Source organism: Oryctolagus cuniculus, chromosome 3 (assembly GCF_051225735.1).
Source record: "Oryctolagus cuniculus isolate XC-2025 breed Fujian yellow rabbit chromosome 3, ASM5122573v1, whole genome shotgun sequence".
Taxonomy (NCBI): domain Eukaryota; kingdom Metazoa; phylum Chordata; class Mammalia; order Lagomorpha; family Leporidae; genus Oryctolagus; species Oryctolagus cuniculus.
The window spans coordinates 116662314-116732725 of NC_142869.1; the positions used below are offsets into that span (position 1 = coordinate 116662314).

At 52.3% G+C, this 70412-nt stretch overlaps 1 protein-coding gene and 1 long non-coding RNA gene across 4 annotated transcripts in view; both read right to left on the reverse strand.

The window, feature by feature from the left end:
* The window catches only part of EN1 (engrailed homeobox 1), a 5605-nt gene extending 45 nt beyond the window's left edge, over positions 1 to 5560 (reverse strand). Inside the window, exons 1-3 of one of the 3 annotated variants that reach the window (XR_016231631.1) lie at positions 3922 to 5560; positions 459 to 1104; positions 1 to 119 (exon numbers count right to left, since the gene is read on the reverse strand). The exon at positions 1 to 119 is cut by the window's left edge and continues 45 nt beyond it. Coding sequence is in view for 1 of the 3 variants with exons in the window: in XM_051848745.3 (XP_051704705.3) it covers positions 788 to 1104; positions 3922 to 4849 (1245 nt within the window). In the remaining 2 variants the exon portion in view is untranslated. Of the gene's footprint in view, positions 1105 to 3921 lie in introns of all 3 variants that reach the window. The other 2 variants (XR_016231630.1, XM_051848745.3) reach the window with 2 other exon arrangements.
* Positions 5561 to 26085: 20525 nt separating this feature from the next.
* LOC149127472 (uncharacterized) lies at positions 26086 to 39144 on the reverse strand. Its single transcript, XR_016231636.1, has 3 exons — positions 38853 to 39144; positions 29927 to 29989; positions 26086 to 26256 (listed from the first exon to the last, which is right to left on the reverse strand). It is a non-coding gene; the product is annotated as an uncharacterized LOC149127472 (long non-coding RNA).
* Between the last annotated feature and the right edge of the window lie 31268 nt (positions 39145 to 70412).

The following is a 70412-nucleotide window of genomic DNA, read 5'->3' on the forward strand; positions in this document are numbered from 1 at the left end:
CATAATAAAATCTTTGGCTTGTAGCGGCGGTTCAGTCTCGCAGTCTGTGGGGGTCGTATTTCTCAACGAGTCTCCGGGAAACGAAAGAGGAGCGGGACAGACAGACGGACATCGAGGTCCTGGGAGGAAGAGGAGGAGGAGGAGAAGAAGGGGGGAGAGGAGGAGGAGAAGGAGGAGGAGGAGAGGCGAAGGGGCAGACACGCGAGGGAAACGCACTCTCACGCACACAAAGGAGAGTCCCAGAGAAACGAGGGCCAGCAAGGCGGGGCGGGAGGCACGGGGGAAGCAGTCACTCTCGAAAGAAAAAGGCAACGAAAACGAAACTGGGCCGGGGGCAGCGAGGCGGAGGAAGGGATAAAATAATTATAATAATTATAATAATTATAACAATAATAATAAAAGAGATTAATAAAAATGTCCAGCAAATAGAGATCGCTACACATATCTGTTTTCCTTACCTGAAATTAAATATATACAAGGTCGTAAGCGGTTTGGCTAGATAGAGCTTTAAAGAATTCGCAGTTTCGTCCCTTAGACTGTGAATAGAGAATAGATCTGATTTCCATAGCACCTGTCCGAGTCTTTCTCCCTTTTGTCAACAGCACGTCGTTCCGACGTGGCTTTCCACGCAGAGGGTCTTTCTCCGTCGGTCTCTCCTGTCCCTGCCGCTCCCTCCCTCGTGCGCGCGGACCGGCTCTCCCCAGGCGCAGGGCCGGGAGGTGGTGCGGGCGCGGTGGGCAGCCCGCGAGGCCCGGGCCGCCAGCCGCCGGCCGCCAGCCGCCGGCGGCTACTCGCTCTCGTCTTTGTCCTGGACCGTGGTGGTGGAGTGGTTGTATAGTCCCTGGGCCATGAGGTGCAGCGCCAGGCCGTTCTTGATGCCGGTGGCTTTCTTGATCTTGGCGCGCTTGTTCTGGAACCAGATCTTGATCTGCGACTCGTTGAGGCTGAGCTCCTGGGCCAGCGTCTGCCGCCGCTGCTCCGTGATGTAGCGGTTCGCCTGGAACTCCGCCTTGAGTCTCTGCAGCTGCTCGGCCGTGAACGCCGTCCTCGGCCGCTTGTCCTCCTTCTCGTTCTTCTTCTTCTTCAGCTTCCTGGTGCGCGGACCTGCGGCGGCGGACAGGGCCGAGTGGGGGTGGGGACGGAGGGCGAGAGTGGGTGGGGGGAGGGGGAGAGAGGGCAGAGAAAGCCGTGAGAATGGCAGAGCCGAGCCGGGGACCGCTCCCTGCGCTTCCAGGGCCCCCGGATCCCTCCCTAACCCCGGGCTGTTGGCAAGCTTCCCTCCTGGGACGCGAAGGAGCCGCGGAGGAAAAAACTGGCCGCGGTTAGAGGTGCACCTCACAGCCCAATTCCGAACATGGGAGCCAGGGAAGAAGGACTTAGATCACAACACCTCGGGGCCAAGAAGGCAGGAATCCAAGATGGGGAGTTATTTTGGAGCCCCATCCGCCCAGCCCAGAGCTGAGGATCAGAGACCTGCTGTCCTGCAGTCCTGGAATAGGAAGGACTGAGGCAGTTAGGGCAGAGACCCTCTCTTCTTCAAAACACTACCTACACCCTTGCACCTACAGTAAGCCCCCATCTGCTGTGGCTACTGATCCCAGAGAAGCAGGGTTGGTTAGAAGGAGGCTGGAAGAAGGTTGCCCAGCTCCAACGTATTTGGTGCCTGCTCTCTCTCTGCCCCCTGTTCTTTCTCTTTTGCCAAAAGCATGCACCTTGTAGAGTCCCAGGGACACACTGCCTACCCCCACTCCAAAGGGAAAGAAAAGTCCTCGCCCTATGACCCTGACGCCTGGGATGCTTTGCCCTTTGGATGGTGCCAGTGAGAAACAGAAGGCCCTTGTCACTCGTCCACCAGCTGCCCAAGCAGGGTCTCTCTCTTATCTCTCCTTGAAACATGCATGCTGCGATTTCAGGACTGAAAACTGCATAACAGAAAGGAGCCTTAGCTCTCTCTGACCGTAGATGGCATTTGCACAGACTACACCCCTCCCCCACCCATGAGTTCAAGACGGGCAGAGGGAAGATCACTACAGAAATCTGTGCTTGGACTCAAAGATGGGCAAAGTAAGAGGCTGTGGGGAACCCTCCCGGGGGAATGTGGAGACATCTCTCCCTGAGGACTAGTCTGGGAGGAGAAGCGGTGTAGGGCTCAACCCAGAGAAAGACCAGAGACAGAGGGTGAACCAAGAGAGGGTGCATCCGCCAGTCTGTGCCTGCAGCTCTGTCCATCAGCTTCTGCACCTAAGTCTATGGGCCTTTGCTTGCTCTGCCCAGTCAGTTATAGGAGCTTACGGAGCCAATAGTGATTGCTGGCATCTCCAAACCTAGCAACAGACAGGCAGGGCAGGCAGCTGGCTCCAGGGACAGGCCAGGGCCTGGGGTCACCAGCTGTCCTGTGACAAAAAGCACAGCAGACTAAAGCGACTCAGCTCTGGGTAAAGGCTCATACTCCTTGGACTGTCTATACACGAAAAAGAGCCGGTTTCTGCTCCTCCAGACTCATAAAAAGGAAAGCAGCCAAGAACAAAGAGCAGGCCCACTCCGGAGCAGCCCTGGGTTGCAGATTAGTCATTAGCTGAGCAGACAGAGATGCCCAGGGAATCTGCACACCTACAGAAAGGCCCCCACTGCAGCGGCGTGCTTCTGAGACTTGTTGCGAGTGTGTGTGTGCGTGTGTGTGTGTGTGCGCGCGCGTATATGTAGGCACGGACACTTGTAATAAAATCGTAGACTCCCGGCCAGCCCGAGCTGTGCAGCCTGACAGCTCAATCACTCTATCCATCAGACGAGTCAATCAAAGCAGCTTTTCGGAGGTTCAGGGAGCCCGACGTGTCAATAACGGGGCTCGAGATGGCGGGGGCTGATAGCGCGCATCGATCCGCGCCCGGCCGGCAGCAGTAGGGCTGCGAGAGGCCAGCCAGAGAGCGGCGCGTGGCTGCGCTGTGCTCGGCCCCCTGCCGGACCCGGGCGCTCGGAGCCCCGATCCTGGATCAAACCGCCTGCCTCCCTCCTAGCGGCCCGTACTGGCCTCCCAGGCGCCGCTGGCCCAGGGCATCGGGCAGGCCTCGGCTCCTCTCGCGGGGCCCAGCGGTTGTCCCGGGGTAGCTCTCGGCCTCAGGTTCGTCAAGCGCTGGGGACACACGGAAGAAAGGTGACAGAAAAGATGAGAGGAAAAAAAAAAAAAGCCTTCGCCAAGTGACGGTTGCTCGAGAGGAAGTAGTGAAAAGAAAACCACAAAAGCGCAGGGCCCGGGAGATGTGAGAGCCGCTCCACGGAGCAGCTACGGAAGAGGCTACAGTGTCCCTTGCCTTCTGCCTGGCTTTGGGGCCTGAGCCTGACCTCTTTTCTCTGCTCTCCCACTGTCCCTCAGTTCCAGAAAACCAGCGTCCCAGACACCCACGCTTCTGATCGCTGCCTTGCCCAAGTTTCTACCCACCAGGGTCGCACTCCGTTCGCTACCCGCCTCGGGGAGCAGAAGCCATCCCTAGCCTTTCCCGCTATCCCCCCAAAGGTGTCCCCCTATGTATCTCTCTGTGTGCAAACGGACAGTGTGCAGAAAACGCCCAGGGATCGAGTCTGACAGCGCTGCTGAAAGCAGGACCTGGCTGCTGGGGTTTGACACCCGGATCGCTAGGCCCACCTTCCCGCCAGCTCTAAATACTCCCTTTCCCCGGAAGAAAAATCAATGGTCTTGCAAAGGCTCGTCAAGGTAAAACACAAAGAAGGCGCCAGGCGAAGGACTGAGGCTCAAGCCTCCCTGGTCAGGGAGCTGTAACCTCCCCGGTGGTGACAAGGCTGCAGAACTGGAGCCGTGGGGCACAGGACGAGGAAGCAGGCAGGAGCGCTGAGAGCGCCTGAGGTCGGCTTTGCTGTCGGCGGGGCGGCCCGAAAGCGTGGCGCGGCCAGGGGCTGGGTACTCACCAGAGGACGGGCGATCCGAGTAGCGCGTGCAGTAGACCCATGCGGGCCAGACCAGGGGCTGCTGCGAGTCAGTTTTGACTACGGGCCCGCCGTTGGCTGAGCCCATCAGTAGGATGGCGGGGTTGCCGTGCTCCGGGTACTTGGCTCCCTGCGCGCCAGGGCTCCCCGCGCCGCCTCCACTGCCTCCGCCGCTGTCCGAGGGCTTTGCTGCCGCTGCTGCCGCCGCCGCCGCCACCGCCGCAGCCGCCGCTGCCGCCGCCGCCGCCGCCGCTGCAGCCGGGTTCCCAGCCTTGGACGCGCCAGCGCCCGCGCCCGCGCCCGCCGCGGGTTGGGAGCCGTCGGGTGGGCCACAGTTCCCGTCCGGGGCGCACAGGAGCGAGGCGGCGCCCGGCGCCCGCGTGCCCAACGGGTGAACAGGGTCTCTACCTGCGGCAGTTTGGCCTCGGTCACGCTCCACCCGGCCTCCTCCTCCTCCTCCACCTCCACCTCCTCCTGCGCCTCCTCCGGCCGCCGCCGCCACCAGGAGCTGCGGTGGCGGCGGCTCCTTTTTGCAGCCGAAATCCGGCCTTAGGATGTTGTCGATGAAAAAGTTGGTGGTACGGTGCAGCTGGGCCGCGGGCTGCGGCTGGTGAGCAGGCGCCGCGAGATGCTGCTGCTGCTGCTGCTGAGGCGGCGGCGGCGGCGGCGGCGGCGGGGGGTGCGGGGGGAGGTGCGGGTGGTGGGCCAGGGGCGGCAGGCAGGGCGCCGCGGGCGGCGAGGGCGGCGCGGGCTGCGGGGACACCGGCACGCTGTCTCCATCGCTGCCGCTGCTGCCGCTGGCGCCGGGGCTGAGGCTCAGGCCGAGGCCGCCCGGGGCCGCCGCCGCCGCCGCCGCCGCGCCGAGGCCCGAGTCGCGCTGACTTTTAGGTTCCGGCTGCTGCTCTTCCATGCTCGGCCGCCCCGCCGCCCCGGCCGCCGCGCCGGCCCCCGCCCCCCGCGCCTCGCTCCCCACCCCACTTTGCCAGCGGCCCGTGGGGGTGCGCGGAGGAAGGAGGCAGGCGAAGCCCCAGCGAAGGCACGGGGCGGGTGCTGGAGGAAAAAAAAAAAAACAACAAAACAGCCCAGGCGTCTGGCCTGGATCGCTAGTTCTTATCGAGCAGAAAAATCTCGCTGTCTCTCCCTTTCTCTAATTTGTAGACATCCAGATATGGAGATACTTGGCTATTTCTTTTTTTTTTTTCCTTTCTTTCTGCAATCAGATTCAATGGTGTGTTTTAAATGGGGAGTAAGCCACGGCCCCCCAAAAAAAGCCAAAAAAAAAATAGGAAAGAAAAACGAAGGCAAGAAAAAGGAAAAATGCTTCAAGGATTTTTTTTTTTCTTAAAGGGAAAAAATAGTCTTTAAAGTCTAGCCATCTTCCCAGGCGTTGGTGAGGGTCTGGCGTCCCCGAGTGTCACGCTCAGCTGTGCCCAGAGCGCGAGGCTGGCAGCGCCTTTAATCGCCTTTGCTTTTTTTGCAGGGAGAGCGCGTCTTCGCCAGCGCCGGGCTGCTTTTTTTTTTTTTTTTTTTTTTTTTTCAAATCTCTGACAGCTCGGATCTTTGCACAAACTCTCTTGCTTAAAAAAAAATTCACCCAGGCACACTTTTTGCCTTCAAACCGGAAGCACGTGAGTCAGAGCCGCACGTGTGCGGGGCCAATGGCGAGCCGGGACTCGCGCTGACACTCGGGCCTCGGCCCAATGGGCGCGCGCGGGACTTTGCGGATAAATAATCCGGGGGCGGCGGCCGCGGGCGGAGAGGGGGCGCGCGGCGCGGGCCCGGTGCGTCCCGCCCGCCCTCCCCCACTCGCGCCCCTCCCCCTCCTTCAGCTGGGGACGAAGTAGGGGGCAGAAGAGTCCGCCGAGGGGTGGATTACGGGGTGTAGGCAAATAAAGAAGCAACTCCATAAGCAACTTGTTGGCGAAATGCAGGATTGTGGGTGCGTGCGCGCTGGGCGCAGGGTCAGGAAGCAGGGGCCTGGGTTCTAATGTACCTCCGTGCATAGAAAATTCTCTCTCTCTCTCTCTCTCTCTCTCTCTCTCTCGTTATTGCTGGTTATTGCTGTTATGAATGGTGAGAGAAGACTGTTGTCACTGTCCGTGTGTGTGTGTGTGCGCGCGCGCGCGTGCGTTCGCTGGAGGGAAGAACGGCGGGTAGGTTAGTGGTGTGAGATGGATGTAGAGTTGATTACTCTCAGGAGCGCAGTCTATTTTTCTGTAAGAGCAAACCCAGGAGGCCTGCGGTGAGCCTCCCTGGCAATGCCCGCTAGTAAGTCTCACTCGGCTGTCTACACTGCACGTCCTCTCTGGGCGATTCTCACCCAGGACCTGCCTGGTTCGGACCTTCGACCTTCTGGCACCGTGGAGCCAGGCCCAGAGCACGCAGAGGAGTCCCAGCGTTGGCCGCCTGTGCCTTCCGGGCTGAGTTGTCCCCTAGAGGGCACACCCCCCTCTCCCCACAAGCCGGGCGCGTCAGAACACTGATGAGCGCAAACCTGGGTTGCGGGCAACCTCCGTGTTAAATTTTCCTGCCATATGAAATCAAACAAATAAAAGCTCCGCACCCGAAGTGTTCGCCCTGGCCAGCAGACGGTGAGGACCAGGGATTTTAACTTCATTTCCCAGGATGGGCCCTGACACCCTGAGCACTTCCAGTTTGAGCCCTGCGTGTTCTCCACCAGCTTGGGGGGGGGGGGTGTCTGTCTATGGCGCCTCCAGCCGCTCCCACGCTCGCGTTCGTGGAACTCATTTTTGCCCTTTTCTGGTGGAGGAAAGACACCCCCAAAGTTTTCTCATAACCAGGGATTCCGAGGGAGCAAGGGCTAGGCGCCAGTGGGGCTAGTCTGCAGAATTGTTTTGGAGGGCCTGGGTCCTACTGCCTGCCAAAGCTTGGAGGGGGCGGGGGGTATGTGGGCTGGCCAAGGAGGCCTCTCCGCGACGTCTTTCGGAGCTCTGGCAAACAGGCACGCCAAGACCACTATCCTGAGTGAGCCGACTTGTCGGAGAAAGGCTCTCTTTGGAGATAACTGTCTCCCTACTCCCAGTTGTCCAGAAAAGTCTAGAGGTGTTAGGTGAGGAGAAACGCACGCAGAATTACAACAGCCGAAGTTTCTCCAGGGGGCTGGCGGCTGCACCCTGGGTCGGCCAAGGACCCCCCTCGAGGTCCTGGCCCAAGGCTGGTCGCGCGCGCGCGGCGGCCTTCGACACAGAACCTTAGTCCTGAGCCCCTGCTGGGCTGTCCCACCGCCCCCAAACCCCACTTGGGAGTCTCCTAGATCCTCTTTAGTCTCACGCTCAAGGGGTCCCCCAAATCTCCAGGTGTCCCCACTCTTTCTCCCCGAAATGGGGGTGGGTGGGATTTTATTTATATTTAAGTTCGCAAAATTGAAATCTTTATCCCGCAAGCAAGCGTGGGTACTTAATTAAATTCTAATTAGGACACTATCAATATCCTATTTAGCCGCGTAGCTTTTGTGCGCGGAGGTCCCTTTCAGCGCCGTAAATAGGGTCTCGACGCCTTATCTCGCCTGCAGGAGACGCCTTCGAGAAGGGCTGCGGAAGATAATTTATAGGTTTTAATTACTCTTCATTCCGCCTGATCAGCTTGGCGTTCATCACAGGCCTGTGAATAAAACCCTGGTCAAAAGCTCTGTCACATCGCGCTGGCAAGACGCTTAATCAAAGTGAGCGGCCCCGCGCGCCGCGCGGCCCGGCTCCTCCACGTAATTTCCAGCCAGCTGATAAAGCCAGCTGAATAATGCGGCGGCCCTTTGGAGACACCATTTACAGAAATGACTTTATTGACGGCTTAACGTCGGTAATTCATTTTACCTTTCATGTAGTAGAGCCCGGATTTGTTACAGTAATGGGATGATAAATGCACCCGCGGCCCACGAGCGGGGCTGGATTAGGCGGTGCTCTGCGCGCGCTGCCTCGGCCCCCTCCCCACCCCCGCACCCCCACCTCCTCTCAGGCCTGGCCTGGGCTGGACGCTCTGTGCCCCCCGCGCCGCCCCGCACTCCACGACCCCCACCCCGGGCCCTACGCCCTCGTCTCAGGCCTGGAAACTAACATGCGGCTGGGAATTCTGTGTGAGCTAGTCGGCGGCTTGGCGAGTCTGCGAGGAAGGTGTAGGACTGGGCACGCACATGTTGGCCAAGACGGATGTGTGGGGAGTCCAGAGGACTCTGCGTGAGCCCAAGGCTGGGCTTGTGGGTGCCGCACGGCGGGCTGGGTGAGTCGCGGGCAGCCGTGTGTGCGGAAAGGGGCTGGGTGCCTGAGCGGGTCCGTCCTCCATGCACGTCTGGGTCCATTGCTACTGCCCTTCCTTCCTGAGTACTGCTCTCTGCCCTGGGTATTTGAGGCATTTCTTCCACCCTGCGAGATGCCCAGGCCAGGATGATAGGGAGGTGGGCAAGCAGGAAGGGGAGAAGGGTATCTGCCCCAGACAGAACCAAGCCCCCTTATCCAACCCCCATCTGCCTCTGGGCCAAAGATACTGGGGTTACCCAGTGTCACATCTCCGGGTGCCTTGCACGTCTGGGATAAGAACCCCAGCCGAAGGCTGCACAGGTGGACTGGGCCATGTCTCTGCCATAAGTTCACTGTCCCCAAATTCCCTTTCCATTCCTAGGCCAGATAAAAATGGAAAATGACATGGAAGAAAAAGATTTTGTTTTGTTTTAAATGTGGAAGAAGGGGGAGGGGAGGAGGAAGATTACCGTTTCTCTTCTGGCTTGAAGCAAGAAGGGGGTGCAAAGAAGCCTTTAGGGGTGGGAAGTAGGGCCCACCCCAGGTAAAAAGAGACCCCATCCTCCTGCCCCTCTCCCCCCACCCCACAGCCTGCCTCCGTTCTTGGAGGTTAATCGGGAGGTTTCCATTGATCAAAAGGCACCTGGCCAGAGGAGGAATTGAGGGAGCGGCTGCTACAAAACTTTGGGGACCAAGTACCATGAAGACGGAGGAGTGGCTGGCCCCCCTGGGGGGCGGTGAAGGTTGAGATCAGCATCTTTGTTTCTCCCCCTTTTCCATCTCTGGGATGTTTGAGAGTGGCGCCCAGCGGCTGTGAGGGCCAGGGCTTCTGCTTGTGTCTGTGTTTGGGAGAGTCAGGCAAAGAGAAAACAGGTTTATTAAAGCCTTGCTTGTGCGCCTCTGTGTGCGTGGCAGGAAGGCCCCGGGGGGCGCCCCCGCCCCACCCGGCTGGCAGGCAGAAAAGTGATGGCCAGGAGTTTGGGTGTCTGCAGGTCAGGAAAGAGCATTCCGCACCAGCGCCTGTTTCTGCACAACTTTGAATTCCCTCTGAGCTGAAACAAACGCTGGGGGTCCCAAGTGCTTCCTCTCCCTCTTCTCTCTCCTGATGAGAGCGAGGAGAGAGGGAAACCTGGCGGGCAGGCGAGGCTGCAGGAGCGTGTTGCCTGCACACGGTGGTAATCGCATTTCCAGTGTAGATCAGATGGCGGTGGGGCCTCGCGGTGCGGGACATGAATGAGTTGTCGCCACACAATAGCGCGCAGCCTTCCTACGGGGACTGGGTGACCAGCGGTTTTGTTGGGAGTGAATGCGAGGAGATTTCTGCTACAAGTGCCGCGGTATTATTAGGAGCCGGAAGGTCACACTATACATCGCAGGTCCCCAAAGCCTCGAGCCACGTCATTGTACCTGACAGTCTTCTCAATAGACTCATTCAATTAGCGCTCGCGGTTTCGGTCTTCACTGGGAGGCGGTAATATAGCGGGGGGTGGGTGGATGGGTGGGTGCGTGTTCGGGGGATTCCCTGGGCATTGGCAAGATCCTTCTCAGGTCTGCTCAGCGCTTAGAGTGGGGCTGCAGGCGGGGGTGCGTGGGAAACAAACCATGGAAAATAAAATGCTCTGGTGACCCCCGAATCGGGTTGGCAGCTTTGTGAGTAGATGGCCCAGCAGGCTGAGGGGTGCGGGGGAGGCGTGTGATCCGAAAGGATTTTTTGTTTTTCCCGATGTAGAAAAATGTCCCAGTTTCCTAGAAAGCCAGAGGAAGAGTCAGCTGTTGGAAACCAGCACCTTTGGGGATTCCGATATTCGGAGTTACGCCCCCACCTTACCCGCCTTCTCCCTGGGTTTTCGCCCTCACTTCTCGTGAGCGGCTCATGGCACAGACCTTTTCGTTCCGAGAAACAGTTTCTCTCTCTGGCTCAAGCTGGCACATACCGAGACCTCTCTTCCCCTAATTGCGGGAAATGGGGGAAAGGATTTCGATGGTTTCCATAAGTCGAGGTCAGTGGGCCAACTTCCAAGGAGGCCCCTCGGGCCCCTGGCCTCTAGACTGCGTCCGCGGACAGCCTACGCGGCGCGCTGAGCACGCTAGGGCGCCCGCTGTGGACCCGTCGCAGCTTGCGGGTTTACTTGCGGGCGTTCCGGTTGCGCGGGGACGTGAGGCGGCGAGGCGCAGGGCCCCTCCGCTCGGTTACGGGAAGGCGAGCTCTAGTCCCAAAGCGTAGCCCCTCTGTAACCCCAAACCGCCTTGGGGCTGAACCACACAGACACCCAGGGCCCCGGACCTGTGTATTTTTAGAGCTGGCGGCTCGCGAAAGCTACACACCCTGCTCCGTGTATTTTTCCTCGTTTGAACCCGGCTTCCCGTTTTCCTCTTCACACTAACTCCCACCCAAACCCAGAGCCCAAACCCTAATTGGGTTCAACTCCTTTCCCTCTCCCCAGAAAAGAAAAGAAAAAATAAAATAAATCCAGAGTTGATTCAGTGTCTAAGCTCAAATTGGTTTTTTTTCTCTTCTTTATTTTGCGCTCTCTCTCTCTCTCTCTCTCTCTCTCTCTCTCTCTCTCTCTCGTCCCCCCCTTCCTCCAAAGGTTACCCGAGGCTGGCGCCCTCAGGCTGAGAAGGCCCCTCGCCCACCCCAGTCCCCACCTGTCCGAGAGGCAGCTCCTGCCTGGATCCGGCTCAGCGCGGTCTGGGGTCCACACCGACTGATTTCGGGTGTGTGCACGCCCGTGGGTGCGAGTGTGGAACGAGTGAGGAGGGGCCAATGCGGCTTCCGGAGTCTGCTGCCCCCTCCCCGCTTCGGTCCAGCTCCTTGAGAAGTCCGGACCCCACTCCAGAATGAGGGACAAAACAATCTAACTGGAGCAAAGAACTAAAACAGCATCCAAGTCCCATGCACAAAAAGGCTCCTGCAGCTCCAAAATAGTGTACTTTTTCCTTGCCCCAGAATTACCCGTCCTTTTTCTCCTTCCCTTGACTTCCCTGTGGGGGTGGAGACTGTCCCAGGGCGCTTCTTCCATAGCCCCGGGAAAAGGGGACACAGTTCTGCACACCCAGCTCTCAGCGCCCCCCGGCTCGCAGCCCGCGCCTTCCCGCCTCCGTCTCCGCTGGCCCCAGAGCACGATTCAGGCCGCGCCTCCCTTTCGCCCTTGGGGGCTGCATCCTTGAGACTCGCTTCCGGGGGAGAGTTCAGGAAAAGCTCCCAGTTCCAGCCAAGGTCGGCGCTGCAGGGGATGCTGGCGGAGAGGAGGAGGAGGAAAAAGTTTAGTCCCAAAGGTGGGGCAGGAGGGGACGGATAAGCCCCAGGAGCCCGGGAGGGTCGGAGGCCGGCGGGGTGAAAACCCTTGCCTCTCTCGCGCCTGCCCGCCCCACCGCCTTCCTCGGACCGGCTCGGACGGGAGGAGGGGGTCACTGCCGCTTCCGTGTCCTCGTGGCCCGCAGAGAGCAGCTGGTGGGGGGCCGAAGGTGCGGCCCGCGCTTGCGTGTCCGTGCGCGACGCTGCGTGCGAGACACGGGCGAGCGCGCGCGTGAGAAGCGTGTGCTCCGGGCTGCACGGAAGAATCGTGCGGGATGTTTGTCTCTGGCGCTCGCGTGGCCGCTCTGTGGCCGCGTGGAAGTGTGTGTGCGCCTGAGCGTGCCCAGCTGTCGCGTCTCCGTGTGTGCGCTCTCGTGCCAGTGGGCGAAGGAGAGCAGCTTGCTCTAAGCACTGACGAGTGACGGGTTTGAAGTTGCAAGGACCCCCAGGCTTGGGGCTCTCCTTGCGCCCCCATCCCTCCCTCGCACCCGAAGCCTTGTCTCTGAACGAGGCACCTGCAGAGGAATCGGTCATTGAAACCCAGATTAAAACAAACACCGCTATTTTTGTTTGTTGGTTTGTTTACCACCAAGACCCACCTCAACCCTGAGCCCTGATGGAGGGGAGAGTAGGCAACGCGTGCCAAGGTCAAGATCAAAGGGACCTCGGAGAGCGCACAGACTGAGAGTCGAAGAGGCAACTGAGGCTCGGAAAGGGGAAGGGGCGAGGTCAGGGTCCCACAGGCAGCTCTAGTCCTGAGGCTCCTAGCAAGCCGGGGGCCGCGGGCGTGCCAGTCTCTTCCTGCGGCCTGCGTCCCAGCTGACGGCGCGGGGAGCGTGAGACTGAGGCAGGCGCACCCTCCTGTTGGGGACGTGGTTGGCAGCCTAGGCGACTCCTCAGGGCTGGGAATGCAGAGGGGTCGGGGGGGGGGGGGTGTGACAGCCTCCCACCCAGGACTCCGACGGTTCTCGTCGCTCCACACACACCAGGACACTAGCAGCGGCCTCTCCGCCCCCAGCTGCCACTTCGCGGGTGTGCACGGTGCCTCTGGGGTAGCAAAGAGGGGAGGCTGGCTTCTCTGCCCGCGGGGGTGGGGGGTAACGTTGGGAGACCCGCTTCAGAGTCATTCCGGGCACGTCTCTCTGCTCCCGCCCCAAAATTGTTATGCAAAGGAGTTTAGTAGGCGCACTGCCTGCGATCAAAGCGGCAAAGCCAAATATTGGCCGAGAAGTCAATCACGGACCAGCAGATGAAGAAACTCGTCTTGCCAACGGTAATCGCCGCCATTGAAAAGGAGCCCTCTTTCCCAATGCCACGCACGCTCCCTCCCCGGGCGCGGAGGAAGAAAAGGAGGCGCAAGGACTGAGGGGCTGGGGACCGGTGGCGGGGGATGGCGCCCCCTGGGGGTGACCCTGGGGGCTCTTAGCCGCGTCTTGCCGTGCGCCCCTTGGAAGCCAGCGCGTCAGGCTAATCCCAAACCCAAGAGCTAAGGCCTTGGGCTTCTGGGGGTCTTCTTCTCTAAGCATCCGGTGCCGTACCCGCGCTGCGCCGCCGAAACTGTGCCCGTCCCCCGATTTCGGGAGCAGGACCCCAGGGCTTCAGGGTCGCCGTGGGCGGGCGCGTTCCCTGCTGGCTTGCGCATGAGGCAAGCGCCACCTGTCGGCGGCAGCGACGAACTGCGCCTGTGGCGCGCGAGGGGCAGCAGAGGCTGCGCGCGGGTGTGAGCCTGTGTGTGTGTGTGTGTGTGTGTGTGTGTGTGTGTGTGTGTGTGTTCCAAGCCCCGCCGCTGGCGCCGGGAGACATCCGGCCTCGTTCCCGACCGACTTAGCTTCTGGATTCCATGAAGATCCTGGTTGGGGTCCCCTCACTTCCAGAGACCCAAAGCTAAAAAGTCCCTCTGGGCCATCCCCAAAGGAGAAAAGACCTCAGTGGGATGGGTGCTGTGCAAGGACCCCAAGGCTGGGCTCCTCGCCCCTTCCGCCCGCTGCGTGCTGCGGAGCTGTAGGCGGGACCCAGCCAGAGCCTCAGTTTCTCTGTTCCTACACCGAGGGAGTTAGATTCGATGCACGCACCTCCCCACACACATGTATACACACACACCTGGACCCCAACACCGAATCTGAGCAGTCTGTGTAGACATCTGTGTCTGATCTCCTAGCCCTTCATAGATGCTGCAGCCTTTTGAGCCATTTCTGTCCTAGGCTCTGGCACGTGTTAGACGTCTGTCCGCTTTAGCTATCCTACTGAGTTCCCATTGTCTGGGAATTGCATTGGAGAAAGAGGGCTAGCTCTGGGCTCAAATCAACCCTATAAGTGCCCATTAATTAACACCTTTCCTTTTATTATTTTTTTTAAAATCAAACAACACTTCGTTCCCTGTACATTCGCAGGGGGCAAGCTTAGATCGCAAGACCCAGGCCCCGGGCGGCGAGAGAGGGCCTTAGCTGAAAGGGCCGAGGCTGGAGGGGGCGAGAGGGGAGCTGGAGTCCGAGGACTCGCCGGGCGTGAGTCCTCGTGGCGTCTAGATGGCGCGAGAGGCAGGCGCGGAGCCCGCCTTTCCGTGAGCGCACAGGAGCAAGCGGCACCGTTTCGCACCATTTGGAGTTCTGCGCACTTGGAGGCTGACGTCCGCCGGGAGCTCGGGTCCCCGGCGCCCAAGCGAGGCACCGCGGGGTCTGCGGCCCGCGGCGGGCACGCCCTCGGGGAGTCACGGAAAGGGGCGAATGTGCGGGAGACGGCCGCCCGGAGCCTCTCAGCCCCGGGTCGGGCCTCTGCAGCCTCCTCCTCAGGCCACACGCGCCCTCCCGTGGCCCCTGGGAATCGCAGCTCCCCTACCCAACTTTACAGCGGCTGCTGCGTCGAACTCGCGACCCTTCGCTGTCGGGATGGGAGAGGCGTCTCTGGCCTTCCCTTTGGGGGCTTTGGAATCGTTCTGGAGCCGCGTGCTCCCCAGGGGCGGGTGTCTCAGGGCCTTGAGGACCGTGCTCACGAGGGATTCTAGGGGTGAGGGGCAGTGGTCTATTTACAGATGAGACATCGAAGGGCCGGAGGTTGGATCACCTGTCTCCGAGTGCGGCCGGCCGCCTGAAGGCCAGCCTCGACCTGGTGCCCGCGCCATCCGTACTTCTCGAGAATTCTGTGTCGGCTCTCGCTAAACTCGGCGGCTGGGGGTTGGAGGTCCCTCTCCCCGCCGTGGCACTCACACTTTCCAACCGCCCTGCCCAGGCCTTGCAATTCCCGAATTTGCGCCCCTCCCTGGCACTGGCGTGCGCACCCCCTAAGGAGCCCTGGGCCGCGGCCTAGCACTGTCCGCGGGTATCCGGGTCTGTGGCGAGCCCGGGAGCGAACCGTAGGCTGAGCAAGGACTGGAGCGTGGACATCGCCGCCGGGCAGGGACTCCTCGTTCATCCTGCCATCCACTGGAGGGACTTTCCCCCGAGGGCCATGGGCTCAGGATAAAGCCGCCAAGGCGAGTGCCCAGCAGAGGCTCGGCCGAGGCCCTGGAACCTCCTATAGCCGGGCACGAAGCCAAGGGCGCCGGGGGCGCATTCCAGAGAGGCAGAGGGCGCGTGTGGATTCCGCGGTATTTTCACCTGTCGCTCCGCTGTTGCTGGCCCTCAAAGGGAGGGCGGAAAGCGAGGGAGAGATGAGACAGAACGGGCGCGCGAGCTGGTTTAGGGTTCAGGTCCTCCCAAAGTGGACTGAGTACTGATGACCAGAGCTCTTGCTCTGTGCTAGCGCATTTAACTTCTGCGGGAACCGATGGAGGTACGCGCGGTCTGTCGTCTTCTCCATTTCACCAAGAAGGAAACTGAGACGCAGACTCACAAAACCTGGCCCGAGCGAGTGGGAACTGAGGGACCGAATCTACCCCCAGCTCGCGGACAGAAAGATGGGGTCCAGTTCCCTCGGAAGACGCTCGCGGTCGCCCTGTTGTCGTCTCCCCCTGCGGGATAGGGACTTGGGCGCTTCCCGCCCTCCCGCGCGCCTGGTCCGGGGACAGTGTGCAGCGCTCAGCCGCCGTGAGGTCTCTGCCTCCAGAAGGGACAGAATCCTCCAAGCCTCTGGCTGCTCCAGCTCCAGCTCTGCCACCCAGACCAGGCGGGCCGAGGGCGGCTCGGGGGAAATGGTACAAGTCTTTCCTTGTGGCATCGGAGCTCCTGGACTCTGGACGGGGCCAGGCAGGAGGCTGGAACTAGGCTGGCCCCATCCAAAACGGGGTCCAGAAATGCTCTTGGAGCAGACGCCCAGGCTCAAGCTCCCGGGCCTCCCAGCCCGGGCCTCCATCCAGGCTCAGGGCTGGTCTTGGCCCCAGAGGAGCACTGTGAGGGCTGCTCACAGGGAGCTTGAGTCCCTAGGGAGACGACGGGGCCCTGGCTCCCCAAATTCCAGCCTCAACTGTCAGGGACACAGGTGATAGTGGTCCGGTGGCCAAACTCCAAGCACCCAGCCTTGAGCGACAAACCCCAAGCACCCAGCCTTGAGCGACGTTGCTCAGCCACTCCTCTGGGTCCGTGGTTCCACTCCCTGGTCCTGGAGGCCATCAGCCTGTCTGCCACCACCTCCATGGAGCACCCTTGGAGTGGGCCCCAGCTCACTTCCAAGAGCAAGGGGACAGGGTAGGGAAGAAAAGTCTGCAAGCTTGTTGGAGGGTAGGAGGCCACCAACCAAGAGGAGAGTGAAGCTGCCCTGGCACCCAAGGGCATGGGCTCCTCAGCTAAGCATCTGTGGCTTCAGTGTCTCATCTCTCTCTCATCGGTCTCCTCTCTTCCCTTCGGGTTGTCCTTTAACCAGAGGAGCAGAACAAGAGACTGCAACAGGACATCATATTGTCTCTACAGTGGAATTTATGACTTCCCAGGGTAACCCAAGACTCTCAGAATGAGGTGAGAAAGGACCCGCTCCCTCACCACCACCACCACACAGTCTAACCTGGAGGCCCCATTGTCAGCCAGAGGCAGCCCTGCTGACCGATTAACCCCCCCCCCCCCCCAAACAGGCCCCTTTAGGATCTGTCCAATGCTGAATCACAGCCCTGGGATTTTACAGGTAGCTTTAATGGAGAAGTTTGGAAAGAGACTGATGGTGTCTGTGGTTCTGAGTGAATGTGAACTTGAACTTGAAATGGGCTCTTTTTTTGGGGGGCGGATATCTGACCTTGAGCCAAAATACATCAAGGAAGAGATTACCCTCATTCCCACCCACCTCCCTCCAATTCTGGAGGTTATAGGTACCTTGAGAGTAGGGCCCTGGGGGATTGGAGGTGCCACGTTTGCAAAAGTGGGGCTGACAATTTATCTCGCCCAGGTCACCAAAGGGAATGGAAGCCAAGAGATTGTGCTACGGGCCCTTCCTATCCATCAACCTTTAGCATTTATCTCTTCCCCAGTTTCCCCAGTTATCAAGGGTGGCCTCAACCGGAACCTGGAACAACACAAAGTAAAACTAATTAAACGGCAGTCAATGTTTTGAAAACATTAAGTGTCATGTAAATGCCTGATACTAATAATGGTCTTGAGGCGATCATGATGTCCTGGAAGCACATTCCTAGCCAGCCCAGTGCTGAGCCTGAGTTGGGACAGCACCAGCCTTTCTGTCACTGAGTTGGGTGGGTGGTGCCCACTCCCAGTCATGTTCCCATCAGCTGGGAGTCCTCTGTGAAGTAAGGACTTGTGCACCACAGCCTGGGGGTGAGGGTTAGATGAGACTGGTTGTGAGGCTTCAAGGAAAGTGGCAACAGTTACATTGTAACAAGGTAAGCAGAGCCCTTGATCTGGTTACACGTGGCCAGCTATCCTATCAAATCCGGGCTTTCCCAAACCCATGTGGCTCTCAGGTTGTCTGACTCTGATTTGTCAGAACCTTTGCTTCTGCATACTGGGCTGGAGGCATTTATTTCCATCTTATTATCCACCTTCTCTGAAGGTCGCTTTCAAGTTGCTGATCAGCCAAAGGGGTACAGGGCGTGTGGCGTGAGGTGCAGGCTATTGAAGCCCGGAGCCCTTGAGCCCACCCAGGCTTTCTGTGCTGTCTCTGCCTAGGCAGAGATTTGACTGGGGAGGGGGGAGTCTGAGGGCTCCCTGACTGTGAGCTCTGGAATACCAGCCCTGAGAGGTCTGAAAGGGCTGTCAGGAGAGCGCCTCCTTGTCACTAGAGGTGTTTGAGCAGAGGGTGAGTGGAGAGAACTCATTCCAGAGAGGGAACTAGCACTGAAAAGCGGCTGCACGGAACCGACCCTTTCTGCACCAGCATAGGCTCCCTGTGCCCACGGCTGCCAGGCTGTAGCCACCTCTCCCCTTGAGTTGGCCTCTTCAGTGGCTCTGACAGGCTCCACGGCATGTCCAGTGGCTTCAGCCACGTTCACCTCCTGATGTGACCTCTGCAGCCCTTGCTGTTGTGGCCATTTGGGGAGGAAGTGAGTCAGTGGATGGAAGTTTCTCCCTACTTCTCTCTCTCTCTCTCTCTCTCTCTCTCTCTGACTCTGCCTGTAAAATAGATAAATAAATTCTTTAAAAAAAAATTGCCCTTCACATTGGAAGAGAAGGATGCTCTACTAATCTGTTTTTTTTGGGAAAGGCATTCCTCATGCACCTCTTTCTCTGAACTCTTGGAGGGAGGAGCAAGGAGCACTTGGATCATCCTCAGCATCTGTCCAGGCTTCCCCAAGTCATGCCTCACTGTCCTCTCCTAACAAGACATGTGCCTACTACTGCCCGACTGGAGATCTGGACCTGCCCTTGCCAATGCAGTGGACAGCTGAGGGCAGCCAGGACTCATGACTGAGGCTTCAGGGTATCCACTCCAGGAAACTCTGGGCCTTTTCAAACAATATGGAGTCACCTGTTGTTTTCTAAGATTTATTTTATTTATTTGAAAGGGAGGGAGGGAGGGAGGGAGGGAGAGAGAGAGAGAGAGAGAAGAGAGATCTTCCATCCACTATTTCATTCCACAAATGACTGCAATAGCCTGGGCTTGGTCAAGCCAAAGTCAGGAGCCAGGGACTCTGTTCAAGTCTCCCACGTGGGTGGCAGGAGCCCAGGTACTTGGACCATCATCTGCTATCTCCCAAGTGCATTAACAGGCAGCTGGATCCAAAGAAGAAGCAGGACTCCATCCTGACACTCTCCTATGGGCTGTGGGTGTCCCAGACAGGGGCTTAACTTGCTGCACCACAGTGCTTGTCCCGGTCACAGAGATCCCTGGCTGACATTCCTGGTGCTGCTCCACTTCCTAGTGACTTACAGCTAAATGACAACATGGAGACTCTTCAGCTGCCCAGTTATTCATTTAGTCTTGCTAAGTTTCTCTGAGGTTCATTTACCTCTGTGTAATGACACATTTCTCCCCATTTGGGAAAATAGTTGCTGAGTTTTTTTTTTTCATTCAAAAGAAGCAAATACTTATCTACATGGAGCTTTAAAAACATGATGTTTTAAGTTAAGCATCAGTAACTAAAAAAAATCTTACCTGTAATAAAAGAGTTCTCATATAATACAGAAACAGATGGTTTTCCAGGTAATTATTTTTTCCCATCTACTTGAAAGGCTGAGTGACAGAGAAAGAGAGAGAAAGAGGTTTTCTATCTACTGGTTCACTCCCCCCAATACCCATAATAGCCAGGGTTAGGGCAGGCCAAAGCCCAGGAGCCTGGAACTCTGAGTGTTCCACACAGGTGGCAGGGGACCAAGCATTTTGGCCATCTTCTGCTGCCTCACAGGGTGTGTATTTGTAGGAAGCTGGATTGGAAGCAGAGCAGCTGGAACAAGAACTGCCACTTGGATAGAGGACGAGGGAGCTCCAGGCCACAGCTTAACCTGCTGTGCCACAATGCCCACCCCCATGTAATTCTTTTTTCAAAAAGGCATTCAAATCAGAATGCTACTCACAGTGGCAGTGTTCAGCTTTTGAGTTCAGATCACATGAGATTTCATGTTCACAATTTGGAGCTTCATACAGGGAGACACACACACACACACACACACACAACCATGCACACACACACAGTTGAAAGAGATTTTGGAGTTTGCCATTTTATTCACTCATCTCCCAAATACAGGCTTTGCTTTTCTGCCAGGGAGCTTGGAACTCAATCCGGATCTCTCACGTGCGTGGCGGGAACCCAGTTACTTGAGCCACCACTGCTGCCTCCCAGGGTGTGCATTAGCAGGAAGCTGGAGTCAGGAGCCAGAGATGGAAATAAAACCCAGGCACTGTGCTGTGGGAGGCAGAGATCCTGACCTATGTCATAAGGGCTAGGTAACACGCCTACCCCACTTTTGTGACTTTTTAACAAGTCTGCTTTGCTGTAATTTGGTTTCAGCCAGCTGCGCTCCAGTTACCTGCTGCACAGGGGTTCTTTGTTTCTGGATCAGAGAAGCTACCCTGTGAGATGCACCTGCTAGTGTAGATGACTGCTGAGCCCCAGTGGCTGAGTCAGCCTTCTGGTGCTCCTGGATATGGGGCACCCCAAAGTCTTCCCTTCCCCGGGAATGTCAGGGATTTAAAAAAACTTGTTGGAATTTTGGTTCCCTTTGGTTGTGGTGGAAGAGCAGGACCAGGGTTGCATCCTTATACTGGGGGAGTGTCCCAAGTTGCCCCAGGCTCCCTGAGCAAGCTCTGTTGGAGACCTTTTACCCCAAGGCACTCACACCACTCCCAATCTGTATTTGGCATGCCTGCTTCTTGCAGGTCATGGCATTTACCATGGACTGTGGGTACCAAATATTTTGTTTGACTGTTTTGGTTTATGCTTTGAAAGTACGCGGTCTGCCTAGCTGGCTTCTCAGGAAGTGGGGGTTCTGTTACGAAGCAGCCACCCCCTCCCTCACTCCCAGGGCTGTCAGCACAGAGCCGAATTCTGAAAACCTCTGTCTCTATCAAGCCCAAGGTTTCTGGGCTGCAAACTCCTTGGCACTGGCCTGGGGTGTGGAGCTGGGAGCCCTCAGCTTTCCTCCAGATAATAGCATCGTATCAGCTCCCACAATAGCCTGGGGAAGGAGGAATGAGTTCCATCTCCTACCTCCCCAGGCAGGAATCCACAGAGCAAAATGGGGCAAAGGCCCAAGCAAACCACCACACGGAAGCCTCCCCAAGCCTGAAGGGGAGAGAGCAAGGGATTCCCACTTCAGTCCCATGGAGACCGCTCCGCATGGCCCCCACCCACGTGTGGATGGATATGCTGGGTGCTGGGTGGCAGGATGAATGGCTGATTGGGCTGGTCGGGGGAGCCACTCCGGGGCAAGTCCCCAGTGGGCCGAGACTGTTATGCCATCTCTCAGTCTATGACTTTTCCCACGGAAGGAAAACATATCCCACATCCTTTCACAGGCTCAGATCAAGTCTGGGGCTGGTGAGTAGGGAAGAGAGGGGAGTGAGTTGCACTTACTGTTTATGGGATGCTCTGAGACTCAACTTCACATGACTATAACAAAGTACCCAAGGCGACTACTTTTAGGAAGAGGAAGGGTTATCTTAATTCTCTTTTGGGAGGTTCAAAGTCGAAGGTCAGGGCTGGGCTTCTCTGGGCTGGTCTCTGGTGGGGACTGCAGACGGCTTCAAATCATGGTAAGAGCGTGGAGGAGCCAACAGTCACATCTCCGGCTCAGCAATGCCAGAGGGAGAAGCCAAACTCAATCAGAGTGGCAGAAAGAGAGAGAGAGAGAGAGAGAGAGAGAGAGAGAGAGAGAGAGAGAGAGAGAATCTTCCATCTGTTGGTTCACTTCCCAAATAGTCAGGGCTAGGGCTGGTCCAGGCCAGATCCAGGAGTCAGGAACTCCATCCAGCAGGTCTCTCATGCGGGTGGTACTTAAACCATCACCTGCTGTCTCCCAGGGATCACTAATCACTAATGCAAGAAGCTGCAATCAGAGTGGAGCTGGGACTCAAACCCAGGCACTCTAATACAGGATGTGGGCATCCAAAATGCCAAAAGCCTGCCCCTTGTTCATATTTTAAAAAGATTTATTCATTTATTTGAAAGGCAGAGTTACAGAGAGGCAGAGAGATGGGGGAGGGGGTCCTCCATCCCTGGTTCACTCTAGATGGCCACAACGGCCAGAGCTGAGCTGATCCGAAGCCAGGAGCTAGGAGCTTTTTCCAGGCATCTCACACAGGTGCAGGGGCCTAAGGACTTGGGCCATCATCCATTGCTTTCCCAGGCCATAGCAAAGAGCTGGATCGGAAGTGGAGCAGCTGGGACTCAAACTGTCACCCTTATGGGATGCTGGCACTGCAGGCAGTGGCTTTACCCACTACACCACAGCGCCAGCCCCTCATATTTTTTTATGTTGATCACATGTTGGGTTAAATAACATATACTGTTAAAATTAATTTTATGTTTCTTTTTATCCTAACACGGTTACTAGAAAACTTACATACTCACCAGAATTTAGGACTTGGGTTTCTGTTGGACAGTGCTGGTCTAGGTCATCTGTTTCTTCTGGAACTACTTCAAGAACTTGCTCACTAGTTTTTTCCCCCTGTTGTTAGCCACATGCATGGGGGCAGCTCAGAATTTGTGTAAAATTTCCTTTTTCTAGGAGGGAAGTGAAGGACTCAGAATAGGTTGGGAGTTGAGGAATTTCCAAATACTGGCTTCTGGCGCCATCGTGTGGCCATGTCTTGGTACTATGTTAACTGCAAGCCGCGGGCTGGTCGCTGGTCACCTGCAGCAGGTTCATCTGCCTCTGGCTGTCACCACACAGGCAGAGACCCCGAACTTGCAGGAGGATGTTGCTCCAACCTGGATCCCTCCTCCCATTCCTCCCCACTTCATCTGCCACGTCTGCCATAGACTAAGCCACTGGGAGACTTTTATTCCCCGAGGATTTGTCTTTGGGTTCAGGGCTGGAAGATGTGACCTGAGCCTGACAACTTGACAAAACTGTTGAGTGATCTCAAAGTGAATCGCTCCTCTCGGCCTCCTTTCCCTGAAGGGCAAAACCAAGGGCAAAGCAACAGCTTATGAGCCTGCATCCAGCATCCAGCTCCCCACATCTGAATTTGAGAACTTGATTCTGAAGACTCGAGGACAATGCTTTGCTGGTGAGGACCTACAAGGAAGGCTCAATCTAGGACATGAATCACAGGGAAGCACCCCAAACACAGAGCTGAGGCCATAATACAAACACGGTGCTTGTCACTGGTGGACATTAACTATGCGCATATGGAATCCTCACAGCAGTCCCATAAATCGGGCATTATTACAGCAATGTACACTATTTAATATGGGGCCAGCATTGTGGCACAGTGAGTTAAACTTTCCCTGGCGACACTTGCTTCCCATATCTGAGTGCCAGTTAGAGTCTCAACTCCTCTGCTTCTGATCCAGCTGCCTGCTAAAGGCCTGGGAAGGCATCAGATGACAGCCCAAGTGCTTGGGCTCCTGCACCCATGTGGGAGATCCAGATGGAGCTCCTGGCTCCTGGCTCCTGGCTCCTGGCTTCTGCCTGGCCCAGCCCTGGCTGTTATAGGCATTTCAGAGTGAACCAGCAGATTCTCTCTCTCTCTCTCTCTCTATCTCTCTCTCTCTCTCTCTCTCTCTATCTCCTGCTCCTCCTCCTCTCTCAGTCACTCTGCCTTTCAAATAATGAAATACATCTTAAAATAATATTTAATTGCCACATGCAAGATACGTTTTTACCTCTGCATGCACATTTACTGCTGAGTAAGTTTAAATCACAATTGCAGATAAACACCATGAGCTGCTTTCCAAAACCAGAAGAGCTGTGCCAATTTGCTGTCATTTACATGTGCCTTCTCCACCCATTCTCCTGCCTCTGCCCAGACTCTCCTGAATTTTGTGGTTTGTTTAAAATATTCCTTTGCCTTTTCAAAGATGATTTCATTCTGTTGCTTACTTTTGCTTGTATCTGAGGGCCACAGACCTGATACAGTGTGGGCTTATGGAACCCGTTCTGTCACTGAGCACGCTTTCTGAGTCATCTGTGCTGCAGGTCACTGGGCTTGAGTTATGTGCACAACCGGATGTGATGTCATTGTTGGAACAACGCTCAGCTTATTTATGTCCTCTGTCGATGGGTACTCGGGCTAGTCCTAGTTCTTTGCTTCTGTAAACATTTTTGTCTCTGCCTCTTGGTGCATGTACGGAAGCATGTCTTTAGCAAACAATAATAAGATCAGAGTGGGGTGAACTGGCATTTGGCGCGATGGTTAAGACACCACTTGGGGGCGGAAGGGAAAGTTGTATTGTGGGTAAAGCCACCACCTGAGATGCTAGCATCCCGTATGAGCACCTCTTGGCATTCTGGCTGCTCTACTTCCAATCTAGTTCCCTGCTAATGTACTTGGGAAGGCAGTGGAAGATGGCCCAGGTCCTTGGGCCCCTGCACCCATGCGGGAGACCAGGATGGAGTTCCTGGCTTCTGGCTTCAGCCTAGGCCAGGCCTGGCTCTTGCTGGAATTTAGGAATCAGTGGATGGAAAATCTCTTTCTATCTCTATCTCTCCCTCTCTATGTGTCACTCTACCTTTTAAATAAATTAATCAGTCTTTAATAAAAGACGCTACTTGGAACACCTGAATCCCATATCAGAATTCCTGGGTTCAAGTTTCAGCTCCACTTCCAGTTCCCACTTCCTGCTGATGTGCAGCACGGGAGAAAGCAGGTTATGGCTCAAATGGTTGGGAGCTGCCATCCATGTGGGAGACCTGGCTGACTGCCTGATCACTGCAGGCATCGAGGGGAGTGAACTGGTGGGTGGGTAGGAGTTTGCTCCCTTTCCTTCTCCCCACCCCCTTTCCTCCTTCTCCAATTAAATAACAAAATTAATTCTTAAAAAAAACACCCCAGTAGTTGTAGAGTGGTGGATAGGTCAGGGATTTTTAGGGCAGTTAAATAAATGTTCCTCGTGATACTGTGGTGTGGATACAGGACATTCTGCATTTGTCAAAACCTACGGAACTTCACCAAAGAGCAAGCCTTGATGTGTGCAAATTTAGGAAATCATTGAGCAGATCAGGGATTCCAGAATGGAATGCAGAGTGTGACAGGAGAATCTGATAGTGTCAGTGCAGAGGGTGGAGGCGGGGTGGAGGTGCTTCCCTAAGAAACCTCGGATGTAGCACAAAAGGCACGGTAGCAGGTGCACAAAGTTGTCCGCGTGGGGTCTGTGTTAGTAACTGTGACACCGCTGGGCATGCGTGCTAGAGTCGGACAATTAAGTCGATGTATGGCAGACACTGGAGACAAGTTTCTCCCAGTCTGGGAACTTCCAGATAAGCAAGAGAAGGAATCAGCAATGTCCCATGCAGTAGCATACTGGAGTTACATACATGGGTATGAACCCACGTTTGCCCTCCCAAATAAACTACCAGCTGCCCACGGGAGTGTTTGTGGGTGAGTGTGTGCAAGGATTACCACACACACAGGTGTCTCCTTGCTCTGCCAGCTGGGAGGGCCTGGAACCAATGCAAAGCCAGGGGCAGCCAGCACTGGCTGCCAGATCTTGGTTTTTGTCTCCACTCTCCTGTGAGGAATCCTGGCTCCTTGGCGACATCACTGCTCCTAGAAGCAGGGCAGGTAACACACAAGAAGAGCCTAGAGCATCTCCTTGGGGCCACAAAGTAAGGAAGTGCTTGAAAATGTTAGAACTTACTTTGCTATCTCTGTTGGCCATTACATAGTGTATACATATATCAAAATGCTTCCTGCTACCCCATAAATCTATACAGTTTTTATGTGCCAGCTAAACATTTTTATAAAATCAACTCTACATTGATTGGGATATGATAAAAGATACAGGATTCCCAAAGGCTTAAGAGGAAACAATTTGAGACACAAGATGAATAAATTAGCATTGGATCATAACCCAAAGTACAAGCTAGATGTCCCTGAGTCCACACTGATAGAAATAAGTGATTAAGTAAATGAATAGAGGATAAGAGGCATATCTTTCTCATAGAAGAATCCCAAATAATTTGTGTATATATGCATATGGACACATACAATGCACATACACACACATGTATATACACACTCTCTGCATGTGGGAACACACACATACATACATACTGCAGGTATGTGGTACATATATGTACATACTGTGTGTGTACACATACATATATAAGCATACTCTGTGGGTATAGCAATGTACACAGTTGGCTCCCAGTATGGCCAGAGTATGCAGCCAAGGACCCTCATCCCAACCCCAGTGATAACCAAATCCACACGTGCTTAAGCCCAGTACCACTGATAACCAAATCCATACACACTTAAGTCCCTTGTATATAATGGCATGATAGTTGCATAAAAACTATGAAGTCCCTGTCTACTTTACAGTATCTCTGAATTACTTACAGTATTTTTAACACAAATGCTATGTAAAGATTTTTTATGTTGTGGTGCTTAGTGAATAATGATGAAAAAAAGTTTTCACGGGGCCAGCACAGTGGCATAGCGAGTAAAGCCGCCCCCTGCAGTGCCAGCATCCCATATGGGCACCAGTTTGAGTCCCGGCTGCTCCACTTCCGATCCAGCTCTCTGCTGTGGCCTGGGAAAGCAGTGGAGGATGGCCCAAGTCCTTGGGCCTCCACACCTGCATGGGAAACCCAGAAGAGGCTCCTGGCTTAAAAAAGATTTATTTATTTATTTATTTGGAAAGCAGAGTTACAGAGAGGCAGAGGCAGAGAGGAAGAGAGGGAAGGAGAGAGAGAGAGAGAGGTCTTTCATCCACTGGCTCACTCTCCGAATGGCCGTCACGGTGGGAGCTGTGCCGATCTGCAGCCAGGAGCCAGGAGCCAGGAGCCTCTTCTGGAAAAAAGTGAACAAATGAGCTGCTGGAATGAACTCCTTAAGTAGACATATGTGAATATATGGGAAGGCGCCTGGCTTATGCTGGATTCTTCCCCGTTAAGGCTTGTTTTCAGACAGGAAATGGGGTTAGTTTGATGAAGGCACAAATCCCTTATGGGTGTTTTCTTTAAACCTGGAGTCAGGAAGCCTCACTCATCCCAGGTGAACCCTTTGATACGGGCACCTAAAAATCCATTCTCAGGGACCATGATGTCTGGCCGTGTGCATCAGGGGGATGCAGTCCTTGAGGTCCCTGGGATCAGAGGTGGTAAACTCAGCCTACATTAGGAGGAGGCTGACTGTGTCAGGGAGCCTGGGAAAAAAGCTTGAAGTCAAAGGAGGAACCTGCAGTCGTATCCTTGCCACCTATCTGCCAGCTGAGGGAGGCACGCTGCTCACCAGCCTGCCTTTCCAAACTCACAAAACAGACACCAAGACCGGTGCCTTGCCTTTGAGGGTATCAACATGTGATCCAGAATGGAGAAAGACTTTTTATGCCAAGTGTTTGTAAAGCAAGTGTTTGATGGTGCTAGTCTGAGTTAACCAGACCGTGAACTGACATTTAGCAACAGGAGTAAGGGTTGGGCCTTGCGGCACAGTGGGTTGAGCCACCATGTGGGACACTCACATCCCATATTGAAATGCCTGGGTTGAACCCCAGCTCTGGTCTTGATTCCAGCTTCCTGCGAATGTGCGCTCTGGGAAGCAGCAGGGGACAGCTTGAATGGTTGGGTCTTTTCCACCCACATGGGAGGCCTGGGTGGAGTTCCTGGTTCAGCTCCTGGCTTCTGCCTGGTCCAAGCCCTGCTGTTGTGGGCATTTGGGAGTGAAATGGTGAATGTGAGATCTCTATCATTCTCTCTCTCTCTCTCTCTCCTTCTCTCTCTCTCTCCCTCTCTGTTTCTCACCCCCCTTTCTTCCCTCCCTTCAAATAAAATAAACTTTCTAAAAAGGTGCAAGTTTATTTTGGTGCAAAAAATATTTTTCCATGGTAAGTGCAAAATACAGGTTAGGAAAACACACGTGTATTTCATTTTCTTTTTTTAAGAATTTATTTATTTATTTGAAAGGCAGAGTTGGAAGTACACACACACACGAGAGAGAGAGAGAGAGAGAGAGAGAGAGAGAGAGAGAGATCTTCCATCTGCTGGTTCTCTCCCCAAATGGCCACAACAGCCAGGGCTGGACCAGGCAAAAGCCAGGAGCCAGTAACCCCATCTAGGTCTCCCACAGGGTAGCAGGGGGCCAGGCACTTGGACCATCTTCACTGCTTTATCCAGGTGCATTAGCAGGGAGCACGGTCAGAAGTGGAGCAACTAGGACTCAAACTGGTGCCCATATGGGATGCTGGCATCATAGATGGCTGCTTTACCCACTACGCCACAATGCCAGCCCCCTATTAATTTACTTTAAAATCATTTTTGCACCAAAATAAACATAATTTTTTTTTAAAAAAAAGACTTATTTTTATTTATTTGAAAGGCAGGGTTACAGAGAGAGGGAGAGAGAGGGAAAGAGAGGGAGAGGGAGGAAGAGACAGAGGGAGAGGGAGAAGAAGAGAGAGAGAATCTTCCGTCTTCACTCCCCAGATGGCCACAATGGCCAGTGCTGATCCAGGACAAACCAGGAGCCAGCAGCTCCATCCGGTTCTCCCACGTGGGTGCAGGGGACCAATTACTTGGGCCATCCTCCATGCTTTTCCCAGGCATATTAGCAGGGAGCTGGATCAGAAACGGAGCATCCAGGACTTGAACCAGTGCTCCGATATTGGATGCCGTCTTTGCAAGCAGTGGCTTAACCCACTATGCCACAACATCCACCCCTAAATTCAAACTTTAAATGTGATTTTTGCATGAACTTTTGGAAGCACCCTCCTATGCTGTGTACAGATCTATAGAAAGGTGGTTCTGTGATCAGTGTCCTAACTATGACAGTGACCATTCCTTTCCTACAACCCCATATTGGCAATCATCCCTCATTGCCTCATCTTTGACTTGGGCTGCGTTCACATGTATTTTTGGAAGCTGTATTATGGGAGTTCCGCTCTGGCCCCATGGGGCTGTCAGGTACCATGCAATCTTTGTGTCACAGCATTCCCTTCCAGAAATGCTAACATCTGGAATTTCCAAATGCGTCTGGCTCCCAGGGTTTTGGATGAGGGGTTAGGGCCCTTATTGTAATCATGATCACTGATGTTGTTCAAGCGTGGTGGAGGTGAGGGGGGCACCAAGGGGTTCTCACTCCTCCCCATTCCCCCCTACCTGCATTGCTCCTGAAATGCTGCTGCCTAGCTCCTGGAGGAATGGTCTCCAGCCTCGTGGGCTCCATGCTGGTGCAGAGCAGTGCCCCCAATCCCACCCTGCTCAAAGATGTGGGCAGGACAAATTCCCCTCGCAGAAGCTCATAAAACCCAAGGACATGTGGTGGCTTTTCCCTGGGGTTGCAGGGTGAGCTGCGCCTCCCAGCCCCAGGCAGAGGCAAGGACGCCAGGGTGGCTGTCAACAGCAGAGGAATCAGATAACAAAGCCATTATCCCTGGCACCCCCATCAAAGGCCCCTCTGCAGGGGGACTCGGGGACCTGCTGGAGCTTGTGAACCATCCCCGCCCTCTCCCCATCCTGAATGTCAGTCAGGCTGAACAGGGAAGGAGGAGGGCTGGGGTTTCTGCCCCAGGGTCCCTGGCACAGAACGGGGGGGGGGGGGGGGGGGGGTTTGAGTTCTGGGCCCAGAGATGCCTGGGGAGCCCAGGAGGACAGGCCCCTGTCCATCTTAGTCTCCAGTGTGCTCCTGGGGCCTGGGGCATCAGTGTCACTCCAGGCTTATGGGCTACATGAATTCATACATCCAAGTGACACACACTGAATTGGCCAGACAACAACAGGTTGAAAAATCAGAATCAGGGGGCAGCATTTGGTGGGACAGTTAGGAGACTGCCTAGGAAGGGCTGGCACTATGGTGCATTGGGTTAAACAGCCACAGGCAACACAAGCATCCCATATCAGAGTGCAGGTTCCATTCCAGGGGCTCCACTTCTGATCCACCCTCCCACTAATGCACCTGGGAAGGCAGTGAATGGTGGCTCAAGTACTTGGGTCCCTGCCACTCATGCAGGAGATCCTAGCTCCTGGGTTCAAGCCTGGCCCAGTGCCAGCTCTTGCCATTTAAGGAGTGAACTAATGGATGGAAGATCTTTTTCTCTCTCTGTCTCTCCCTTTTGCTCTCATTCTGACTTTCAAATAAAGAAAAGTAAATCCTAAACAAAATAAAGGACAATGTCATTTTTTTTTAAATGTCTATTTGGGGAGTCTGCATTGTGGTACAGTAGTTTAGTACTTGGCTCAAGTCCCTGTGTCCCTGCCACCCACGTGGGAGACCTGGATTGAGTTTCTGGGCTCCTGGTTTTGCCTGGCCCAGCCCTCACTGTTCTGTGCATTTGGGGAGCAGATGGAAGATCTCTCTGTTTCTGCCACTCTGCCTTTCAAATAAAATGAAAATAAACAAACGGGGAAAAACCCCAGGCACTGGGATGCAGGAAGCAGGTATCCTAACCAGCACCTTAACCACTAAGCCAAATGCCTCCCCATCCATGAATTCTCAGAAGTCCCTTGTTTGCATAGAGTTTCCTTACCTCAGTCCTGGAACTGATGCCAAACAGCCAGGGACCCTGTGTGGCCTCAGGGAGGTTCTTGGGCTGGTGAGAGATTGAAATCAGTCATGAACCAGTGAAGTAAAACCAAGAGGGTTTTCGTAGAACAGGCTACTCCACCGACAGAGCAGGTCCTGTGCCTCTCGTGCAGGTTGGAGAAGTGCCTGTTAATATTTGGGCAGAAATATTTGCTACATATTTTATTTCAGGGTAGATGGTGACAATTACCAGGAGCCAGGAGTCCACCCCTTTTTTGTCCTTGTGGGGCTGCATCCATGGGTTGTCATGGCAACTGTAAACCATCATGGTGCCAGGTGACCTGATTTTCATTCTGCTACTGTGCTACAATGAGGCTGGAGGTCGGGCAGCAGCTAATCTGGATGCCAGGTCTTATCCAATCAGTGTGGACCAGCCTCTGGTGCCCTTCCTGCTGCTCTGTAGTTCTACAAACCTTAGTTTTGCCATCTGATCTCTGGCGGGTGGGGGCTGTGCCTTGTTACACCCTCCCTCAAAGCCATTGTCTTTGATTCTTGTTGAAAGCCACAAACCTACTCCCAACACAGATACACAGTAAGCACAGTGAATTTTCAACTTCGTTCTTTTTCAAGATGTATTTATTTTTATTTATTTGAAAGACAGAGTTAGAGAGAGAGAGAGAGAGAGAAGTTTCCATCCTCTAGTTCACTCCCCAAAATGGCTAAATGGTTGCAACATCCAGAGCTGGGTCAGGCTGAAACTCCATCCAGGTCTCCCCCATGAGCAGCAGGGACCCAAGCTCTCAGGCCATCTTGTGCTACCTTCCAAGGCATATTAGCAGGGAGCTGGATCAGAGGTGAAGCAGCTGGACTCCACCCAGCACTCAACCGGGATGTTAGCATCACAGGTGGCAGCTTAACCTGCTGCACCACAACACCGGACACATCAACTATTTTCAAGAGGTTCATGAATCTCTCCTTGAAGTCTCATCTAGAAACCTTCAATTTATGATCCCCAAGTAAACGTTCAGTTTCCCAAGTGGCTAGTATTTTTTTTTCAAGCAGCACTGAGAACTTGCCACCTACCAAGTGTGACTACAGTCACAATCCCACTCACTAGGCTAATCCTCCGCCTTGCGGTGCCAGCACACCGGGTTCTAGTCCCGGTCGGGGTGCCGGATTCTGTCTGGTTGCCCCTCTTCCAGGCCAGCTCTCTGCTGTGGCCTGGGAGTGCAGTGGAGGATGGCCCAAGTGCTTGGGCCCTGCACCCCATGGGAGACCAGGAGAAGCACCTGGCTCCTGCCTTCGGATCGGCGTGGTACGCTGGCCACAGCGCGCTGGCCACTGCGGCCATTGGAGGGTGAACCAATGGCAAAGGAAGACCTTTCTCTCTGTCTCTCTCTCTCACTGTCCACTCTGCCTGTCAAAAAAAAAAAAAAAAACAGGAGCAGGGTTTCAATCCAGCCCACAGGCAGGCATCATGGGACAGCAGGTGGAGTCTCCACTGCGGACTCCCATGTCCCATATTGAGTGCTGCTTCACCCCAGCTCCTCTGCCTGCAGTCCGGCTTCCTACCAATGGTCCTGGGAGGCAGCAGATGCTGGCCCACGTGCTCGGGACCCTGTCACCCACATGAGAGACCTGGGTGGAGTTCCAGGCTCCTGGCTTTGGCCTGGCCCAGCCCCTGCAGGCATTTGAGAAATGAAACAGCTAACAGAAGATCTCTCTCTCTCTGCCTCCTTCTGTCTCTCCTTCTCTATCATTCTGCCTTTTGAATGAATGAATGAATGAATGAATAAAACCCAGCCCACTTGGGCTCTGGACTGCCTCTCTTCTATTTGCTTCCTAATAAATCTTTTTTTTTTTTTTGACAGGAAGAGTGGACAGTGAGAGAGAGAGAGACAGAGAGAAAGGTCTTCCTTTTCCATTGGTTCACCCCACAATGGCCGCTGCGGCTGGCGCGCTGTGGCCGGCGCACTGCGCTGATCCAAAGCCAGGAGCCAGGTGCTTCTCCTGGTCTCCCATGTGGGTGCAGGGCCCAAGGACTTGGCCTCCACTGCCTTCCCAGGCCATAGCAGAGAGCTGGCCTGGAAGAGGAGCAACCGGGACAGAATCCGGCACCCCGACTGGGACTAGAACCCGGGGTGCCGGTGCCGCAGGTGGAGGATTAGCCTATTGAGCTGCGGCACCAGCCATTCTATTTGCTTTCTAAGCAGTCATAGGAGTTTTGTTGGCATTGCCTGCTCTGCTCCGTGTTAGGTGCAATTCACCCTCAGCATCCACAGACAGCGACCACCTGTGGATGGGACATTTTCAGAAAACAATCATTGCATTTGTGCTGAGTGCATTGAACTTTTCTCCTCAGTTATTTTCCCCTAAGCAGTACAATCTAACAACCACTCACAGAGCACTTACATTGTATTGGGCACTGTGTAAGTCATCTAGAGGTGATTTTAAGTATATGGGAGGCAGAGTGTGAGTTCTATGCCAATACGACAGCATTTTATAGTAGACGCTTGAGCACGGCAGGGGTCTGGGAACCTCAGGATACCTAGGGACACTGTGTTTGCTGCATATAATGAAAGGCATCGATATTTTTTTCTGAATGGAATAGAAATTGTTTATTTTATTTTATTTTTTCTTTTTTATTTAGTAAATATAAATTTCCAAAGTACAGTTTATGGATTACATTTGCCCCCCCCCATAATTTCCCTCCCACTCGCACCCCTCCCATCTCCCGCTCCCTCTCCCATTCCATTCACATCAAGATTCATTTTCAATTCTCTTTATATACAGAAGATTGATTCAGTATATATTAAGTAAAGATTTCATCAGTTTGCACCCACACAGAAACACAAAGTGTAAAAATACTATTTGAGTACTAGTTATAGCATTACTTCACATTGGACAACACACTAAGGACAGATCCCACATGAGAAGTAGGTACACAGTGACTCCTGTTGTTGACTTAACAATTTGACATTCTTGTTTATGATGTCAGTAATCTCCCTAGGCTCTAGTCATGAGTTGCCAAGGCTATGGAAGCCTTTTGAGTTCGCCAACTTTGATCTTATTCCGACAGGGTTATAGTCAAAGTGGAAGTTCTCTCCTCCCTTCAGAGAAAGCTACCTCCTTCTTTGATGGCCCCTTCTTTCCACTGGGATCTCACTTGCAGAGATCTTTCATTTAGGTCTTCTTTTTTTTTTTTTTATAAAGATTGAAAGAGTTATAGAGCAAGAGGGAGATACAGAGCTAGAGAGAGAGGGAGAAATATCATTCATCTGCTGGTTCACTCTCTAGATGACTGCAACAGCCTGGGCTGGGTTAGATCAAAGCCAGGAACCAGGAGTTTCATGTGGATCTCCTACATGGGTACATGGGCCCAAACACTTGGGCCATCTTCTGCTTCTTTTCTTTTTTTTTTTTAAATTTTATTTAAGTTATAAAAGTTTCATGTATTTCATATATACATATTTAGGAACATAATGACACTCCCCCCCCCAACATAGTCCCTCCCATCCTCGCTCCCACCCTTCTTCCTCCTCCCTCTCCCATTCCCACAATTTTTACAAAGATTTACTTTCAGTTTACTTAATGATCATAAAGTTAACCCTGCACTAAGTAAAAGAGTTCAACAAATAGTATTAAAACAAATAACACTGTTTCTCATCAGAAGAGACAAGGGGTGTAAACAATCATCAAATCTCAAAATGTCCATTTCACTCTGATACACCACATTTTAGGTACTCTACTAGTTATCTCAGATCAGGAAAAACATATGGCATCTGTCTTTTTGGGGATCGGCTCATTTCACTAAGTATAATGGTTTTCAGTTGCATCCATTTTGTTGCAAAAGATGGAATTTCATTTTTTTATTTTTACAACTAAGTAGTAGTCCATAGTGATATATATACCATAATTTCCTTTTTAATTTTTTTAAAGATTTATTTTATTTATTTGAAAGACAGAGTTACAGAGAGAGGTAGAGACAGAGAGAGAGGTCTTCCATCCACTGGTTCACTCCCCAGATGGCCACAACAGTCGGAGCTGCGCCGATCTGAATCCAGGAACCAGGAGCTTCTTCCTGGTCTCCCACATGGGTGCAGGGGCCCAAGGACTTGGCCATCTTCTACTTCTTTCCCAGGCCATAGCAGAGAGCTGGATCATAAGAGGAGCAGCCAGGACTAGAACTGGCACCCATATTGGATGCCGGTGCTTCAAGCCAGGGCTTTAACCTGCTGCGCCACAGTGCCGGCCCCTATACCATAATTTCTTCAGCCAGTCAACAGCTGATGGACAGTCAGTTCATTCCATATCTTGGCTATTGTGAATTGTGCTGCAGTGAATGGGGTGGAAGGAGGGCTTGGGGGGAGAAAGAGGGGGGTTCAGACAACTCTGATTTTTTTTGGTTTGGGTAAATTCCCAGGAGAGAGATGGCTGAGTCATATAGTAGGTCTATAGTCATATTTCTGAGGTATCTCTGTTCTATCTTCTGCAATAGCTGCACCAGTTTACATTCCCACCAGCAGTGCTGCTTTTCCAGGTGCATTAGCAAAGAGCTGGATCAGAAGTGCAGCAGCCAGGACTAGAACTGGTGCCCATATGGGATGCCAACGTCACAGGCGGCAGCTTTAGTGGCTACACCACAGCACCAGCACCGAAGACATAGCTCTTAAGTGGACAATGAGTTTTAACAAATATCTACATTGGTGTGATTCACACCTAACTCAAGATACATGAAGGGCCTTCAGAAGGTTTGGAGAGAAATGGAATTAAAAGGTAAGTGCATTTTGGTGCGGCAATGTTTACATCCACGCAGTTTTTCCGTAATACATGTTTTCCCCGAACATTTTGGAGATCCTTGTACAACACCTCCATCATCCCAGAGGGTCCCCACATGCCCCCTTCTCTCAATTCTCTTCATTGAGAGACACCAAGGCAGTCACCTTTATACTTGCTGTTGTCATAGATTGATGTTGATGTTTCTTTCTTTCTTTTTTTAGGATTTATTTTTACTTATTTAGACACATTCAGGGTGGTATGGCTGTAGACTATTTCTATTTATTTAAAAAGATTTAAAAGGATTGACTCCTCTCACTGCCCATAGCCCTGGGCCTCTGGGAGCTGGGAATCCCAACGGTACCCCGTGGCGGACAAACTGCCAGCTACGTGGCACACCTACACCACCACCAGTCCTGGGGCAAGTGCCTCAGTTTCTGTCTGGGTGACCTTTAAGTGAAACTTGCTTGCAATCTTAGTTCATACACAGAAGACTGCAATCAACAAAATCAACAGGTCAAAGAAGAACGATGTTGTCCTTAAACAACCTACAGAATGTCATCTATAACCCACTCTCTGCTATGGTCTGGGAAAGCAGCAGAAGATGGCCCAAGTGCTTGGGCCCCTGCAGCCACGTGGGAGACCTGGAAGAAGCTCCTGGCTTCTGGCTTTGGATTGGTCCAGCGGCCTTTTGGGGAGTGAACCAGCAGATGGAAGACTTTTCTGTCTCTCCTTCTGTCTATAACTCTGCCTTTCAAATAAATATTTTTTTTTAAAAAAAAAGAGTGTGTGAGAGAGAGGGATTGATGGAGAGAGAGAGAGAGTGAGAGAGTGAGAAAAAGAGAGAGTGAGAGAGAGAGTGATATCGTCCATCCATGGGCTCTTTCCCCAAATCACCACAGCAACTGGGGCTGGAGCAGGTGGAATGAGGAACTCCATCCAGCTCTCCCACGTGGGCAGCAAGGCCCCAAGCCCTTGGGCCATTATTCTTTGCCTTCCCAGGCACATTAGAATGGAAGTGGAGTGGCCAGGACTTGAACCAGTGCTCCGAGATAGGCTACTAGCACTGGAAATAGTGATTTAGCCTGCTGTGCTACAACACCAGGCTCAAGTTTTGCTACTTGTTAACCATCACATATGTGGGCTTATGAATACATACACTTTCCTATCTGCCTCTCTCACTCAGCACAATTTCCATGCGATTCACCCATGTTGTTGAATGTGCTCCAAAGGCTTTGCCTTTTATACTGAACAGAAACTCACCACGGAGCTGTGCCAAAGTCTGTCGATTAATTCTCCCTTGATGGACACATGGATGGTTCCAATTTGGGGCTACCCTGCTTAAAGCTGCTACAAATAGTCTTGTGAAGTCTTTTGTGGTTGCATCGGGAAAGACCCTGGAGTGAAATCTGGACCCCAGGGCAGGTGCATGCTTGCACTCTCTTGACTTCCAGACGGTTCCTGAAGGTGGCAGTGTCAGGTTCTCACCAATTCAGCTTTCAGTCCTTGCAGTGAACGTGTTTTAAGCTGCCTCCCACACTTTTTGGAAGTAGATAGGTTTGAATGAAGGAGTGAAGAGCTGGGTGGATGATTCAACAAACCGCTCACCCTCTGACCCAGCATGAGGCCAGGACAGAGCCCGCCCCTCTGCTCATCCTGCTGCCTTCTGCCAGCTCAGGGCTGCTCCATGGGAGGTGAGGCAACTGAGAACCCCCTGGCCTCCAGGTTAGCCCCTTCTGGATGTTCAACCACATTCTGATTGTAGAAGCCTGGGCAGGAAATCCAGCCAGGCTAATCCTGGGAGAGCAGAGGCAGACGTCTGGAGCTGCAGAGAAAGGGCAGCCCAATACGCTGCTCCCAGCTCTGCCACCAATCAGCCCTCTAGTTGTTACTGGATAAAATATTCTCCCCCTGCTGCTCACCACTGGGCAGCCAATTCACCAAAGGTGACAGTCAGTCCGAGGAAAGGGTCTTGGGGGCAGTCTTGGGGGCAGAGTTGGCTTTGGATCCAAAATGCACTCTTTCTCACCCCCCGTGAACCATCAAAAAGGGTTTTTAAATGGAAGGAGTAGCTGCAGGTGGAGGTTAGAAAAAAAATCAGTCCAGTCAATAGATAATTAAGCAGACTTTCAGGCTTCTGATAATGGTCCATGTGGGAAATCTAGGGGACTGGGTCCCGCCACCTCAGAGCGCATATGCAAAATCCACAGCTCCCTTACGACTGATTCCAAACCATGAAGGAACTGGCCAGGCTCCTAGCAGGGGTTCAGGAAGGAAAGTTTCAAATGGGGGCACTGATAGGGCACTGAGGTCAGAATCTGTGTGCGTGCATGTGTGTGTGCAATCAACAGTAGAGTAATAGGGCAGTGTTGAGGCACAGCAGGTTAAGCTGCCACTTGCGATGCCAATGTCCCATATCAGAGTGCTGGTTCAAGTCCCTGTTCCTCTTCTTCCAATCCAGCTCCCTGCTAATGTCCTGAGAAAGCAGCAGGAACTGGCCCAAGTACTTGAGCCCCTGCCACCCATGTGGGATGCCTGGATGGAGCTCCAGGCTCCTGGCTTCAGCCTGGTCCAACCCCAGTAGCCATTTGCTGAGTGCACCAGTGGATGGAAGATATCTCTCTCTCTCTCTCTCTCTCCCCCTCTCCCTCCCTCCCTCCCTCCCTCCCTCCCTCCCTCCCTCCCTCCTTCCCTCTGCCTTGCAAATAAATAAACCTTAAAAAAGTCAGAGTAAGATTCTCTATGTCAAATACCAGCCAGATATTTGGATAAGTTTCAAAACATCCCTATAAGGTCATGGCTCAGAGCACGGATTCCAAGGGCAGACTGATGGTCTAAATCCTGGCCTCCAGCATTTCACATGTGCCACCAGCAGGCTGTTTAACTTCTCTGAGCCTTGATTCCCATGTTTTTAAAGGAGGATGGCACCTACTTTTAAAAATTATGCATTTATTTATTTGAAAGGCAGGGTAACAGAGAGAGAGAGAGAGAGAGAGAGAGAGAGAGAGAGAGAGAGAGAGATCTCCATCTGCCAGTTCATTCCCCAAATGCCCACAACAGCCAGAGCTGGTCCAGGCTGAAACCAGGAGCTCCATCTGAGTCTCCCACCTTGGTGACAGGAACCCCAGGACTTGGGCCATTATCTGCTGCCTCCCAGGCACATTAGCAGGAAACTGGCCAGGAAGTAGAGGAACCTGAGACTCAAACCCGGCACTCTGATATGGGATGCAGGCATCCCAAGTCGGGGTTTAACCCATTGCATTGCAATGCCAGGCCCCAGATAAAGACGTTTTAAGAGTTACCACTGAAGAAAAAGCCGTCAACCAACAAGTTGTAGGTGCCGGTGGAGAGATGGGCTGGCTGCCCATGATCCCTTTCCTTGCAAAGGCTCTGGGCTGGCATTATTTGAGCAGCACGGCGCCATGTGTCTCTTCAATCCGGTGACACTGGATTAATGATGTTGGCCAGAGCTGCCCCTAATTGAGTTTTAATTACAGTACTTGTAGGGAGAGTGAAGCTAAACCTCCATTCTCCTGGCATAATTAAATCTGGGTTAGCATAGCTGGAGCATCCCAAGCCCACTCGTGTACTGTATCTCCTTGTCTGAAGAGAGATTTCAGAATTGGACATTGTTGTTTAACAGATGACGTGTAAGAGTGACACATGGGCTTTGCTCCTCCGTAATTATGGGGAGTTAATTGTAGACGGAGCCTAATTAGATTGCACTGGTGGGAGATGGGGGAGGAGATACTGATTCCAGGGAGAAAGGCACCAGGCAGGTTCACAGAATTCCAGGAGTTTCTGGGGCTGGGCCAGCACCCTTGAGCGTGACCCTCTTCTGCCTGCTGGGGGCTGCCTGGGTGAACTTGGACGTGGTGTTGAGCTCCCGAGTGTGGAGCAGCGCGCCTAAGGGAGCCAAAGCCACGGTCTCTTTCCTTGCAATGCTGCCAGCTTACTCAAGGAGACAAAATCTGCACCCCGAGGCAGAGGAAAAGCAGACAGACCTCCAAGCCCCAAACCCCAAGATGCCGACGGCAAGTTGTACAAGGCGTACATGGCGCCCGCCCCGGAAGGCAGCGTGGCAGCGACTGCCCGGACCCAGGTCCGACCCTCAGCTTGGCCAGGTAAGTGCTGAGCCCGCGGGCGCTACTTACCCCAGGTTTTTCGATTGTGAGACGCTACCCCGCTGGCAGAACTGTCGTGTGGTCGTGTGGTCGTGTGGTCGGAGGTTGGAAAAGCGTCCGAGCCTGGGGCGGGTGTGTACTTGACAGCGGAAACGCGGTGGCTGTCCTGAGCGTGCCCGGGAGCCCTCTGAGATTCCCGCAACCTTGACCACACCTGAACCCCATACGCGCAGAGACCAGGCCCAGGGTTAGGAGCGCAAGGCGCCAGGGCCTGTGCATGCGCACTGGAGATCAAGCTTCAGGAACGGGATAGGAGGGTGGGAGAGTGAGGGGGGTATGCAAAGGGGGGCTGACAGGAGGAGACTGGGAATCCATCCCTGCTTCCTGGAGCCCCCCCCCCCCCACACACACACACACTCTGCACGGGCCTAGGGACTGCTGTTGATCCCACCTAGGACAGAGTCCCCACAGCCCTCCCGGCCATTCTTGCCAAGTACTGGGATGTTTGTGAAGCAGGCTGAAACTTCAGCCTCCCGGGGTTTTTCAACTAGAGGGGATTCTGCGCCCCGCCCTGCCCCCCAGGACATGGGCAGCGGGCATCTGGAGTTGTTTTTGGCTGTCACAGTTGGGTGGAGGTTGCTGCTGACCTCTAGTTGGTAGGGGCCAGGATGCTGCCAAACTTCCTACAATGCACCGAGTCATCTCTCATGTCATAGAATTATCCTGTCCCAAGTGGCCATTGTACTGAGGCCGAGACACACTGGGGTCAGCTGCCTTGAATCCGGAGCCAAGCCCAGCAGAGCAGTCTCTCATGCCATGACATGGTGCGGCTGGAGGGAATATGAGCCTCTAAGCAACCACCATCAGGTCGCCTGTGTTGGGTGGGTGGGTGGGGGGGTCCCAGCCTGGGCCTCGTGGTGGCTGTGGACCCTGGTACGGTCAACAAATTGGCCAGCGAGTGTGTTCTACATATTGGTCACTAGATGGCGACCTTGGGACGCTCTTTCCCAAGGAATCCTTGCACCAGAGCAGGACCTGCCTCCAGGAAGGGGGTGCTGTTGACTGCAGATAACCTTCAGGAAATTTCGGGGCGGGGGGAAGGCATGAACTGGAGAGAGGGTTCCATAGCCTCTTCCTGCTTAGCAATTCCTGGGCACTTCGGCCTGATGCTCCTTCCGCCTTGAGCGTCCCTGTTGGCCGGAACCGTTCTGAAGCGTTATTGAGCTCTGCCAGGTGAACGGCTCCTGTCGTCTGTGTCTGAAAGGTGGACAGAGAGTGCGACAGGCACGGGAACGCGAAAGGAAGAGGAGCCGTGGGAGAGAGGCCACAGTTTGCACCCTGCGCTCTGTGTGTGTTATCTCAGGTGATCTCCCAGCGTTCCAGCCTGGTGGCCACCTTCAGGGGAGGCTTGGAAAGTGGTCACTTCAATCACAGTCCAAGTGGGAGCGTCCCGCATCTGTAAATCTGGGGAGGGGTGGGCTGCTGGCCGCGGTTAAGGGACCAGATAAATTGATCAGTAAGGCAGGACACTTTGGAGAGAGCTTGGGGGCACTGTGGGGACAGCAGTTGGGATAACTGGTGCAAACCCAGACTCAAGGCCACCCTAGCTAAGTGACCTCTCCTGACACCCCGAGCTCCTGAGACCCAAGCAGGAATTTCCTTCAGCTTCCAGGACAGTCATGACATCATGTAATATAGCTGGAAGGGAAGAGCTGGGGAAACTTGAAACCTGGTCCCTGGCTGTCTGGGACCAGAGGGGATGGGGGGGGGGGGTGTGTGCGCGCACGCACACGTGTGCACGTGCACCACCTCAGAGATGGTTATCCTGACTGTGAATGTGTTCCTATCAATTTATTGCCCCCTCACCTTGCCATCCAGCCTCCCTGGCCCTGCTAAACTAAATCTCACAACTACTTCTCCTTGGCCACCTAGCGTAATGCTCAACTTTACCACTAGAGGGCGCAGGAGGCACACGGTAGGGGAAAGGTTGCTTGCTCCTAGCTCTCCCCCAAGCAGTCTCAGCGGCACCTCTGTGTGTGCTTTCTGGTGCGGTCAAGCCCTCCTGAGTGCTGCTGGCTGGAAGCTACCTGGTGAGTCCTTACCAGTGCTCCAGCCAGCTTTCCAGAAAGGTCCACGGCCTTTCCTCCAGGCAGCTTCCTGGAAGGTCCCCAGTTGCCGCAGGGGGCAGAGTCCTGCTGAACACGTCTGCTTTTGTTCCCTTCAGCAAACTTGCCCAGCATCCGGGCACCATCAGCCTACTCTCTCCAACAAGGTAGTGTCAGCCTCGGGAGGGTGCAGGGGGCCCCCGAATTGGTGTTCAGCCTGCTCTGCAGGTTCTCAGCCTCTCCTGTATTTGTTAGGCTTCTCTCCCTCTTTTTCCAAGATGTATTTATTTATTTGAAACAGTTACAGAGAGAGAGAGAGAGATCTTCCATCTGCTGTTTCATTCCCCAAATGACTGCAACAGCCAGGGCTGGGGCAGGAGCTTCATCCAGGTCTCCCATGTGGGTGGCAGGGGCCCAGGCACTTGGGCCGTCCTCTGTTGCTTTACCCAGGCCATTAACAGAGAGTTAGAATGAAGTTGAGCAGCTGGGACATGAACTGGCACCCATAAGGGATACCAACATCACAGGCAGTGGCTTTACCTGCTATGCCACAGCACTGACCCCCAGGTCCCCAAATTTTTAAAGCATCGTGTGGATTTTGCACTCAGCGAGAAGAGGTGGACAGGTCACTTCCCTCTCTGGACCTCAGAATCTCCTTTTGTACAGGGAGAGAGCAGGATAAGGGGATTGGTAACCATCTCCCAGCTGTGAGAGCCGAGCCTTCAATTCCCTGTAAATGTATGTTCCAGAACCTTCTACACTTCCTCTTTACCCACTGATGTAGAATCCTCAGCCTGGCATTCAAGACTAGCTGTTCCTGAGCCTAGTGAAAGAATCATAGCTAACAAATGTGACCTCTTGGGAGGTCAACACATCTTACTGTGTTAGTCATTTACCCTTTAGTGCGAGTGAGCCCGGAAAGATTGCCTGATGCAACAGTCATCTTTGTAGAACAGACCATGGTGATTAACTGTGATTAACGGCTTTCCCAGGGCTGCAGGGTTGGTGATTACAAAGCCGGGATTAGCAATGTTGCTTGGTTCCTGTTCCGTTCCTTGTACCGTACTGAATTTGTGTCATTCAAGCTCCCCGTCGACTCTTTTCCTGGAGACGGTGTTTGAATAGCAGTAGAAAGAGGAGCTACTGTATTCCTGGGGAGGAGGAGGGGTGCTTGTCATTTGTAGGAGAAAAATACAAGGAGATTCTAAAAAGAATTCAGAAGACAAATTTTTCCTCTTGCTGATGTGAATGCAAAATAGCTCCATGCAGTTCCTTAAACAAAAACACTCTGAGAAAAGTTTCACAGGGACCAGGTCTCTACCACACCTGGTACAGCAGCCAGGGCGCAGAATCCATGCTCCTCAGCTAGGGGGCGCCCTTGTCCCCCAGGGGCCATGGGGCACTGTCCAGACACACCCTGGCTCATTGCAACTGGAGAGAGGCATTTCGTGTGTAGAGGCCAGAGAAAAAGCTGACACATATTCCAAATCCTGGCACCAAAGAATTCCCAACCCTCAGATCAGCAGCTAAGGCTGAGGACCTCTGATCTAACCAAATGTGTTCTGTAAAATCAGAGAATTACAGGGCTCAGCAGAGGCAACGCCATCCAGCCCCGTCACCACCCCTCCCCTGCCTCCCACCGGTGGTCAGCCAGCTCCTGTTTGTTTTAAAGATGTGCTTATTTATCTGAAATGCAGAGTGACAGAGAGAGAGAGAGAGAAACTCTTCCATCTGCTGATTCACTCCCCCAAATGGCTACAACAGCCAGGTCTGGCCCAGGCTAAATCCAGGAACTCCATCTGGTCTCTCACATAGGCAGCAAGGACCCAAGCACTTGTGCCTGCTGCGCTGCCTCCTAGGAGCATTCGCAGGAAGCTGGATAAGAAACACAGTAGCTGAGCCTGGAACCAGGCACTGTGCTATGGGATGCAGGTGTCCCAAGAAGCAACTTCACCCCCTGCCTCCCAGCCCCTGCCTTAGCCAGCTTCTGCCTGAACCACTTGGAGAGGGCAGGGGACCTCTGGGCTCTGGGGCTTGCTGGAGAATTGATACCATCTCGTTACTTCCTGAAGTCCCACAATGAGGTGCTTCCTCCATCATGCCTTTCCTTTTAAAACCATACAAAGAATCCTGCAATGCCAAGACTAGCTGCCAAATGCTCTGTGAAAGCTGTTTTCCAAGGCTCCCAGATATCAATGCTGTGATGGACGAAAGCCTCTCCCCACGTCATGTAAGTGCAGTGTAGTTCTTTGTCTTTTTTTTTTTTTTTAAATGTATTTGAAAGACAGCAATACAGAGAGACAAAGAGAGAGAGATCTTCCATCTGCTGGTTCACTCCCCACGTGGCAGTAACAGCCAGAGCTGAGCCGATCTGAAGCCAGGAGCCAGGAGCTTTTTCTAGGTCTCCCATGCAGGTGCAGGGGCCCAAGCACTTAGGCCATCTTCCACTGCCTCTCCAAGATGCACTAACAGTAAGTTGGATCAGAAATAGAGCAGCCAGGACTTGAGCCGGTGCTCTGACATGGGGGCCAGCGTCATACAGCACAGTTTGAAGCCCACCATGCCTGCCTGCCCATGCCTGCCCATGCCTGCCCATGCCTGCCTTTTCCGAACCATAGATGTCAAAATTGTGTGCTAGAAGTGCAGTTACTAAGAAACTCCAGTCATACCAAACAATGTGTGTGTGTGTATGTGTGTGTGTGTGTGTGTGTGTGGCTTATTATCTATCCAGGTGTGTACATCACTCCTAGCCCAAATTCTCAGAGGGTCCGTGTTCTCCCTGTGGCCCCGCCTTCTCTAAGTGACAGCTGATTGGAACAAATGGCCCTCTGATAGGTATGAAAAGATCAGCCAGAACAGTCAGAGCCCTTTCCGAGGAATCTGGATTACAGAAATGTCCAGAAAATGAGTCCATTACTGGTAGGAGCTAAGGCCGACAGGCTGTGATGCAGAGATGGGCCATGTACATCTGCAATTGCAGCAGATGGAGCAGCCATAAGAGAGAGGAGGAAGCTGGGGAGGAGAGCATGTGGCCAGGAGAGAAGCTGCGGGGGTCTCCGGTCGGTCAAGCAGGTGCTGGTGAAATCCCGGGACATTTCTATTTCCAGGTTAAAGTGACCCTACAGTGAGCTCCCTTTCCATAGGATGAACCGAGGAAGACTCTGGCTGTTGTGACAAAAAAGGTTTCAGGGCCCAGCATGGTGGCAATTAACATCCATGTGTTTAGTGTTTTAAAATTGGTTTGGATAAAATACTGGAGGGCAGAATATCAGAGAGCTAACAGTGGCTACTCTCTGGTGGTGGTGCCACCTTGTGATATTAATTTTATTTCCATATCCTATTCCACATCTTTCAAATTTGGGGGAATCACTCTTCACTACTTTTATCACCAATTAACCCCAAATCTAAGCCTAGCCATATAGGGTGCTGTCTGTGTTAGCATTTGAGGAGTGAGCCAGAGAATGAGAGCTCTCTCTTTGTATCTCGCTCAGTCCAGCTGCCTGTCCAGCTAATTAATTAAAATAAAAAATTCAGCAAAGTTAAAAATGGAAGTCTGAATGAAGATTGAACAAGCGACTGAAAATAAAAATACTAAGAATCACGATTTGGGGGCCGGTGCTGTGGTGTAGCAACACTAGCACTCCCTATGGGTGTTGGTTCGAGTCCTGGCTGCTCCATTTCTGAGTCAGCTCCCAGCTAATGCACCTGGAAAAGCAGCAGAAGATGGCCCAAGAGCTTGGGCCCCTGCATCCACGTGGGAGCCCTGGGTGAAGCTCCTGGCTCCTCACTTAAGCCTGGCCCAGCCCCAACTATTGCAGCCATTTGGTGAGTGAACCAGCATATGAAAGATCTTTTTTTTCTCTCTCTCCCTCTCTCTCAGTAATTCTGCCTTTCAAATACATAAATAAATCTTTGGAAAAAGTCACAATTTGATATCTGATGAAGTAGGATTCATACTAAAAAGCAATAAAATAATTGTTCATTATGATGAGATCCACCGTCCTGCTAAAGTTATTAATATCCACACATCCACATCAGCAGCTGTTTTCCACGAAGCTACCAGAGATAAAGAGGAGTAAATGCACGTAGAACACAAGGGAGACTTTTGTGGGGAGCAACTCGGACTAGACTAAGTTACTGGAATTAAGACTTATTCTATGCATCTGCTCTCCCACAATATGGCGCTGAGAAGGGAGTAACAACTTCTACGCAGCTGCCTCTCGCCAATTTGATTGACTGAACTGCAGGAGCTGATCTTGCTCCTGATTGGAGGAGAGCAGCATACTCGGCGTGTGGGTAGCAGAGTTGGGATTGGTGGAAGAGGACTATAAAGGAGGAGAGAGACAACATGCACCAGGAACATCTATCTGAAGGAACACCTGTGCAGCCCCCGAGAGAGCCGGCCGGCGGTGTGCCACTCCCCCGCAGAAGTGGGGAAAGTGGCTAGGGGGAACCGCCCTTCCACGGAGGTGAAAGGGTCAGTAGCCAACCAGGGAAGAACCAGCAGCAAACCCGGGGAGGGCCGAGCAGACGAAAGAACAGCGCAGGGTCCTGTGTCGTTCCTCCACGAAGACGGGGAGCGACAGACTTTAACATACCACTCTCAGTTCAAGAAAGATCAAGTGGATGGGAAAATCGGTAAGGATTTAGAAGATACATGTAACATAATAAATAAAACAAATCTGAAGCTATATCTCAAAATCTGGAGTCTGGTTATAAAGAATACCCAAGTAACCTTCATAGTAATTTTTAAAGTTTTTTTTTTTTTTAATTTACTTAAAAGGCAGAGAGAGAGAAAAAGAAAGTCTTCCATCTGCTGGTTCACTCTTCAAATGGCTGCTACAACCAGAGCTGGGCCGATCCGAAGCCAGGAGCCAGGAGCTTCTTCCAGGTCTCCCGCATGGACGCAGGGGCCCAAGGACTTGGGTCATCTTTTACTGCTTTCCCAGGCTACAGCAGAGAGCTGGATCAGAACAAAAGCAGCTGGATCTGGAATCGGCACCCATATAGGATGCCAGCACTGCAGGCAGCAGCTTCACCTGCTATACCACAGTGCTGCCCCCGCTACCCCAGGTGGCGGTTTAACCCAATGCACCACAACACCTGTCCCCTGACCATAGTTGGAACTCAAAGAAAACCTCAATACATTTCAGGAAACTGAAATTATATAAAAACAACTTTATTTTTTCATAATGTGCTAAAACTAGAGATTCACAACAAATCAAAGGCCCTTATACTTGGAAGTTTAAAAAGACAAAGCATCTTACTAAACAAGAGAAAAACACAAAAAATCATGGAATTTCTTTAACAGTAACATAAATATGATTTATTGGATTATAAAGCATTTATCAGAAAGAAAGTGGCGCCATGATATATCTCTGCCCGTGAGACTGGGAACACCGGGGCAGGTGCTTGGCACGGCGGTCAAGTCATTGCTTGGAACACCGGATCCCGTATCACAGTGCTTTGTTCTATATTACGAATACTCTGGCTCCTCTGCTTCCAGTTCAGCTCCCTGCTAATGCAGCAGGTAATGGCCCAAGTACTTGGTCTCTGTTACCTATTCAGAAGACCTGGATTGAGCTCTGGGTTCCTGGCTTCAGCCTGGCCCAGCTTGGCTGTGACGGGCATTTGGGGAGTGAACCAGCAGATGGAAGATCTCTGCCTGTCTGTCTGTCTGTCTCTGTGAATTTCACATGAACCAAAAACACAGTGGTCAAAAAGAAAACATGAAAGGAAGTGAGTTAAAGACAGATTAAAAATGTGGAGAAAGGAAAACATGATGTGTAGAGCCCAAGAAAGCAGAATACAAGATTACTTCTCTTTAAAAAGGGGAATGCGTGTTAGAGGAGCAATGTTAGAATTTCAGGGGTGTGCACTGAAACAGCATCGGGGCAGTGGTGTGTCTGCACTGGGACCTGGCAGGGAGGCTTGGCTGCGAGGGGGTACCTGGGATGGCGGGGCAGTGGTGTGTCTGCACTGGGACCTGGCGGGGAGGCTTGGCTGCGAGGGGGTACCTGGGATGGCGGGGCAGTGGTGTGTCTGCACTGGGACCTGGCGGGGAGGCTTGGCTGCGAGGGGGTACCTGGGATGGCGGGGCAGTGGTGTGTCTGCACTGGGACCTGGCGGGGAGGCTTGGCTGCGAGGGGGTACCTGGGATGGCGGGGCAGTGGTGTGTCTGCACTGGGACCTGGCGGGGAGGCCTGGCTGTGAGGGGGTACCTGGGACGCTGGCTGGGGGTGCGTGGGGTTCCTAACGCTGGTCCTGGGTGATTTGTGGCGAATTCTGCACTACACTGTCCTGGAGGCTGGGAAGTGGAGCTGGCCCCTGGCAAAGGCATCCGTGGTGGGTCCTCCCGGGGTGGAGGGGAGGCAGAGGGGCAAGCGAGGAGTGAGATGGAGGGAGGGCGGGGGTGAGAGGGACCTTTTCTCAGGAGCCCACCCCTCAGGAGCAGCATCCGTCTTCCTGAGAGCAGAATCTGCACACAGAATCACTTCTCCCAGAGGCTGCCTTTTGTTTATGATTGATTTACTTGAAAGGCTGTGTTACAGAGAGGGGAAAGAGAGAGAGAGAGAGACACACACACACACACACAGGTCTTCCATCTGCTGCTTCACTCCCCAGTTGGCTACAATGACCGAGCTGTGCCAATCCAAAGCTCCAAAGCCAGGAGCCAGGAGCTTCTTCTGGGTCTCCCCATGTGGGTGCAGGGGCCCAGGCACTTGGGCCATCTTCTACTGCTTTCTCAGGCCATAGCAGAGAGCTGGATCAGAAGTAGAGCAGCCAGGACTAGAATCGGCACCTATATGGGATGCCTGCACTGCAGGTGGCAGCTTTACCCACGATGCCACAGCACTGGCTCCACCACAAGACTCTTAAAGCTATTGCAATGCAATTAAATTTCTACATGAGTTTTGGAGGGGACTGTCAAACCCTAGCAAACATGCACAATGATTTGCATTATGAAAAGCTAAAGAGATTTGAACTAAACTTGGATGAAAGGATTCTAGGGCTAGTGATTGTATCAAACACTAACAAGGCCATTACAGGAGTGGGTGTGTGAAGGGGAGCTGGAGAATCAATAGACTGTGACCCTCCTCCAGCACCAGCCATCAGCTGGTCCAGTGCGCTGTTCCCGTCGCCACTCTGTGCTTGGACTTCATCAGAAAATAGGGGTGGTGCTGAGACCGTGTGGTGGAGGTGCCTGGGTGCTGAGCTACCTGCTCAGAGCAGGAAAGGCCCAGGCTCTGGATCAACACGGGCTCAGTGGCCACCTCCGCCACAGCCCCATGGCCCCTTGACCTCACAACCTCCTGCCCTGCCTAACTTGTGTACTCATCGCCTTGCCCTTGATGATTGTTGGGGTTATCTCCAGCTCTTCCCTCTTCCAGTAGGGTAAAGAGTAAAATGCAGGCACCTACCTTCCCTGTGCCAGCACCCCACTCCACCCCTCCAACCTTTTTTGCCGCTTGTGGACACCTGGGCTTTCCAGAGCAGGGCTGCCGTGGGTCAACCCCTGGCTGCCCATTCATTGCAGGGATGGGGCTTCAGATCCTCTGTTTAAGAAACACAAGGCATTGGGGAGACTTCATTCTTCACTGCGTCAAACGAAAGCAATCGTGAGGGGCTGGCGCTGTGGCATAGTAGGCTAGGATCCTGCCTGCAGTCCCAGCATCCCATGTTGGCACTGGTTCAAGCCCGGTGCCCCACTTCTAATCCAGCTTTCTACTGATGGCCTGGGAAAGCAGTGGAAGATGGTCCAAGTGATTGGGCTTCTGCACCATGTGGGAGACCTGAAAGAAGTTCCTAGCTCCTGGCTTCGGATTGGCCCAGTTCCAGCATTTTGGAGAGTGAACCATGAACCAGCAGGTGGAAGACTTCTCTCTCTGTCTCCCTCGCTCTGTAACTCTGCCTCTCAAAAAGAAATGAAAGAAAGAAAGAAAGAAAGAAAGAAAGAAAGAAAGAAAGAAAGAAAGCAATCATGATGCCCAGATGGAAAGAACTTACTCATATTGAAGGCTCCCCAACATGGAATCCGCAGGCTTTGGTGATGTGAAACACAGGGTGAATCCTGTCTCAGATGGGGCCAGGTCTCCCCATCTGCTTCCTGATTATCTTCTTGGATCTCTTCAATGTCCTGCCTTTGCAAAAATGTGAGCAAGGCCTAGTTCCACATTTGAACATCAACCGACAGCAAAAAGGCTCAGAGCAGGGTTTCTCTGCATTGGAAAAATAATACCATGCTAATGAGCCACGCCACAGAGAGCGCCACGATTCCGATTTCTAATGGGATCTGGAAGAGGGGCTCATTAGAGATTCCAGGCTTGTGACTCACTTTAATTAAAATTTGAGCTGGGAGAGCTTGGAGAAGCCAGAGTAACGAGCGAGATTGCAAAGAGAGGGAGGGGAGAAAGGGGCAGAGTAGTGACATGAATAAAGGAGACCTTAATTAAAGGATTAATGATGACAATAACAATAAAAATCGCTTCATCCTCACTTTGTGTCTGAGGTTGGACAAAGTTCTTTGTGAGCGAGCCTCAGGCTGAGCCTGGCCTTCAGGACTCAAAGGGAGGGGATTGCTGCAGCTGGGGGAGGTTTGACACCGTTGGGTGTGGGGGGCCTGCTCTTTCGTGTCATTCCCTCCAAGCTGCCACTTTGTGGCACAGCTGTGGGTGCTCCTGCCACGTTTAGGAGGGGAGCTTATCCCAGCACTAAACGCCTTATCCACCACTAAGCTGTCAAATAGCTGTGAAGAAGTCCAATAAAACCCTCTCCCCCCTCCTCATGGCTACTTGAATGGCTTTGCAGAGGAAGATTAAAAAGTCAAGTGCATGGGGATGGCATTGCAGTGCCACAGGTTAAGCTGCCACTTGGGACACAGGCATCCCAGATGAATGCCTGTTCGAGTCCCGGCTGCTCCACTTCTGATCCAGCTCCCTGCTAATGGGCCTGGGAAAGCAGTGGAAGATGGCCCAGGTGCTTGGGCCCCTGTCACCCACGTGGGAGACCTGGATGGAGTTTCTGGCTGGAACTCTGGGGGATGAATCAGCGGATGGATGATCTCTCTCTTTCTGTCTCTCCCACTCTCTTTGTAACTCTGTCTTTCAAATAAATAAAATTATTTTTAAAATTTTTTTTATTATTTATTTGAGAGGCAGAGTTATAGATAGAGAAAGGAAGAGACAGAGAGAAAGGTCTTCTGTCTGCTGGTTCACTCCCCAAATGGATTGCAACCCTGATCTGAAGCCAGGAGCCAAGAGCTTCTCCCAGGTCTCCCATGCAGGTCTCCCAAGCACTTGGGCCATCTTTCACTGCTTTCCCAGGCACATCAACAGGGAGCTGGATCAGAAGAGGAGCAACCAGGACTTGAACCAGTGCCCTTATGAGATGTCCACACCACAGGCAAAGGCTTAACCTAATAGATCACAGCACAGGACCTAAAATGATTTTTTTAAGTCAAGTGGTTTTGAAATCATTTTGCTTTTGCCTGGGCCTGCACTACTTCTGCCTGGTGGGTCACCCAGGCCTGCTCATGGTGGACTTGAATGATGGACACGGTCATGGCCTTGTTCTTGATGCATCCCCTGGGCTGCCCACTGAGCTGCTGTGTTTTAGGTCTCAGAGTCTCAAGGACTCTATCAGTTTGCTAGGATGGCCACAGCAAGTAGCACCGACCCAGAGGCTCCAACCAGGGCCACTCACTGCCTTACAATCCCAGTGATGGGGACATGGTGTCAGGAGGGTGGCTTCTCCTGGGGCCTCTCTTCCCGGCTGACAGACAGCTGGCTTCTCCCCGTGCCTTGGCACAGTCGCCCCTCTGTGTGTCTGTGTCCTAATTTCCCATTCCTTTTTTTAAGATTTATTTTTTGAGAGGCAGAGATACAGAGAGGGAGGGAGGGAGAGAGAGAGAGACAGAGACAGAGAAATAGAGAGAGAGAGAGATTTTCCATCTGCTGATTCATTCCCCAACAGCCACACAGCCTGGGCTGGGCCAGCAGAAGCCAGGAGCCTGGAAATCCATCCAGGTCTCCCATGTAGATGCAAGGGTCCCAAGCACTTGGGTCATCCTTTGCTGTTTTCCCAGGTGCATTAGTAGTTAGCTGGATCACAAGTGGAACAACCAGGACTCAAACCAGCACTCATAGGGATGCTGGCATTTCAGGCAGCGGCTTAACTGACTATGTCACAACACCAGCTCCTAATTTCTTTTTAAAAGGATACAGGTGAAATTGGAAAGTGGCTGTTAACAGAAATAAGCAGAGTCCGTTTGGAAAATCAAAGCTGAAGTCTACTCAGCTAGTGAGGCTGAGGCTTTAAACCCAGGAACGACACACCAGGTGCCTGAATGACTGCTCCATAAACCTACCCTTGGTTAGTTCATATACACTTCTGACAGGGTGAATGTGTGCCTCGAATCAGGTTAAACCAGTGCAGGTTGGTGTGTGGTTATCCATTGCACTGAAAATCAAAGAACACCGGCTCGTAGTTAACAGACTGGGTCGCTAGTGATGCAGGTGTATCACTGCCCGCACCCTGCCCAGGCTCACGTTACCCACGTGCAGGGCAGTCAAACCCAGGGTCGGGAGTCGCTCTTCCCAGGGTGGCCCCAGACACGGAGCTCACTCCTCATAAGGTGCAGTAGGCGTCTCCTTGATCGTGTTAAGAGTTTGTGTCCACAGGAGGCGCCCTCATCACTGCATTTCACCTTAACGGCCTGTTTAAAAACCCTCAAACCCTGTCTCCAAAGCAGTCATGTTACGAGAGCCTGGGGATTTGTACTTCAACTTATGAATTTTTTTAGTGGGGAGGAGGGGACGAGAGGACGCACTTGATCTCGAGATGGAGAATACAAAGAAGAAGCTAACGGTACACCGTCGTGACACTGTTTTACACTTGCATGGCTCTGGATGTCTCCCAGCCTTTGCCCAATAGGTGGAGTCTGCGGCAGCCCAGAAGAGTGGAATTCACTGAGAAGTAGACTGGCCGTCGTGCGTACCTTACTCAGTTCCCCAGATTAGGGTTCTGTTTCAGATGAGTTGAAGGCAGAGACTACAGTTAAGGTGACAAATAAACGCTCATCAGCATTGAAACCACATCATTAATTCTGAATATCTTATGTGTCCACCTCTGTAAGCAAGCTCCACAGTGCGGGTTTCGTTCCAACCACCAAGCCCTGGGCACACAGTGAGTTAGCAATGTTCTCTGGCCAGAGGTGGCTAGGGCAGGCTCTCTTTGCCCCTGTCTGCTGTCCTCGGCAGGCAGACCCTCAGAGCTGGGTGATGCCCACGGGCCCCCTGGTCCCCTCTGCCAACAGCTCTGTCTGCAGCCCTGCCTATCCTCAGGGTTCTACAAGCTTGCTTGGAAAGCTTCCAAGTTCTCTGCTTCTCCTCCTTTTCCTTCTCCTCTTCCTCCTCCAACTCGCTGGTCTCTTCTTCCTTCTCCTTAATTTTCACAGTGAGGATTAGTACATCCGTTTCCAGTGGACAGTTCTCACGGGGAGGAAAAGAATGGTTTCTCTTGGGGGCTGAATTGCACCCCCCAAATTTATATATGGAAGCATAACCTCTCCTACTCTGAATGTGACTGTATTTGGGGATAGGGTCTTGAGAGAGGGGAGTAAGGTAGAATGAGGCTATGAGACTGGGCCCATCCAGTACAAACAGGAGATGTGAGACAGCAACAGACACAAGGATGTGTGGGCAGAGAGCGACGGTCGTGTGAGGACAAAGTGGCCACCTGCAAACCAAGGGAATCCAACCATGCCGACTGCTTGAGCTTGAACTTGAACTTGCAGCCTCCAGAACTGTGGGGAAAATGAACTGCCGCTGTTCAAGCAGCCCTGTTTGTGGCTTTCTGTTATTGCAGTCTGAACTGACACAGCTGCTCAGAGATGCCTCGGGCAAAGTAGTCCCAACCTCTTTCCCTTTAAGTTTCCCCTGCCCTGCTCCCCTATCCGCCTCCATTCGTCTATTTCATCCTGAAAACAGAGAACAGCCAGTGTCTTCCCTGTGCAGACGTGTGGCGAAGGCTGAGAGCACAGTACATGTCCACACGGGAGCGTCTGGTGGGCATTCACTGCAGCAGTTAAGGCATCCTTGGCGTGTCTGCATCACGTATCGCAGGGCTTGGGTTGGAGGCGGCGGCTCCACTCCAGATTCTGATTCCTGCTAATGCATGCGCTAGGGAGGTAGCGAAGCTGAGTTCCTGCCACCCCCACAAGAGACCCAGTTGAGTTTGTGGTTCCTGGAGTTGTGGGCATCTGGGAAGTGAACTAGCAGATAAAACTCTCTCTCTCTCTCTCTCTCTCTCTCTTTCTCTCTCTCTCTCTCTCTCCTCTCCCCTGCCTTTTAAATAAATGAATGTAAGAGTCACTGGAACCAGCCAGGGACCTTCGCTGAGAAGGCCCCCACACACCCCTGTCTGCCACCCAGTCCAGCAGACTTCATTATGCTTTTAAAAATACTTTCAGGGGCTGGTGCTGTGGCTCAGTGGTTTAACACCCTGGCCTGAAGCGCCAGCATCCCATATGGGTGCTGATTCAAGACCCAGCTGCTCCACTTCCAATACTGCTCCCTGCTATGGCCTGGGAAAGCAATAGAAGATGGCCCAAGTTTTTGGGCCCCTATACCTGTATGGAAGACCTGGAAGAAGCTCCTGGCTCCTGGCTTTGGATCGGTGCAGCTTCGGCCATGTGGGCAATTGGGGAGTGAACCAGTGGATGGAAGACCTCTCTCTCTCTCTCTCTCTGCCTCTCCTCTCTCTGTGTAACTCTGACTTTCAAATAAAAATAAATCTTTAAAAAGACTTTCATATTTATTGCTTGCAGTAGAAACAGGAAGAACCCTTCAAAGAATTCAAATACATTCCATATTGCAAGTGAGCAAATTGAACTTGCATGAGGGTAAGTGGTTGGTCCCGGGCCATGCTGCTGGCTCTTTTTAGAGTTCATGCTGGTGAACACGGTAGACATTGCTGTCGCCCACCAAAGAGCTACAGCTCTCATGATCTGGGCCGATGGCAGGATGGTCCTTCCCAGCAGCACTGGGCATGGGACAAGGCCAGGTCCCTTGCTTGAACCAACGAAATGTGAGGGAAAGTGACAGGTGTCACGTCAGGGCAGAAGCTTTCAGAGCCAGCAGGTGGTTTGAAAGATTCTCCTCCCCATCTCCAATAGCCAGTCCACTGGGAACTGTGTCGAGCAGAGCGCCTCTGCCCACCTCAAGGGGCCTGTGTGGCCTGAGTGAGAGACTTCCTTGTATAAGGCCACCGAGATGCCGGGGTCATTTTTTATCAGGCTTAACCTTACAGATCCTGACCAATACAGCTTAGATGCTTTCAGCTGCGGGAGAAAAAAAACTCCATAAGAACTTATAGGACATTTATTATCTCTCTTAAGCAAAAGTCTGAGACTAGAGTGGTTTCTGGGTGGGACAATTCCGAGGTTCAATCACATGCTCCAAGGCCCAGGTGTTTTTCCACCTGCCATCCTCAGCATTTTATTTTCTACCCTCAGAAGGGAAAAATAGCAGCAGCAGCTCCAGCCATCACAGCTGACACAAGAATTTCCAGGTGTCTGAAGGACTTCCTCGTCTCACGTCCCTTTGTTAAGAATGAGCGTACACTCTCTATCCCCCCAGTGGAGCTTCCCTCAAGCCCCTTTGGACTGTGTTGCATGTCCACTAAACCATCCAGAGGAATGGGAACAGTATTGATTTGCTAGCTAGATTGAGCACCCTCCCCTGGGACAGATGAGGGACCCAGCCCTGGACTGCAGGTCCTCCATTCCCAGGATTCTCTCCCAGAGTTCCCAGGATTCTCTCCCAGAGTTAAAAGGAAGGAAGGATGGTCCATGCTCACCGCTGGCTTCGAAAATCACGACTCAGAGATTGCAGAGGAGGAGCTGTGCCTTCCGTGGGCTCCTCGGCACTAACAGTGGGGCCAGGCCCACGGTACAGCCGCAGGGAGAGCCTGAACACTACCTGTCTTTGGGTAGCAAGGCATTCACGTGTGCAGCTGTGGGGACATCGAGACCCCCTGAGGTCACGGTGCTCCTGGTTCTCAGCGGGTCAGCGGGCCTGTAGACCCAGGAAGCAGGTCGGCTGCTTCCCACCACCATCCCCGCCACTTCCCCCCGCTCCTGTTTGCACAACAGCACCGGCTGATTGATTCATTAAAGTCCTGTTTGCTGCTTTCACTTTGGGAAATAAACTGACAGCTGAAATTATAACTAGATTTAAGACAAGGATGACAGAGGCAGATTGGAACGTATTAAGAGGAAACGGAATACATTCATATCAGGAATATCCAGTGTTTAATATCAGGGAAAAACATTCCCATGTCTCCATTAACCATTTCCCTGGGACCTCCAGCAGAGACCAGATTTTGGCCCAGGGAAGCTGAGAAGCCAGCGCAGGGTGGCAATTCTGACCCCCCGAATGGTGAGAATAAAATCCAGGGGGTTTCTGAATCAGAATAACTTTCCCTGAAGCATTAAATATTTTTGTATGTGAGTAGCTGTGTGTGTGTATGGGGGGTGTGCATGTGCCTGTAGTACACAAGTATGCGTGTATGTGTGCATATGAGTTGTGTGTTTGCATGGAAGTAGGCTCACACACATGTATGTATATATTCACATAAGCACTTATGCAGGGATACAGGCTAAAACTCATGGAAGATGGAATTAATGCTAAGTGTAGGGGTGAGCAGTTAGGCTACCACTTAAGATAACCACACTGTACCTGGGTTCAAGTCCTGACTTCACTTCCGTTTCCAACTTCCTACTGATGTGCACCCTGGGAGGCCTCAGGTCCTTGGGTCCCTGCCACCCACACAGGAGACCCAGGTCGAGTTCCAGGCTCCTCACTTCAGCCTGGCCCAGCCATGGCCATTGAGAGGCCCTTGGGGGGAGTGAGCCAGCATCTTTCAAAGAAATACAAATTCAAAGGTAAGTTTATTGTGGTGCAAACCGTTTTTGAAATACATGCATATGCGGGATCTTCAAAAAGTTCAGAGAGAATGTGAAAAAAAAAAAGGATGCGTGGATTTCAAAACCATTTTGCACCAAACGAAACTTACCTTTAAATTACATTTTCCACAAACTTTTTGAAGTCCCCTCCCATTTGGGTATGCATGTGTGTGAGTGTGTGTGAGTGTGTGTGTGCACACCTCTTTCCATGCAAGGGGCAGGACAAGGAGGAGGGGCGGACGTGACCTTAGCACATCTTTCTAACACTGTAAGCTGCACTCCCTACATATGGTTAAGGTTTCCATTTCCTCCATCCTTGGAATTCTCCAGCCACACGGATTTCGGGGGATGCTTCTGTGTGTTCCCACAAATCGGATCAGCACAGGAAGGAGCCAGGCAGGCTCCCAGGAGGGCAGGGCTCAGCATTCCGGGATGGACTGCCCAGTCTGCTGTAGGAGGCCAGGCCTTCCTCCTTCTGAGCGGTGGCTGGCAGGGGTCAGGGGGAGACTTGGGGACCCAGAGCTCCTCTGTGGTCTAAATGTTGACAGCTGCTCAGGGCAAGCCTCGGCTGCTTCCACACCTCAGCGGGCAGGTAGTTTTGCAGGCCCCAGAGGACCCAGCTCCTTTTGGACTGAGTAGGCATCATCATCATTGTTGTCATCATTGTCATCGTCTTGTGACAGCTGTGACATTTCTGCTTGCCCGGAGCCACCATGGGGGACCAAATGCCAAATGCTGGGGCTGGAGCACCTGGCACCATGGCTGAAGTGGACATGAACATTCATTCATTCCTTCATTTGCTCACTCAAAACAATGACTGAGCATATTTATAGGCTGGGCATTGGGTAAGACCTTTCAAAGAAGCTAAGAATGGAGGTGGGTCCCTGCCCCCAGAGCCAGGTGTTAAGCCACCAGAACTCTGACACAGGAGGCAGGCATCGTAACTTCTAGGGTAAATGCCTGCCTCTGAGGACAAAAGGTGGAAGGAACATTCTCCCTGAGGAGCTGGCCTATGACCCAAGACCAGAAGAAGTCAGAGAGAAGACCTGGAGGAAGAGGATTCCCTGTGAAGGGAGCAGCAAGTGCCAAGGTCCTGAGGCAGCCGTGTGCTCAGCTCATTCTAGAAAAGCAAGGGGCCGGGCAGCTGGAGAAGTGTGATGGCAGAGGAAGCCACCAGTGGGCGAGGCTAGAGACAGAGGCGCTTGAAAGGACGTGACAGCATGCAAAGTCACCAAGAAAACCTCAGGCTGCTCGCTGTTTAACAGAGGGTAAACGGTGCCCTGTAGTCCCGTCTGCTCCAAAAACATCCCCATGCATTTCATACCCACTCTGAGTCCTGTGCCCCCGCCACTCCCCGCCCCCAGGCATGTCACTCAACAGAGTGCAGTTCTGCCAGCAAGGACCACGCGCACTGGCTGGAGACACAACCGAGGATGTCAGCCCTGGAGAAACTTCTCGGCCCTCAGTTTGTCTCTTGCCGTCGCCGGCTGAGCCTGGCTTCGGACACCTGATTCCTCTGACAGGCTTTGAACACACAGTATGGGGCAGAAGGAGGCTGTGGGTTCTGTCCAGCCTTTGGGGGCTTCCCAAGAGTGAACTTTCAAGGTCACTCTCCTGCCTCTCTCACGTCTCTGATTCACACACACACACACACAAAATCTATTGTAAATGACCTTTTTTAAAAAAAAAAAAAAAAAGATATATTGATTTGCTTGAAAGGCAGGTTTAAAGAGAGAGAAGAAGAGACAGAGAGAGGTCTTCCATCCCCTGGTTCAGTCCCCAGATGGCCACAACTACAGGGCTGGGCCAGGCTGAAGCTAGGAGCCAGGAGATTCCTCTGGATCTCCTACATGGTTACAGGGGCCCAAGCACTTGGGTCCATCTTCCACTGCTTTTCCAGGCACATTAGCAGGGAGCTGGATTGGAAGTGGAGCAGCCGGGACATGAACCGGCACCCATATGGGATGCTAGCACCACAGGCCATGGCTTTAACCCACTGCGCCACAGCGCCAGCCCCATAAACAACTTTTGAGTATGGAAACCTGCAAGTATATTCAAAGTAAAGAGAATGGAGGCACGGCTGGCATGTAGCCGGCACCAAGCTTCAGCACCCTCAATGCCAGGATCCAGCCAAGTCCACCCTGTTTGTTCCATGGCACCCACAGGCCATGCCGTGTTCTGAAGCCCCCACTGGGATCCAGGGTCCCAAGAGCCGGCGCAGAGCAGCCCAGCTTCCCGCAGTGTCCCCTGCCCACGACCAGCTGAAGGACACGAAGGCTTCTCCTGAATCACTCTCGCCTGGGCTCTGCGAAGCCACGGATGTTCGCAGAATCGTCTGTAATTGGGGCACTTGGCCCGTTAGGAATTTGGATGGACCAAAGCTTAAGTCCTCGGCACTGCTCAGAAAGAGTAAACACGAGCAATGGGAGATTTGACTTCTGCGCAGTTAATTTAAACTCCGTTCTGAATATAAATCAGCTGCTTTAGTTCCGACCCGCTCGGTCCCCTCCCGAGCCCTGTGCTGAATGATAAATACCAGGCTGCCGCTGGCCGGGGAGGGAGCCTGGCAGGCAGAGCCAAGTGCTGCCGGCAGCCCAAGCGAAGTCGCTGCCCGGGCGAAGGGCACGGCTCTGTTTGGAGAAAGTCTGCTTGGCCGCGTGCAAAGTTTTGGAGGAACTGGCTGTGCATATGTGCGGAAGGACAAACCAACCTCGGAGCTCCATGGAAAGAGCAGCCTCACTAAGGACTGAGCTCTTGGGGTCCCCAGGCTGCAACAGAGCAGGTGGCAGGCACAGGCTAAGTCGTGCAAGCTCCTGCTGCCGACTGGGGGCCTCCCTGCCTAGCAGAGGTGCCTGGCTCTTGGATGATGCAGGGGGGAGAGGAGAAGAGGCCGTACTTGGGTCTGGCCAAGGAATGTGCCTGTCACAACTTTTCTCATGGACCAAAACCTGTCTCCAGGGGGCACGGGCCAGAACCCAGACACGCCTGGTCCCTGAGGTTCCCCCATCAGAGTTTCTCGTTCAAGTTCAGACTTCAGAGTGGGGAGGAGGAGTGAGGAAGAGGAGTGTCTGAATGCAAAGACAGAGTACTGGGGAACCAATGGAAGGATTTCCATCTGAGCCCTTCCTTGTCCCAATCCGTAGCACCAGGAGCAGTGAGCGTGGGCTGGGTGATGAACAAATTTCTTCCTACATTTACATAGAACTCCAGTGTGAAATGAAGGTCTGGTAAAAAGTTATTGTATTGATTTCAGAGACAGAGAGAGAAAGTGAGGGAGAGAGAGATTTCATCTGCTGGTTCACCCCCCAAATGCCTACAGCAGCCAGGGCTGTGTCAGGCTGAAGCCAGGAGTCAGGGACTCCATCGTGCTCTCCCACATGGGTGGCAGGAACCCAAGCACTTGGGCCATCCTCTGCTGTCTCCCAGTAGCATTGGCAGGGAGCTGGATCAGAAGCAGGGTATCTGGGACTTGAACAGGCTCTCCTGTGTAGGATAATGGCATCCCCTATAGCGGCTGCACCACAGTGTCCACCCCATGCAGGAACAAACTGACACTACAGTCTCCATAGCTTAGCCCAGCCGAAGTTTATCCTCCATGGGATGACCCAGCAATTCAAACCTTTCCTACCCCACAGCTCTACTCTCCATTTCTGATGATCCCGAAGCAAGACAGAGGCCATCTCCAGCTGAGTCAAGTGGACTGGGAAGTGTGCCCTCTGCAGGCCAGGAAGAAGACAAGAATCAGGGATGCAGCATCCATGAAGACTGGGGCCTGGGTGCTCCGGGGTTTGTCCGTCCCACATCTCTACCTCGAGGAATCTGTTGGATTAGGGAAAGTACACCCAGACCCAATACCTGACATCCGAGTGCTTCCAGAGGCCTCCACGCCTGGGGGCGTGGCCACATGATTCAAGGAGAGGAGGTCTTGTTCATCCCTGGTTGTGAATCTGCATGGACAAACACTCTGGGGCCCTAGGAGGGCACAGCAGGGTTCTCAACTCCCCGGTGGGCTGTGGCCTGAGGTTTCTGCTGGGTCCATTGCCTAAGCCCACTTCCCTGTGTTCTGGGAGGAAGATTTTTTTTTTTTTTGACAGGCAGAGTGGACAGTGAGAGAGAGACAGAGAGAAAGGTCTTCCTTTGCCGTTGGTTCACCCTCCAATGGCCGCCGCGGCCCGCGCACCACGCTGATCCGATGGCAGGAGCCAGGTACTTATCCTGGTCTCCCATGGGGTGCAGGGCCCAAGCACTTGGGCCATCCTCCACTGCACTCCCGGGCCACAGCAGAGAGCTGGCCTGGAAGAGGGGCAACCGGGACAGAATCCGGTGCCCCGACCGGGACTAGAACCCGGTGTGCTGGCGCCGCAAGGCGGAGGATTAGCCTAGTGAGCCGCGGCGCTGGCCAAAGGAAGATGTCCTTTGTAAAAGGGAAACAGCTTCCATTTGTTCTGTCCTTGATTGCTCCTCGTGTGTAACCTTGATGGCTTCAGAGCCTAGGCAGAAGACAAGCTCCCTGGGGAGGTGGGCTGTAGGGACCATGGTGTTGGTTTTTTTCTGTGTTTAACACCCTATGGAACAAGGCTTGAAGCTGGCGTTCACCAGGGGCCCAAGCAACATAAGGAGAGCATTGCCAGGACGGTGCGTGGACACTGATAGCAACTGTGATTACATCACAGGCACCCCTCAGGGATGCCTTTCAGAGACACAAGGAGAGGGCAGACCCAGGAGAACCTCTGAGCCCTCCCCGGCGGTCACGTTCACTGCCATCTATCTGTGTTGCACCCGCAACTCATTCCACAAAACGTGCGAGGTTGCAAACAGATACACAGACAATTCGTGAAGTTTAAAAAGTTGACAGAAGGAGGAAGTCACATTATGGTTTTACAAGGAAGCTGTGGTCCGCATGATTACAATTGTTCCTGTGGCGAGTGTGGTAGAGCAGCAGGGACGGTCCCTGGTTGCTGTTGCCGTGGGCAGCCCAGAGTTTCCTCGGGCACCAAATAGAAAGACAGGGAGGCAGTCAGGGAAGGGAGGCCTCCGTGGAAATAGGAGCCCATGCGCGTGCGCAGGGTGTGCTGCCCTAAAGCACCTGGGCATTGCCTCCAGATCAGTTCGCAGGGTGTGGGAGAGCAAGGGCCTTTTGAATGAAAGGACAGGCACACATCGGTCCCCAGGGAGCACTGGTTCCAGGGCCTCTTGGATGCCAAAAGCCGCAGGTATCTCATTCCCTTATACAAAAGGAGGGGAGTTTTTGCATGGAACCTGCTCATGTCCTCTTGTGTACTTTAAATCACCCCTAGATTGCTTCCAATACCCACTACAGTGTGAAGACTATGTAAATAGTGGCTGCACTCTATTGGTTAGGGGGTCCTGGCCGCCTATGGCATGCTCTCTACAGAGGCGACTTCATTTTTTTCCTAATATTTTCCATCCAAGCCTGGTTGGACCTACAGGTGTGGAACCCTTGATCAAATTGGATGCCAGCCTTAGATTGAAATTAAAATCATCCCATTACTCTTTGCTGCCACGTTTCATCCTCTGCCATGTTGTGCCAGGGTTTGGAGCTTGAATGTCAGCTGTGCCACTAAGTTGCCCCCTGACCTTGATAAGCTATGTCACCTCTCTCTCTCTCTTTTTAAAAGATTTATTTATTATTTATTTGAAAGTCAGAGTTACACATAGAGAGAAGAGGTAGAGACAGAGAGAGAGAGAGAGAGAGAGGGAGAGAGAGAGGTCTTCCATCCAATGGTTCACTCCCCAATTGGCTACAACGGCTGGAGCTGAGCAGAACCAAAGCCAGGAGCCAGGAGCTTCTTCTGGGTCTCCCACGTGGGTGCAGGGGCCCAAGGACTTGGGCCATCTTTTACTGCTGTCCCAGGCCATAGCAGTCTCTCTCTTTTAAAATTTAATTATTTATTTGAAAGAACAAAAGCAAGGGGGAGAGAGGGAGATCTAGAGATCAATCTTCCATCCGCTGGTTCACTCCCTAGATGGCTGCAATGGCCAGGGCTGGACCAGGCCAAAGCTAGGAGACTGGAGCCTCCTCCAGGTCTCCCACATGAGTGGCAGGAGCCCAAAGCACTTGGGCCATTCTTCAACTGCTTTTCCCAGGGAGCTGAATCAGAAGTGACGCAGCTGAGACACAAACCGGTGCCTATACTATACTTGATGCTGGCGTTGTAGGCACTGTGGAGGCTTAACCTACTACCATGTCACAATGCCAGCCCCTATGTCACCTTTCTGAGCTTTGTCTTCTTTGTCTGTAAACTAGGGATGAGGACAGTGACTTTGCAGGGTGTTGTAAAGAATTTATATCACTCTCTTGGCGGTGTGCCTGGCTAGTTTCTCTCATCAGCTTATGAATGGCAAAGGATGGGAACCATGCATCACCCGCAAGACTGGGCTCCCCCAAGGTCAGGGCCAAGGTCACTTTCCCCACTCTCTGTTTCAGAGCTCACCAAGGGAGTGGCCTTCATTTTGCAAGCCCAATCTGTTGGCAGCTACTGTCATTCTTGTCACTGTTGCAATCCTCTTATTTCCACATGAAGGAAAAGCCAGGAGGAAGCTGGACAAGCCAAGCTGTGGAGCTACGTAACAGTTGCTGAGTGCCTACAAGCTTCCGCTGTGGGTGCCTCCCCCACTGGACGAGAAGCTCCCTGGTGATGCATTCGGGCTGGGTGATGGCCAGCTGAGACACCTAGAAGTCCCAGGAAGAGAATTCTTGACTCTCGCCCAGGAGCTTAAGGAACCATTCTAGTTTCAGATAATCTAGAACTAGTGATCATACAATGTAGCATCCAAACTGGGATAGCCGGAAAAACAACTGGCTTATACTAGAACTGCTTTTTTTAAAAAGCATGTGAGCAGTCTACATCTCAGGGCTACCTGTTCATTCCACTCATACTGAACCATTTTCTTCAGCTCAAGTTTGCTAAAATCCGGGGAAGGGTTGAACAGTGGACAGAGGAGCGGGACTCAGTGACGTCATCACTGAGCTCTTTTCAGTCCTATACAGGAAGCCCCCAGATGGTGCACCTGCTGGGCAAAGCATATTCCTTGCCTTGGCAGAGTCCCCAGTCTGATAGGGGAGACGCTGACCTTGACCTTCGTGAGTGCCTGGTCTACTTCTGAGCAGCCTGCACTTTCCCTTGGGAGGTTCACATACTGCTCCGAGCCTGCCGAGACCCTCTCAGATCCTCCATCCCTTAAACCCCACCCCAGGATTAACCAGTGGCATTGATTTCTTGTGCAGCAGGCAAAATACATAAAAAGTCATCAATTTGACACTTCTTGTGTGTGTGTGTGTGTGAGAGAGAGACATCTGCAGCAGTGTGGTCCCTGCTCGCCCTGACCACCTACACTGGTATCCCCTGAATGTAGCTGGTCACACAAAGGGCTGGAACCCTCTGTCATGACCTCAAAGATTGCCAAGGCCTTAGGAATCTGCTCTCAGGGGCCTTTTGGCCTAAGCCCAGTATCTCCCAGTACTCAGGGCCAGTCCCCTGCTCCTTTCATAGCTCCTGGGGGCTCCAGAATCCTGCAGAGCTTTTGTTGTCAATCAATAGGCCATCCCACTCACAGGTACTGTTAGAAAAATACTAGGAGCATCTTCCAAGACAGGGAGGATTTACTGCAGGCCTACAGGGAGAGGGAGGAAGAAAATCCAACAAAACCCAAATCCCTTTCCCTGGTCAGAGAAGGGCTTGGGAATTTGTGGAGTTAGGGTAAATGCGGCATCACTGGAGGCAAGCAAGTGGCAGAACAAGCCACCTGCAGAGGAGCAGGGCGTGGAACGCCCTCTGAGCACGTGCAAGAACAAATCGCACCTTTGTATGCACCATGTGTTCAAAGGCTGCCGTGACCATGGCCCTGGAGACGCGCCATGGGTCATTCCAACGAACCTAAGGTAGCTCTCCTGTCAGCCTGAGTCGGGCTACGCAGGCTCTGGTCACCATTCTGGGGGCAGCCAGTTTTTGTTTTGTTTTGTTTTGTTTTGTTTTGTTTTGTTTTGTTTTTAACAGGCAGGCGCATCGTGCTGATCCAAAGCCAGGAGCCAGGTGCTTATCCTGGTCTCCCATGGGGTGCAGGGCCCAAGCACTTGGGCCATCCTCCACTGCACTCCCGGGCCACAGCAGAGAGCTGGCCTGGAAGAGGGGCAAGCGGGACAGAATCTGGCACCCCGACCGGGACTAGAACCCAGTGTGCTGGCGCCACAAGGTGGAGGATTAGCCTATTGAGCTGCGGCACTGGCCTGGCAGCCAGTTCTAAACAGTCTTATCAGAGACCCTAAAGAAGCAACTCAGCAGAGGCAACTATTATGGGATAGTAAGCGACAAGCCAATGAGCAAATGACTCCCGTGGGCTGTGGGTATGTCGGACAGCTCAGGGAAGCTGAGCCGTCGGCTGTGCCATGGGAGAGAGAGTCCTTTCTTGTCTTGTCTTCACAGAGCGCTGCGATGGGTAAGGTGTGAGGCACACCCTCAGGTCAACCTGCCCAGCTTGGGGCCCTGATGAGTGGGTTGGGCCTGAACCTCTGACCTCACGTCCTCCCCAGAAGACCCCTCCTGTCCAGCATCGCTCGGCGACTGTCCCCCAGCACAGGAAGCCGTCCTTAGCTGGTCCATTTTTGTCGTTCTATCGTCTGTCGCTCTGAGGCCTGACTCCGAACTCTGGCTCTGGAATCTACAAATCCAGCCTTGGGAGCTGTGAGGCGTCTTCCCTTCCTACTTCCTGGAAGGTGTGGCTTCACGCTGAGCCTTGTGAGGTCCAGCAAACAAAGCTGAAAGATAATTTCTCAGTTTCGAGGCTGTGTCCACCTCCCCTCTACCCACAGGCAAAGCAAAGCATGGCAGGGGCCTAGGCCTCAGGATCTCAGGACCTGGCTTCCGTGGCCCAGGGGCAGAGGAGGAGAAAGGGAAAAGGAAAAAAGAATTTTCTAGAAGGGAAGCACATTGGGTGATACATATGGCCCCGTTGAAGGGAGGATCATAATGTATTTAACTGGCTCCTATTAGAGTACATTCGGGTTATTTCCAGTTATTTCCTTTGTACACTCTGCTTCCTAAATATCCTGGTATACATGCACGAATAACATAAATGCAAAATAAATGCCTGGAAGTGGAAATCTTAAGTTAAAAGATAGCTATTTTAATAGATCTGACTAAATTGCTTTCCAAAAGAAGTGCGGTGATTTACATTCACATCACTTTTTGCATGAGAATGTCTTTTTTCCTTATACTTTTGCCAATAATATGTAGTCAAGCTTCTTTACTTTTTTCTAACCTGGCAGATTTTAAAAATGGAAGCATGACTTGTATTATCATGTGTTTATGACCTTTTTCCCATCTTACAAACTGTCTATTCATGTGTTTTGTCAATTCTTCTATTAATATTTTTTGCATTTGTAGACTTTTTTTAAAGATTTGTTTTATTTATTTGAAGGCAGAACTATGGCGAGAAAGGAAGAGACAGAGAGGGAATCTTCCCATCTACTGATTTACTCCCCAAATGTCTGTAAGACCTGGGGCTGGGTCAGACCAAAGCCAGGAGCCAGGAGCTTCTTCCAAGTCTCCCATGTGGGTGCAGGGGCCAAGAGATTGGGCCATCTTCCACTGCTTTCCGAGGTACATTAGCAAGGAGCTGGGTCAGAGGTAGAGCAGCTGGAACTGAAACCAAAACCCATAGGGGATGCCAACATCACAAGAGGCGGCTTAACACATTACATTACATCACCATGCTGACCCAAAGACTTTTTATATGTTGAGGAAATTAGCTGTTGTGAAATACATTTCACATATTTTCCTTGGTTTGCCATTTTTGCAGAAGATTTATTTACATGAAACACAGAACAATAGAGAGAGGGAGAAACAGAGAGGAAAACACATACACACACATTGAGAGAAAGACACATACACACACACACCGAGAGAGAGAGAGAGAGAGAGAGAGAGAGAGAGAGAGAGAGAAAGCGCTTCCGTTCTCTGCCTCAGTCCTCAAATGGCCAGGGCTGGATCAGTTCCAAGCCAGGAAAGTTCAGAGCTCCATCTGAGTCTTTGGATTATCTTCTGCTGCCTTCCTAGGCACATTAGCAGGGAGCTGCATCTGAAGCAGAACCTCTGGGACTTGAACCAGCACTCTGATGTGGGATGTGGGCATCACAGGAGTAGACCTAACACATTGTGCCACCATCCTGGCCCCACGTGGTTTGCCCTTTTAAAGCAAAGCCTTGTTCCCAGTTTCTTTTCATATTTTTTAAAGATTTATTTTATTTGAAAGACAGAGTTACAGAGAGAGGGCTTCCATCTGATGAGTCACTCTCCAGATGGCCACAACAGCCAGAGCTGTGCCGATCCAAAGCCAGGAGCTTCTTTCGATCTCTCATGTGGGTGCAGGGGCCCAAGCACTTAGGCCATCTTCTACTGCTATCCCAAGCCATAGCAGAGAGCTGGATCAGAAGAGGAGCAGCCAGGACTACAACCAGCACCCATATGGGATGCCGGTGCTTCAGACCAGGGCTTTAACCCACTGCACCACAGTGCTGGCTCCTTTCCCTATGGTTGATTTAACTTTTATATAGCCTAGCTCAGAGCTCTTGTATTTTGTCTTTACTAGGAAAGGTCTTCCCTACTCCAAGAACTCTAAAAAATGATCAAAATTAGAACAATTTTCCTCCTCTTACTATCAGTTTTATTTTTTAAAGATTTTATTTTTAAAATATTTATCTTTTAAATATTTGAAAAGCAGAATTACAGAGGAGGGGGGAGAGATAGAGGTCTTCCATCAGCTGGTTCATTCCTCAAATGGTCACGATGGCCAGGGCTGAGCTAGACCAAAGCCAGGAGCCAGGAACTTCCTCTGGGTCTCCCACGTGGGTACAGGGACCCAAGTATGGGCCATGCTCTGCTGCTTTCCCAGGAGCATTATCAGGGAGCTGGATCAGAAGTGGAGCAGCAGGGACTTGAACAGGCACCCACATGGGATACTGGTGTTGCCTGCGGCTGCAGCATAACCCACCATACCACAATGCCAGTCCCTGTCAGTTTCTCATTCTTACACTTACATCTCTGACTCACCAGCATTTAATTTCTTGGTGAGGAGTTACTAACCAGTTGTCCCAACAAAATTTACCAAAAAGCCCATCTCTTCCTTTCTGAAATGACATCTACCCTCTTTTACACTCTGCATTTCAATGTACATTTTCATTATTTGTGGACTCTCTCCTCTCTCTCTTTGCTTTTACATCATTATAGCTAAGCAAGGACAAATTCAGCTTCCATAACTTTTTCATATTTTAAATATTCAGTAAAGATAGCTCCTTATAATCTTGTGGGTTTTGTGTGTGTGTGTGTGTGTGTGCGCGCGTGTGGCTCTTCTTGAGTGTTCATTTTCCATAAAACTTTCAAAGAACTTGCTTAATTCCCCCTGCTCAAAAACTTCCTGTTGGTGTTTTTCTAATTTTTTAAAATTTATTTTCATCTACTTGAAGGTGGAGCAAGAAAGAGGAGGAGAGAGAGAGGAGAAAGAGAGAGAGAGAGAGAGAGACCTGGTTCAGTCCCCAAATATCTGCAACAGCCAGGGCAAGGAATTTCAGTCTGGTCACCCACATGGGTGGCGGGGGCTCAAGAACTGAACCATCATCTGCTGCCTCCCAGAATGTCTTAGCAGGAAGTTGGAGTGGAAGCAGAGAAACCAGGGCTGGAAGCAGCCCACCAGTAGAGGATGCAAGCACCCCAGTTAGGGGCTTAATCATCCCGCTGTTTGCATTTTTATTAGATTCACAGATTTGCTTAGGGACAGCTGGCATTGTTATAACATGAAATCTGCTGATCCAAGACATTTATTCCAGTGTCCTGATAATGAACTTCAGAAAAACTTCAAAATTGTCCTCATATGGAGACTTAATATTTTTATTACATTTATTCCTAGGTATTTCACCACTTTGCAAGATCAGTGAAATATTTTCTTATGTTTACTATATTTTCTTTTCATTTTTTAAAAATTTATTTTATTTATTTGAAAGACAGAGTTACAGGGAGAGGCAGAGCCAGAGAGAGAGAAAAGTATTCTATCCGCTGGTTCACTCCCGAAATGACCACCGCAGCCAGAGCTGAGCAGATCCAAAGCCAGGAGCCAGGAGCCTCCTCTGGTCTCCCATGTGGGTGCAGGAGCCCAAGGACTTGGGCCATCCTCTGCTGCTTTCCCAGGCCACAGCAGAGAGCTGGATCGAAAGTAGAGCAGCAGGCTGGAACCGGCATCCATATGGGATGCCAGTGCTGTAAGCCAGGGTTTTAACTCGCTGCAGCACAGCGCCGGCCCCAACATTCACTATATTTTCACTGATAGCCATTTATATAAAATAACTGTGGTTGTATATTAATTTTCCTGTAGAACGGCTCCAAAACTGGGTGTAGGAATTGCCATTAAACCCTTAAAACTGGATCCACTTGGGGCCGGCACTGTGGTGTAGCGGGTAAAGACGCCACCTGCAGTGCCAGCATCCCATATGGGCACAGATTCGAGTCCCAGCTGCTCCACTCCCGATCCAGCTCTCTTCTATGGCCTGGGAAAGCAGTAGAAGATGGCCCAGGTCCTTGGGCGCCTCCACCTGCGTGGAAGACCCAGAAGAAGCCCCTGGGTCTTGACTTTGGATTAGTGCAGCTCTGACTATTGTGGCCATCTGGAGAGTGAACCAGTGGATAGAAGACCTCTCTCTCTGTCTCCCTGTCTCTGCCTCTCTGTAACTCTGACTTTCAAATAAATAAATCCTAAAAAGCAAAAACAGAAACAACTGGGTCCACTTTTCCAGTGCACAACAAGCCAATTACTGACATTAGGATGGTGGAAGAAAGTAGTTTATTTGCAATGCACAGAGCAAGGAAGCAGGCAGCTATGGCTCAATTTCTGGACTCCTTGAGAGATTAAAGGCATTGAATCTCATGTATTAAAGTGGGTTAAATGGCCACAGCAGACAGGGCTGGTCCAGACTGAAACCAGGAGCCAGAAATTCCATCTGGGTTTCCCACATGGGTGGAAGAGACACAAGTACTCAGACCATCTTCTGCTGCTTTCCCAGGCACATTAGCAGGGAGCTGGATTGGAAGCAGAGCAAGGGGGATTTGAAACTATGCTCTGGTATGGGATATGTTGCAGGTTGCCACTTATCCTGTTGTTCCCCAGCGCCAGCTCCTCAGTTTCCACTTCAGCATCTCCACCTTGCCTGAGCAGTGCATGTGCTCTGCGGGAAGTTGTTGTCTTTGCCTATGGGCATATGGCTCACATCGATAATAACCATGAGAATCCCACACCCACCCCTGGACACAGCCACGGGCTTGGATTTAGGCATGTGACCCACTTTAGGGTGTCCTGGGGGCTCCTGGAGGAGGTCCCTCGCTATCTCTGGGTTCTGAGGTGGTGTAACCCTAAGAAGGATCCAAGTCAGGACACAGCTGGCAGCAGAGAGATTGAATTTTGGTGACACCATTGAGCTGCTGAACTAAACCAATAGCTTACCATTTCTTTGAACTTGCAGCTGTTGAACCAATGATCCCCCTATTGTTTAAACCAGTTTAAGATAAGTGTTCTGATACTTGCAAGTGCATACACTGAGGTCTACACACCACCATTAACAACTACTGAACTCAGTGACCTTAGAGGATGTCCTGGGTGAGAGGTCAGGGTCCCTGGGAAGGGACTCAGGCTCTTGTTCTCCACGGAGGAGTCACAGACCTTAATTTAAAATCTAAAGCTGTAAAGCTTCTAGAAGAATCCATAGGAGAAAATATGTGGGACTCTGGGTTTAAATGATTTCTTAGATATGACATCAAAAGCACAGCCCATTAAATAGAAAAAGAAAATTGAGCTTCATCAAAATTAGGAACATGTACTTATCAAAATATACTCCTGAAAGAATGAAACTACAAGTTATAGCTGAGAGAAAGCATTTGGACATTGAATGTCTGATAAAGAATTATATCGAGATTCTATTAGCAATTCACAAAACTCAATAGCGAGAGAGTGAAAACTCAATCTAAAATGAGCAAAAAACTTTGAATAAATACTTTGCAAATTGAAAATACGGTAATATTGCAGTGTCTTACTCCAGCTTTAAAATGAATCGTGAAGTCAGGTGATGGAAGTACTCCAACTTCATTCTTCTCTGGTTTATTTTGGCTCTTCTAAGTCCTCTATTTTACCCTGTCAATTTCAGAACCAATTCTTCAATTTTGATCAAGAATACACAAAGTCTATAGGTTGATTTGAGAAGAAACAACATCTTAACTATGTTGAGTTTTCTGGCCATGACCAGGGTATATACCAGTATCTAGTGTTTCTTTATTTACTTAGGCCTTTCTCTCAAAAAATATTTTATCAGTATTAGTCTATAGGTATTATACATCACTTTTTCAGACTTAACCCTAAGTATTTCAGAGCTATGATGCTATTGCACATTGTTAATTTTTAAAATTTTAATTGAGGTTTATTTATTGCTAACGTATATTCATTTAATTGAGTTTTCTATATTGA